At 34.5% G+C, this 72089-nt stretch overlaps 3 protein-coding genes and 1 non-coding gene across 4 annotated transcripts; 3 read left to right on the forward strand and 1 right to left on the reverse strand.

Annotated features, from left to right (window-relative positions):
• The first annotated feature begins 11439 nt into the window (after positions 1-11439).
• Positions 11440-11547, forward strand: LOC117921375. Its single transcript, XR_004652335.1, has one exon. It is a non-coding gene; the product is annotated as a small nucleolar RNA R71 (small nucleolar RNA).
• A 6633-nt stretch (positions 11548-18180) lies between these two features.
• On the forward strand, positions 18181-25934 carry LOC117920613. Its single transcript, XM_034838220.1, has 6 exons — positions 18181-18502; positions 18596-18823; positions 18980-19109; positions 24616-24986; positions 25080-25307; positions 25464-25934. Exons 1-6 carry the CDS (start codon positions 18221-18223, stop codon positions 25602-25604), a joined length of 1380 nt encoding a protein of 459 aa, XP_034694111.1. The 5' UTR covers positions 18181-18220; the 3' UTR covers positions 25605-25934.
• Positions 25935-28976: 3042 nt separating this feature from the next.
• Positions 28977-34709, forward strand: LOC117920372 (TOM1-like protein 6). Its single transcript, XM_034837852.1, is given in 10 exon segments — positions 28977-29441; positions 30033-30111; positions 30327-30425; positions 31495-31608; positions 32119-32282; positions 32454-32535; positions 32619-32704; positions 32904-32987; positions 32989-33183; positions 33583-34709. Coding segments are annotated over 10 exon segments (1866 nt in total). The 5' UTR covers positions 28977-29301; the 3' UTR covers positions 34406-34709.
• Positions 34710-48336: 13627 nt separating this feature from the next.
• LOC117919659 (regulatory-associated protein of TOR 1) lies at positions 48337-66095 on the reverse strand. The gene is made up of 23 exons (XM_034836874.1): positions 65384-66095; positions 63027-63129; positions 61697-61779; positions 61455-61613; positions 61250-61366; positions 60960-61117; positions 58877-59031; positions 58621-58765; positions 58455-58533; positions 58189-58290; positions 57350-57433; positions 57154-57264; positions 56574-56936; positions 55768-55957; positions 54941-55555; positions 54492-54821; positions 54249-54372; positions 51773-51897; positions 51519-51664; positions 51277-51378; positions 49760-49845; positions 49399-49483; positions 48337-49198 (listed from the first exon to the last, which is right to left on the reverse strand). The coding sequence occupies exons 1-23, from the start codon at positions 65672-65674 to the stop codon at positions 48860-48862; spliced, it is 4092 nt and encodes a 1363-aa protein (XP_034692765.1). The 5' UTR covers positions 65675-66095; the 3' UTR covers positions 48337-48859.
• Between the last annotated feature and the right edge of the window lie 5994 nt (positions 66096-72089).

The raw sequence follows: 72089 nt of genomic DNA on the forward strand, positions 1-72089 counted from the left end.
CCCATTGATCTTAGGTAGTTCTGCCCTTTTGCCCTTCTTAAGTTTCTTCCACTTCTTATTGGTTCATTTACTTATAAGGTGAATTGAATGATGTCCTTGTTGCTAAATTCTTGTCTCTTCTTGAACAAGCATACTAGCCAATTCATTTACATTCCACTTGTCTTTAATAGTGTTGTAATAAATTTGAAATGGCCTATACTAAAGAGACAAGGAGTTCAAAATAAATTGAACAAGAAAGGACTCATCCACATTCATCCTAAGAGCCTTCAGTTTAGCAGCTAGATTTGACATCTCAAGGATGTGCTCATGCATCCCATGAGTACCATCAAACTTCATGGTGGCGAGTTCAGCCATTAATGTCCCAGCAAGAGACTTGTCAGCTGAACGAAAACATTCTTCCACAATCTTAAAAAATTCATTAGCAGTGTCACGTTTAGGAAGTGTTGATTTAATGTTGTTCGTTATACTCATTCACATAAATATAATGCTTAATCTGTTCGATCTTTCCCAAGAATGACTTAAATTTTTTTCTTCCGCACTACTTTTCTCAGTAATAGCAAGTGGTTTCTCAGTCCGAAGTGCCAAATCAAGATCCAGTACACCTAGGTGAAACTGGACTTGCTCAGACCAGTCTGAGAAATTTGTTCCATTAAGGATCGGAATAGATGAAGCGTGCGAATGAAGCGAAATAGGAACTGAAGTTACAATTAAATATATGCTCACACATTAATTTTTTGAGTTAAATAATAAATAGTACTACTGTAACACATCTTTGGATGAAAATTATAGCATACAAAATTAAACTTTTGACTATTATGGTGATTCTCTTTCACCTATCAAAAATAATTAATAATGTATCCATAATCCGATAGGTCCGTTACCTTTGGGTATCCGATTCCAACTCTCAATTAAGGGTACACATTAATTATTTTACCTTAGTATATTAATCACAAGAAAAGTGGTGGACATTTGGGCCAAGCCAAAATATTCTCATGATCAAAGATACATATAAATACCTATTCAAAAATTTGCAAAGCCATTTTCTTAATACTTGGGATATGAGTATTAAGATACAAAATAGAACTTAAAACCTATGACTTTATAGTTGGTTCACTTTGGTGATCACCAAACTATTTCATAAAATAGGATTTTGAGTTGAAATAATCACTTCGCAAAACAATTTACTAAAATATAGGCATATAGCATCACACGGAAAAGAAAATGCACGAAAATATGTGATTTGTTCAATAAAAGCCAACGACATTCCTAGAAATTCTCATGGAAATGGTCAAACCATCATAGCATCATATATGAATCACCCAACAAAATAAAATCCCACTCATCTAGGAATTAGTTAGTCACCAAATAATAAGTAATAAATAATGTAAATAAAAAAGAGATTTAATTTATTTTTGTGAAAAAATTTAATAGTCGCAGCATAAAAAAAATGAAATCAAAACTAAATCATATCAAATATAACCAAGCAAATCTAAATGAAATCTTCCCCAAATAATTGATTCTAGCAAATAGATTACAATGGAAAATCATGAAAGTCTTAACAAGTGCTCTGATACCACATGTTAAAGATATTTAAACGTAAACTTAATGCTTTATAAATTCCAAGATCTTGACTATCATGATTTTCACAAACATAAATAACATACCAGAATCCATAGCAATTTCTTCAGTCAATTCTTGATCTGAAAATGTAGAATTCTCCAGGAGATAGGTTTCTCTCTCTTGGCCCTTTTTCTTAAATGAAAAATTACATTCCACATAAAAAATGATGAAAACCGTACAATGCTACTTAAATGGGTAGAAAGATGACATATTTCCTTTTGGTAATTGCCAACGGTTTAGTAACCACCACTTCACTTCCCATCAAAGTAATGAGTACAAAAATAGGAAACTACTTCTCTAATTGTATAACGAATATTTTAGATTTTAGATCAGATAACTCCATTTTAATAAAAGACTAAAGCCATACACGTGGCATGTGGGACATTAGAAAAATGTTTAACATTTTTATGTTAATGCTAAATAAAAAAAAATTATTTATTTTGTAAATCTTATCATATGCAAAAGTAAAAATGTTTTTTTTTAATATTTTTATTATTTATATTATTTTTCTTTTTATTCTAAATTTTTTATGTCAGAATCATAGTATGTGATGATGTTTTTATCTTTTTTCTTAGGGTTTTAACTTGATTGTGATTCTAACTTTTTACTTGGTTAAAATCTTTAACTTTTTATTAACATAAAGTATATTTTTCATTAAAAACATTGTATTTAACATTGTATATTAATTTTCTCTTAATTCATTTTTCTTGTATTTGTTAAAATGCATACATCCTTAAGAAAAATGCAAACATTCTTTACTACGGTCTAATGGAACCCTAGTTGGCCACCAAAAAAATGTACATATTTTTGTAAAAAAATGTATATACCTTTTTTTAAATAAATAAAAAATATATGTATCTTTCTTAAAACTGTATGTCCAAATCAATCACATTTGGGGTGGGCGAAGACCTCAAATCCATTGTCAAGGTTCATCAAATGAATATTTAGGCCCAATTAGGGCCTAATGGAATCTCAGTTTGCTTCTAAAAAACATGTATTTTGGTAAGGATTGTACGTATTTTTTCTTAACGATGTACATGGGGTTCCAAATCGCATTTTGGGGTGGGAGAATGACTCAAATCCATTTCCAAGGTTCCTTAAATGAATATTTAGACCCAAAAAAAAGCCTAATGGGGTCTTGTTGGCTTCCAAAAAAATGCACATATTTTTTAGAATAATGTACATATTTTTTCATAAGGATGGATAATATACATAGGGTTGCAAATCACATTTCAAGGTGGGAAAATACCTTAAATCCATTCCCAAGGCTGTCCGAATAAATATTTAAACCCAAATGAGGCCTAATGGGGTCTCAAATGGCCTCACAAAAAATGTACACATTTTTATAAAGAATGTACGTACTTTTTTAAAGCATGTATGTGGGATTCCAAATAGCATTTCGGGATGGGGAAAGACCTATATATTGCTTTGGGGACCCTCAGAAAATGATTTGAAGTATTCCCCCACACCAAAATGGACTTTGAAACCTCATGATTCGTTCCCAACAGGTGTCTCAGCTGATTCATGTCCAGCTAATGCTCTTGATTGAGAGAGTAATCAACAAAATTTATAACCTATATCACCATGCATTAGGATAGCTTAGCTAATATAGTATAGTGGCTCTAGGATCGTTCACTGGGAAGGGTTTTCAACTCTCAACTGATACCAATTCAAGGTAAATTGGTGCTTTTTCATTTCAAGGTTAGCTTTAAAAGAAAACATAAAGATGTTTGAGTGAAAAGGGTTTGGTCTTAAACTAACCAAAAAGAAAGTAATGGAAATTACTTATGAAGAAAAACATTCCTTGAAGGTTTAGGTTCACAGGGGAGGTTCCTTATGCAAAAACAGAGTTCCGATCATTTGATTCATTTCCTCGTATTAGAGAATTAACATATAGTCAATTCTTTAACCGGTGTTGTACAGATGTAACCTTTAAATGGATTTCAACTCTAATTCCCTCTCACTGATGCAACTTGCAATGGCTCGTGCCTCTCACCTAGCATTTGCCATTCAAGATGATCTTTAACCTTGGACTTCCCTTCTCAATCTCGCAAGAGATAACTAATGGATGTCTCCTTGGAGTCCAAAAGCTTACCAAGTGTTGGCAATTCTAGAAAATCCTACCTCCAAGTCACTTCCCAAAAGCTCGCAAAAGATAAACAAGTGCATCTCCATGGACGGAGATCACTGGTCTTACCAAGTGTTGGCTCAAGTGAATTGAAGGTGTTTTAAGTTAACTAAAAACATAGAAATCATTAAAGGATCACACTTTCTTTTCATTAATGGTTGAAACCACAAAGCTATAAATTCTTACACTTGGAACCTTTCCCAGCTACCTTAACTCCAAGGAACTAAAAGTCTAGCCACTCATTCTCTGAGGAAACTTCCTCAGAGCTTGTTTGGCTAGTAAGAAAACTAACGAGAAAACAATTATATGAAGGAAAAACAGAGCAAGTGCTTTGTACAATATATTTCTTCCTTTTTTCCTGATTACATAATCGATAGATCTAATAATAGATGATCCCCTTTGTAAAGAAAATTACAAACTATATATATGAGGTTATTCACCCTTTTTACTTACTTAAAGACTAAGGAATCCTATGATAGGTGGATTACAAGGAGAGTTTGAGGATTTAGACAACAAATATGTAAAGCAAAATATCCCAAAATATCTCAAAAATATTGGTCGGAAATATCAGGAAGCTTCAGGAGAACACTGCAGTTGTGCATGTCTGACTGGGTAGGTGCTACCAAAGGATCCGGCTAAGTCTGACGAAGAAGTTGAAACGTCCTCCTCTCCCATCCGGCTATAAGATATCCGGATGTAAAATGTCGGCGCTCGGAATTCTTCCTCAGGTGGACTGAGCTATGTTGCGCAAAGGGGATCGTCTGCGTGTGCAAGGTGTAGGGACCCTTCTCCCTGATGACACGGAGTGCGCATGGCTATCCGGATTTCCCAGCAGAAACGCGGCGCAATTCTATCTGGTGCAGCTCCATCCGAACGATAGCATATACTATCCGGATATGTGTGTTCCAGATGGAAAATATTGACTTAAGTGAGCAAACCTTGCTACAACCCACGTTCCGCCACTCTCTAATGGTGTGTCCGGACGCCCTTGTCCGGACATCTTTGCCAAGGATTCCAAAGAATCTCTCCTCAATCTCGGCTTGCTTTGGTGATCAAAAAGCTATCAAAACACCAAAACTTAACACAATTTGATTAGAATTAATTGCAAGGGTCCTTAATATGTTAATTGGGTTAAAAGGTGATAACTACTACTCAAAAGTGTTAAAAAGAGTTAATTACAAGCTATCAAATAGCACTTTTTGAGTAGTAATCACTCCCCCCAACCGACATATTGCTAGTCCCTTAGCAATGAAGGAGAAAAAAATAAAAATAAACAGTACTATATTTTACAACATCATGCTAATAAAAAAAAACAATTTTCAAGTGGCATGATGATCTAGCTCTCACATGGAACATTAAAGAAATAAAACTCAAACTTCAACAAGAGTTATTAAATAACTCGTCTAATCACAATTCTTAAAGAGAAGGCATTATGCAAATTTAAGCTTTAAAAGAATTTCCACTCCCAAATGGTCAAACCTTACTCTTCCACAAAAATCTAAGTGTTATTTATTAGTTTCCGAATATAGTATGTTGACTTAATCTCTCCCCCAGACCTAGTTTTTTTTTTCAAAGCTTAGCAAACTGATCAACCTCCAATAGGCTAAGAACGCACCTCTTTTTTTTTTTTTTTTCATTGTAGGAGTACAAGGCTAAAGGTATTCTTTTCTAAATTGTCCATGTAATGGGGGTCCATTGATGACTCCCAACCAATTAAGGTTTAGGGCATCAAGTTTTAAGGATCTTTCAACCACTAACTCCTCGGATTTTACCCCGGACTTTTGAGAATGAATTTTAATACCCAAGCACCTACAGTATGTTAAACTCCACCTATCCACCCTTGTAACGAGCATTGAGGTCGGTGACTCCCAACCAATGAAGGCTTAGGGCACCAGGTTTTAAAGATTTTCACCATATACCCCTCAAACCTTGCTCGGGTTTCAAGGCAAGCAAACATTTTTTCTTTCTTTCTTTTTTTCTCAAAGGCTCATTGGCCTTTTACAAGGTGTCCCAACACTATTAAATGAGGTCAAATGTACCAAGTCTAAAATTTTCCTAAGTTAAGAGAGAAATAGTTTTTCATCTTATAATCAGAACCTATTGTGCACAGTGTATGAATAGCTTAAAGTGGAAGAACTAAGCTTGAATTCAATAGAAGTTTCAACAATTCATCAACTTTAGTAAGCATAATACAAACTTTAAGTCAAGTAAAAAACAAAAATTCAATTTCTCTCATTTCATTTTGAAAATTTCTCCTTAATAACCATGGAGAGTAGAATAAAAACTTAAAAATTAAGCAAAAAGCAACTAAATTACCAAAATAACTTAGCATTTACAACAAAAACTTCCTTCCTCAACTCTCCCCCTAACCAAGCTGAACATTGTCCTCAATGTGACAAAAGCGATTGAAAAATAGGGAGGAAGTGGTACCTCCTTAGAGACATGGATTGATGCTGTGGAAATAATGGCTCAGCTGCTTCTCCTATAGGAGGCTCCTGATGAGGCATAGGCTGATCAACAAAAGGAGGTGCCAGTGATGGCTCTGATGAGCTGGGCATGGCATGCTCAGGAGCTGATGTAATGCCGAGATGATGTTGAATCTGCTTCAGGATGGCAGTGTGTTGGGCCTGAGTGGCAAGAATCTGCTCCTGCTGAGTTTAATCATTACTATTAACATAATTTAAGACCAAAAGTACAATCAAATAATTTACAAAACTTATAAATTAACATATTTAACAAAATTATGGACTTTGGTGAAACCAAGTCCATCTAACCCTTCTCTAATCAGGATTTTTGTGGCTCAAGGAGGTTGATTTCCTCCTTTTCTGGCTTGAACGATTCAATGAATGGCTTGAGGCGATGACCATTGACTTTGAAGGTGTCTATGCCATTGGAATTTAGTAATTCCACCACTCCATTGAGATGTACTTGATGAATAATGAAAGGACCTATCCACCTTGACTTGAGCTTCCCTGGAAAGATGTGGAGCCTTGAGTCATAGAGTAGGACTCTTTATCCTTTCCGCAATTCTTTGTTGGAGATTAGTTGATCATGCCACTTCTTCATCCTCTGTTTTGCAACTTTGGAATTGATGTAAGCATCATTTCTTAATTCCTCCATCTCATTCAGGTCTAAGCATCTCTTTGCTCCAGCTCTGGTCAAGTCCATGTTCAACCTCTTAATTGTCCACCAAACCTTATATTCAACTTCCACAAGGAGGTGGCATGCTTTGCCATAGATGAGACGATAGGGGGACATGCCAAGAATAGTCTTATAAGTTGTTCTATATGCCCATAATGAATCATGCAACTTAATAGACCAATCTTTTCTGCTTGTAATCACCACTTTCATCAGTATGTTCTTTATTTCCCTGTTTGCTAGCTCCACTTGCCCGGAAGTTTAAGGATGATAAGGTGTAGCTACCTTATGCTTCACTCCATACTTGGCTAATAAGGCTTCAAAAGGTTTGTTGCAAAAATGAGTACCTCCATCACTGATTATGGCCTTGGGCACCCCAAATCTTGAGAAGATGTTCTCCTTAAGAAATTTGAGAGCCACCCTGTGATCATTATGTTTACAGGGGATTGCCTCCACCCATTTGGAAACATAGTCCACCCCCACCAATATATAGGAGTTACCAAAAGACATTGGGAAAGGTCTTATGAAGTCAATACCCCAAACATCAAAAAGATCAACTATAAGGATGGGGTTCATGGGCATTTGGTTTCTTTTTGTAAGCTTCCCGAGTCTTTGGCATCTATCACAACTCCTACACATGATGTGGGAATCTTTGAAAAGCGATGGCCAAGTAAACCCTGATTGCAAAACCTTCATGGTTGTTTTCTAAGAGGCAAAGTGGCCTCCACAGGCATTCTCATGGTAGTGGTTGAGGATCCCTTGTTGCTCTTCTTCAGGGACACACTTCCTTATGATCTGATCTACACAATACTTGAAAAGAAAGGGTTTTTCCCAATAATAAGCATGAATCTTTGCAAAGAAGTGCTTCCTGTCTTGCGCTTTCCACTCACTTGGAACTTCACCAGTAACCAAATAGTTAGCAATATGAGCATACCAAGGAGCTTTCTCTAGCAACATAAGTGATTCCTCAGGAAAGTCATCATTAATAGGTAATACATGGGAATTATGTGCTATAGCCAACCTTGAAAGGTGGTCAGCTACCACGTTCTCCACCCCTTTCTTGTCTCTGATTTGGAGATCAAACTCTTGTAACAAAAGAATCCATCTAATCAACCTTGCTTTTGCATCTTGCTTCGTCAATAAATACTTCAAGGCTGAATGGTCAGTGAAAACAATGATGAAAGACCCTACCAAATAAGCACGAACTTGTCTAAAGCAAACACCACAGCTAACAATTCTTTCTCTGTAGTTGTGTAGTTTCTTTGAGCCTCGTTCAATGTTTTGCTTGCATAGTAGATCACATAGGGCTTCCCATCTTCTCTTTGGCCAAGTACAGCTCCTATAGCAAAGTCACTGGCATCACACATTACTTCAAAGAGTAATTGCCAGTTAGGAGCCCTTACTATTGGAACGGTTTTCAAAAATTGCTTCAGTTGATCAAAACTCCTTTGACATCTCTCATCCCAAACAAACTTAGCATCCTTAGCTAAAAGTTCACAAATAGGCTTTGAAAGCTTAGAGAAGTCTTGTATAAATCTCCTGTAGAACCCTACATGGCCAAGAAACTGCCTTACTCCTTTTACAGTGGTTGGGGATGGCAATTTGGCAATAAGTTCCACCTTTGCTTTATCAACTTCAATGGCTTTCTCGGAAATGATATGACCAAGGACAATTCCTTGATGTACCATAAAATGACATTTCTCTCAGTTGAGCACCAAGTCTTTTTCAATGCATCTTTTAAGAACCGCTTCCAAATTTACTAAGCATTCTTCAAATGTACCTCCATATACGGTGATATTATCCATGAAAACCTCCATAATTCGCTCCACCATATCACTGAAGATACTAAGCATACATCTTTGGAATGTTGCAGGTGCATTGCATAAACCAAACGACATTCTTCTGTAGGCGTATGTTCCAAACGGACATGTGAAAGTTGTCTTCTCCTGATCTTCAACATCAATTTCAATTTGGAAATACCCTGAGTACCCGTCCAAGAAACAATAGAAAGGATGGCCAGAGACTCTCTCCAGCACTTGATCAATAAACGGGAGTGGAAAATGATCTTTCCTTGTCACAGCATTCAATTTCCTGTAGTCAATACACACCCTCCAACCTGAAGTGAGGCGTGTAGCAATTTCTTCGCCTTTTTCATTCTGAACCACAGTAATACCTGATTTCTTTGGTACCACTTGAGTAGGACTCACCCAAGGGCTTTCAGATATGGGATAAATAATACCCGCTTAGAGTAGCTTCAGTACCTCAGTTCGCACCACTTCTTGTAAATGAGGATTCAATCTTCTTTGAGGTTGACGAATTGGTTTAGCTTTTTCCTCCATATATATATGATGTGTACAAACCAAAGGACTGATTCCTTTCAAGTCAGATATTTGTCATCCTATTGCTTTCTTGCACCTCTTAAGAACTTCAAGTAGAGAAATCTCCTGATGACCGGTAAGAGATGAAGATATAACAATAGGACATTGGTTGGTTTCTTCCAAGTACGTGTATTTTAACTCTATGGGTAGAGGTTTCAAATTGAGCTTCGGGAGTTCTTCTGTTACATCATCTTGTCCCTCCTCTTTATTGAATAAAGGTAGGATCTCTTCTTTCCTCCTCCAACCTTGTAGAGTAGCAAGGACATCAGCGGGTTCAGACAACCCTTCTTCAAGATCCTCAAGACTTTCATTCAACTCGTCTTGCATATTCTGATCACAATGCTCCTCCACTAGAGTGTTAATAATGCATACCTCTTCTGGACCTTCTTCTTCTTCCGGAGTAATCAGCTTCTTTGACATATGAAAGATATTAAGCTCAAGTGTCATGTTGCCAAAAGTGAGTTGCATCAGTCCATTCCTACAATTTATGATTGCATTTGAAGTAGCAAGGAATGGCCTTCCAAGGATGATAAGAACAGAATTAGCTTCCTTAACTAAAGGATCGGTATCAAAAACAACAAAATCTACTGGATAGTAGAAATTATCAACTTGAACTAAAACATCCTCAATTATCCCCCTTGGAATTTTCACTGACCTATCAGCTAAAGATAGGGTGATTGATGTTGGCTTTAATTCACCAAGTCTCAATTGCTTATAAACAAAGTATGGCAACAAATTCACACTTGCTCCCAAATCTAATAAAGTTTTTTCCACTACCTTTCCTCCAATCATAATTGAAATGGTAGGACATCCCGGATCTTTGTACTTCAAAGGAGATTTGCATTGTATGATGGCACTTACTTGTTCAGTCAAGAAGGCTTTCTTATTCACATTCAACCCTCTTTTGATAGTACACAGGTCCTTTAGGAACTTTGCATATGATGGAACTTGCTTAATCATGTCCAGCAATGGAATGTTGACCTTCACTTGGCTCAATATTTCAAGGATTTTTTATGCATTTTTATCCCTTTTTTCCCATGCAAAGCTTGAGGAAAAGGTGGAGATGTGCATTTCTTCATCAATTCTTCCTTAATAAGCTCTTTCTCCGGATTTGCATTCACTGTTGAATCACGGTCCTTCTTCTCTTCACTGATATCTTTCTTCTTTCCTTTCATTTCTTCCTTCTTCTTTGTCTCTTCTTCTTCCTTCTCTTCCGCATATGGCTTGGGTGTTGGTGACTCAACCTTTTTACCACTCCTTAGAGTGATCAAGGCTTTAACATCTCTCACCTGTGAAGATTCTCCCTGATGAGTTTCCACTTCATGGATACCCTTGGGGTTTTGGTGAGGTTGAGAAGGAAATCTACCCTTCTCTTGCACTGTGTTCAAATTAGTGAGCCTTGAGATTGAGTATTAGAGATTATCTATCTTCTGAGATAAGTCATTTTGCAGCCCATCAATCCTTTTGTTCAAAGTATTCTCTACACTGTTAATTCTTTGACTGAGCTGAGCATTGATGGATTTCTGTTCTCCAACAAAATCTCCCACAACCTTGCTGAGATTCACTATTGCTTGTTCAAGACTTGAAGCTTGTTGGGATGGTTGAGATGGTTGAGCCAGCTGTTGGTACTGAGGTGTTCTCGGCTTCCATGAAAAATTTGGATGATTCCTCCAACTTGAGTTATAAGTATTGCCATACAAAGCATTGCTATTGGGCTTGAATTGTCCAATGACATTTGCTTGTTCTCCAAACATTTCTCTAGCAACTGGAATTGTAGGGCACTCCTCCACCAAGTGTTCATAAGATTGACAAATAGAACATGGCTTTACTTGCACTGGTGTTTCAGCAACAACTTGCACTTCATTCATCTTTTTCAGTTCTAGCTCGTCCACTCTTCTTGTCATAGCTGCAAATTTTGCTTTCATATCAACATCGTCATTCAAGGTGTACATCCCAGCCTTAGCATGCAGAGCATTTGGTTGAGACTTCATCTTTCCCACTTCTCCTCTATGCAATTCATCCCATCCCCTTGAGACTTCAACTACATAACTCAAGAAATCCATAGCTTCCTCAGGATTCTTACTCATGAAATCCCCTCCACACATTGTTTCGAGGAGTTGCTTCATTGAGGAAAACATCCCATCATAGAAATAACTCACCAACAGCCATGTATCAAAGCCATGGTGAGGACAAGCATTAATGGCTTCCATGTATCTTTCCCAACACTCATAGAATTTCTCATTCTCTTTAGCTGAGAAATTTGAAATTTGCCTTTTTAAGCTATTTGTTCTGTGAGTAGGAAAAAACTTCTTAAGGAATCAGCTTATAAATCAGTCCAAGAACGGATACTCCTTGGCCTTAAAGAATTAAGCCAAATCTTGGCCTTATCCTTTAAAGTAAAAGGAAATAGTTTAAGCCTCATCAGGTCGATGGAAGCTCCTCCCTCTTGGAATGTATTACAAACATCTTCAAATTCCTTAATATAGGCATAAGGATTCTCACTTTCCATTCCATGGAAAGTTGGAAAGTTGGCAGAAGTGGCACAATATGGGGTCTGATCACTAGCTGCTCTGTAAGGGGCACTATACATGACGGTGCACTCATACGAGGTGGATGCATACGGTCCCTCATTGATCTGAATTCATTGGGATTGTCCTGATGATCATGGTGACTATGCTGATCCTCAGGTGTAGTTTCCATGATATTCAAGATTACTTCCAACTCCTTGTTATGAGGTGTTTCAAGTTTAACAAGCCTTCCTCCACAATCTCGTATGCACTTTGGCATTCACAACTAGTATCAACTGTAATAAAGAAAGAAAAACAAAAACAGAGAGAAACAAAAACAAAACAGAAGAAAACAAAACAAAACCACCAAAGAGAGTTCGATTAACTAAATCTAAATTAAAAGCAATGCTAGAATATAAACGAGTAAAAGAAACAACTAAAAGAGTTAGTAAGATGAAGGAAAATTCACCAAACTTGTGATGAAAACCACAAGTACCCTGAAATAATATCACTATGAAGTTAGCACCTTCCCCGACAACGACGCCATTTGATTCGTTCCCAACAGGTGTCTCAGCTGATTCATGTCCAGCTGGTGCTCTTGATTGAGAGAGTAATCAACAAAATTTATAACCTATATCACCATGCATTAGGATAGCTTAGCTAATATAGCATAGTGGCTCTAGGATCGTTCACTGGGAAGGGTTTTCAACTCTCAACTGATACCAATTCAAGGTAAATTGGTGCTTTTTCATTTCAAGGTTAGCTTTAAAAGAAAACATAAAGATGTTTGAGTGAAAAGGGTTTGGTCTTAAACTAACCAAAAAAAAAGTAATGGAAATTACTTATGAAGAAAAACATTCCTTGGAGGTTTAGGTTCACAGGGGAGGTTCCTTATGCAAAAATAAAGCTCCGGTCATTTGGTTCATTTCCTCGTATTAGAGAATTAACATATAGTCAATTCTTTAACCGGTGTTGTACAGATGTAACCTTTAAATGGATTTCAGCTCTAATTCCCTCTCACTGATGCAACTTGCAATGGCTCGTGCCTCTCACCTAGCATTTGCCATTCAAGATGATCTTTAACCTTGGACTTCCCTTCTCAAGCTCGCAAGAGATAACTAATGGATGTCTCCTTGGAGTCCAAAAGCTTACCAAGTGTTGGCAATTCTAGAAAATCCTACCTCCAAGTCACTTCCCAAAAGCTCGCAAGAGATAAACAAGTGCATCTCCATGGACGGAGATCACTGGCCTTACCAAGTGTTGGCTCAAGTGAATTAAAGGTGTTTTAAGTTAACTAAAAACATAGAAATCATTAAAGGATCACACTTTCTTTTCATTAATGGTTGAAACCACAAAGCTATAAATTCTTGCACTTGGAACCTTTCCCGGCTACCTTAAGTCCAAGGAACTAAAAGTCTAGCCACTTATTCTCTGAGGAAACTTCCTCAAAGCTTGTTTGGCTAGTAAGAAAACTAACGAGAAAACAATTATATGAAGGAAAAACAGAGCAAGTGCTCTGTACAATATATTTCTTCCTTTTTTCCTGATTACATAATCGATAGATCTAATAATAGATGATCCCTTTGTAAAGAAAATTACAAACTATATATATGAGGTTATTCACCCTTTTTACTTACTTAAAGACTAAGGAATCCTATGATAGGTGGATTACAAGGAGAGTTTGGGGATTTAGACAACAAATATCTAAAGCAAAATATCCCAAAATATCTCAAAAATATCGATCGAAAATATCAGGAAGCTTTAGGAGAACACTGCAGTTGTGCATGTCTGACTGGGTAGGTGCTACTAGAGGATCCGGCTAAGTTTGACCGGAGAAGTTGAAACGTCCTCCTCTCCCATCCGGCTGTAAGATATCCGGATGTAAAATGTCGACGCTCGGAATTCTTCCTCGGGTGGACTGAGCTATGCTGCGCAAAGGGGATCGTCTGCGTGTGCAAGGTGTAGGGACCTTTCTCCCGGATGACATGGAGCGCGCATGGCTATCCGGATTTCCCAGCGGAAAGGCGGCGCAATTCTATCTGGCGCAGCTCCATCTGGACGATAGCATATACTATCCGGATATGTGTGTTCCAGATGGAAAATATTGACTTAAGCGAGCAAGCCTTGCTACAGCCCACGTTTCGCCGCTCTTTAATGGTGTGTCCAGACGCCCCTGTCCGAACATCTTTGCCAAGGATTCCAAAGAATCTCTCCTCAATCTCGGCTTGCTTTGGTGATCAAAAAGTTATCAAAACACCAAAACTTAACACAATTTGATTAGAATTGATTGCAAGGGTCCTTAATATGTTAATTGGGTTAAAATGTGATAACTACTACTCAAAAGTGTTAAAAAGAGCTAATTACAAGCTATCAAATAGCACTTTTTGAGTAGTAATCACCTCACGTACATCCTTAAAAAAAAACACATTTTTCACAAAAATGCATACATTTTTTCCAAGAGTAATCAAGAATCCTATCACCCTTATTATGACCTATATATTCTTTTGGGGGCCCTCAAGAAGTAATTTAAGGCATTCCCTTACCCCGAAATGGACTTTGGAACTTCAAGACATCCTTAGGAAAAATAAGTACATTCTTTCCATGGGGAACCTAAACCCTAATAACCCTTATTATGACTTATATATTCCTTTGGAGACCCTCAAGAAGTGATTTGAGATGTTACCCTAACACAAAAGGGACTTTGGAACCCTACATGTATCCTTAAGAAAAATAAGTACATTTTCACAAAAATACGTACATTTTCTCTAAGATGAACTAGGACCCCTATCACCCTTATTATGACCTATATATTCCTTTGGGGATTCTCAAGAAGTAATTTGAGGTGTTCTCCCACTCTGAAATGGACTTTGCAACCCCATGAACATTCTTAAAAAAAATAAGTACATCCTTAAGAAAAATAAATACATTCTTAAAAAAAAAAATAAGTACATTCTTTCCAAGGGGAACCCAAACCCTAATCACTTTTATTATGACTTATATATTACTTTGAGGACTCTAGGAAAGTTATTTGAGGTGTTATCCTATTTCAAAATATACTTTGAAATCTCACGTACATCCTTAAAACAAATAAGTACAGTCTTAAAAAAAAATCAATTCTTCACAAAAATATGTACATTTTTTCCAATGGGGACTAGAACATTAATCATGCTTATTGAGACTTATATATTCCGTTGGGGACCCTCAAAAAGTGATTTGAGCCATTCTCCCACTTGTACATATTTAAGGAAAATAAGTACATTTTTCACAAAAATATGTACATTTTTTCCAAATCGAACCGGGAACCCTATTACCCATATTATGAACTATATATTCCTCTAGGGACACTCGGGAGGAACCCTAGTACATTCTTAAGAAAAATAAATACATTATTTTTAAATGGAACCCTAATAACCCCTATTATGACTTATATATTACTTTCAAGACCCTTAGGAAATGATTTGAGGTGTTTTCCTATCCCGGAATGGATTTTGGAATTTCATGTATATTCTTAAAAAAATAATAATAATAATTACATTCTTAAAAAAAAAATACATACATTTTCTCTAAGATGAATCAGGACCTTTGCCACCCTTATTATAACTTATATATTCCTTTCGGGATTCTCAAGAAGTGATTTGAGGTGTTTCCCCACCTCGAAATAGACATTGGAACTCCACATACATTCTTAAGAAAAATAAGTACATTTTTTCCAAGGAGAACCCGAACCCTAATCACATTTATCATGACTTACATATTTCTTTGGGATCTCTAGGGAAATGATTTGTGTCATTCTCCCACTTCAAAATAGACGAACCTCATGTACATTCTTAAGAAAAATAAGTACATTCTTAAGAAAAATAAGGATATTTTTCACAAAAATAAGTACATTTTTTTCATGGAGTATTAAGACCCCAATCACTCTTATTATGACCTATATATTCCTTTGGGGACCCTCGAGAAGTGATTTAATGTGTTTTCCCACCCAAAAAAAGACTTTGGAACCCCATGTACATTTGTTTCGAAGTGGCCTCAAATGAATATTTAGATCATAATAAGAGTGATCAAGACTTTTGTTCCATTTGGAAAAAAAAAAGTACATATTTTTGTAAAGAATGTACGTTTCTTTTTTTTTCTTTTTTTTTAAGAATGCATGCATTTTTCTTAAGGATGTACATAGGGTTCCAAAGTCTATTTCAGGGTGGGGGAACGCCTCAAATCATTTTCCAAGGATCCACAAAGGAATATGTAGGTCATAATAAGGGTGATAGGGGACTCAGTTCCTATTAGAGAAAACTTACATAGTTTTGTAAAAGATATACTTATTTTTCTTTAAAATATAATTATTTTTTAAAATGATATACGTGGGGTTCTAAAGTCCCTTTTGGGGTTGGGGAACACCTCAAACCACTTCGCAAAGGTTCCCAAGGGAATCCAATCATAATAAGGGTTATTGGGGTTCAGGTTTCCCTTGGAAAGAATGTACTTATTTTTCTTAAGAATGTTTTTTTTTTTTTTAAAGATGTACGTGGCATTTGAAAGTCCATTTTGTAGTTGGGGAAGGCCTCTAATCACCTTCCAAGAGTGCCCAAAGGAACATATAAGTCATAATAAGAGTGATTGGGGTCTTGGTTCTTCTTTGAAAAAATGTACGTATTTTTGTGAATAATGTACTTATTTCTTCTTGAGAATGTATGTGAGGTTTCAAAGTTCATTTTGGGGTAGGGTAAAGCCTCAAATCATTTATTGAGGGTCCTTAAAGAAATATATAGGTCAGAATAAGGGTGAATGGGGTCTGGGTTCCCTAAAAATGTATGTTTTTTTTTTTTTTTAAGATGTACGTGGGGTTCCAAATTTAATTGCAAGGTGGGGAAAAGCCTCAAGTCCCCCAAATGACTATTTAGGACATAAAAAGAGTGATTGGGTCATAATTCACCCTAAAAAGAATGAACATATTTTTCTTAAGGATGTATGTGAGGTTCAAATTTTGATTTTGAGGTAGGGTAGGGTTGCAAATTACTCCCCAAGGTTCCCTACATGACTATTTAAGACATAATAAAGGTGATTAAGGTCTAGATACACCATAAAAAAATGTATGTATTTTTTATGAAGAATGTACGTATTTTGATGAATGTATGTATTTTTCTTTAAAATGTACATGAAGTTTGAAATTAGATTTAGTGATGGGATCATCTAAAATTTAATATTCTTTAAATATTATATTTCATGAAGGTGTATGATGAACTTTGTTAATATATTACTTCTAAATTTATATTGAGATAATCAATTATATTAAATAAAAATATATTATGCAATATAAAAAAAATTAATCATATATCGAACATAAAAAATTTAGAAGTTATATTTAACATGTATTTTAATTATTGCTATGAGATTATAACAAATATGCATGAGTTGTAAAATTCAAAAAAATAATAACAAAAAGAAATTTCACAACAAGAAATATAATTTATAGATTATATAAAAAAATGAAATAAAATCAAGTATATATTATTTTTTAATCATAAAAAATAACAAAAGTACTTGTTTTTCAATAAATAAATAAATAACCTTAATTGTTATCTTTTTACTGTATATACTTTTTATTCTTAAAAATTATAAATTGAATACTAAAAAAACTAAAAAAAAAAAATTCAGTTCTTTGTCTATTGTATTTTAGGTTACATTTTATTTGTTCTCAATGATTATTTATTGTATGTTATCATTTTATGTTTAATGTGTTCAATAAAATGATTGAAACCAATAAATATAAAAATATGAAAGATTAAAAAATTGAAATTAAAAAAGTTTTGGAAGGAAAATTATCGTGGTTGGAGGGGAAAAAAAATCATGTTAAATGATAAAGAAGGAAAATTGATATTAAAAGTGAAAATGATTGTTAGGAGTTGTGATTATTTGAAATGTGAAAGTTAGAATTTTTAAAAGCCTGGTATTTTTTAATTGGTGTATGGAGGCATGATTTTTCTTTTCATTTTATAAATTTAAAATGATAAAAAAAAATTAATTTTTTTAAATAATGTAAATATTATATAAGGCATTTTAATTACTCTTGAAGTATTTTATTACACCATATAATTAATTAACCATATAAAAATATGAAAGAGTGATTATTTTGCTATCGTTTTAGCACTTATATTTTCACTTTCTATTTTTCTTATATTAATAAAAAAAAAATATTTAGTAGCTTATTCTACCTTAGTTATAAAAAATTTAAAGGGATAAGGAAATTTTCTGAAATTGTTTCATTTCTTAAAAATAAATAAAATAGGAATCATTTGGTTTTTGGACAGGTCAACCATGGTATCATACGTGTCAGACGGCCAAGAGGGAAGACCCAGATGATCTATTAAAGCAAGTACCCCCTGGCGGCCTTCATGCCCAGCAGACAAGACTCAAGCAATAACCAAACCCCAAATCTCAATCCTTTCACCATGGCCACCGATCCAACCGCCGCAGGTCCCGTGGCAATGCCCGCTACAGCCTACCAGCCGTTACCAAACCCAATCACCGTCGTGGGGCAGCAATTCTGCGCGCAATACCCAGTGGATCTCGTCATCGTCAAGAAGGTGATGACCATATCGGACGGTAACTTCGCCGTCACTGACGTCAACGGCTCTGTCATCTTCAAAGTCAAAGGCACTCTCCTGAGCCTCCGTGACCACCGTGTGTTGCTCGACGCCGCTGGCAAGCCGATCGTCTCTCTCCAAAGCAAGGTCCCATCAATTATTTCTTTGTTTTTCCTTCGTATAGGAACATTTTTTCTGCAAAATACGTGATAGTTTGATGTTAGTTATTGGTTGGTTTAGATGTTGTCGATGCATAGGAGGTGGAAAGTGTTTAGAGGAGAAAGCTCAGACCCCAAAGACCTTCTGTTCAGTACAAAGTTGTCGTCCATCATTCAATTGAAGACAGCGCTGAATGTGTTCTTGGCAGCCAATACAAAAGAAGAGGTTTGTGATTTCAAGCTCAGGGGAAGCTGGTTCGATAGATCCTGCACTGTTTATGCTGGCAATTCTAATACGATCATTGCCAAAGTAAGATCAAAGACCATTTCAAGACAATTATTTTAATCTAACTGAATTTTCCCATCTTGTTTAAAGGATGGTTTGAATTTGAAATTATATCAAAATTCTTCCATTCCTAACAAAACATTTTGATGTTGAATCAATGAGTGGTGAATGTGAATGCAGATGCACAAGAAATACAACGTTCAAAGTGTTGTGCTTGGAAAAGACACTTTTGCTGTGACTGTGTATACCAACGTCGACTATGCCTTCATAGTTGCTCTTATCGTGATTTTGGACGAGATTAACAAAGATTAAGATGATTGAAAGCCCCTTTCTATGTCCACCAAGGGGCTCTGTGCCTTGTCTGTTGGACTACTAGGTTTGGTGTATATGCGCCAAGAAGTCAAAGTAAATAATCCCGGGAACCCTTGGGAGGGCTCTTTATCCTGAAGTTTAATAAATGATATTCTCCATAAACCATCTGTTGGTTGTGCGCAATTGTTTGCTGATGTATTTGGTTTACGTATATATAATTGCTGGAAGAGAAAACATAAAGGGGAATAATTAATTCAAAACTTATTTGATTAATTTTCTCTTAATTAATTTTTCTTGTATTTATTAAAATGCATACATTCTTTATTAGGGTCTAATGGAACATGGTTGCCCACCAAAAAAATGTACATATTTTTGTGAAGAATACATATACCTTTTTTAAAATAAAAATAAAAAATATACGTGTCTTTCTTTAAAATGTATGTAGGGTTCCAAATCATATTTTAGGGTGGGCGAAAACCTTAAATTCATTGTCAAGAGTACCCAAATGAATATTTAGACCCAAATAGGACCTAATGGGATCTCAATTGGCTTCCAAAAAGACATGTATTTTTTGTAAGAAATGTACATATTTTTTTCAAAGATGTACATAGGGTTCCAAATTGTATTTTTGTAAGAAATGTACATATTTTTTTCAAGAATGACTCAAATCCATTTCCAAGGTTCCTTAAATGAATATTTAGACCCAAAAACAAGCATAATAGGGTCTCATTGGCCTCCAAAAAATGTACATATTTTTGTGAAGAATGTACGTATTTTTCATAAGGATGGATAATATATGTAGGGTTACAAATCACATTTCAAGGTGGGAAAACACCTCAAATCCATTCCCAAGGCTCTCCAAATAAACATTTTAACCCAAATGGGCCTAATGGAGTTTCGATTGGCCTCACAAAAAATATACACATTTTTGTAAATAATGTATGTACTTTTCTTAAGCATATACGTAGGATTCCAAATTGCATTTCAAGGTGGGGGAAGACCTATATATTCTTCTAGGGACCCTAAGAAAGTTATTTGAAGCATTCCCCCACACCAAAATGGACTTTGGAACCTTATATACACCCTTAAAAAATAATAATAATAAGTACATTTTTCTCAAAAATACATACATTTTTTTCCAAGAGTAATTGGGAATCCTATCACCCTTATTATGACCTATATATTCATTTGAGGACCCTCGAGAAGTAATTTAAGGCATTCCCTCACCTTGAAATGAACTTTGGAACCTCATGTACATCGTTAAGAAAAAATACATTCTTTAAAAAAATAAATACATCTTTCCAAGGGGAACCGAACCCCAATAACCCTTATTATGACTTATATATTACTTTCAGGACCCACAGGAAATGATTTGAGGCATTTCCCCACCCCGAAATGGATTTTGGAACCCCATGTATATTCTTAAAAAAAATAAGTACATTCTTAAAAAAAAATACATATATTTTCTTTAAGATGAACTGGGACCCTTATCACCCTTATTATAACCTATATATTCCTTTTGGGATTCTCATGAAGTGATTTGAGGTGTTCCCCTACCTCGAAATGGACATTGGAACTCCACATACATTCTTAAGAAAAATAAGTACATCCTTAAGAAAAATAAGTACATTTTTTCCAAGGGGTCGAACCCTAATCACCCTTATGATGACATATATTTCTTTGGGGACTCTTGGAAAGTGATTTGAGTCGTTCTCCCACTTCAAAATGGATTTTGGAACCCCATGTACATCTATAAGAAAAATAAGGATATTCTTCACAAAAATAAGTACATTTTTCTCATAGAGTACTAGGATCCCAGTCACTCTTATTATGACCTATATATTCCTTTGGGAACCCTCGAGAAGCGATTTAATATGTTCCCCCACCTAGAAAAGGACTTTAGAACCCCATGTACATTTGTTCTGAAGTGGCCCCAAATGAATATTTAGATCATAATAAGGATGATCCAAACTCTGATTACATTTGGAAAAAAATGTACGTATTTTTGTGAAGAATGTACGTTTTTTTTTTTTTAAGAATGTATACATTTTTCTTAAGGATATACATGGGATTCCAAAGTCTATTTCAGGGTAAGGGAACACCTCAAATCACTTCTCAAGGATCTGCAAATGAATATGTAGGTCATAACAAGGGTGATAGGGGACTCAACTCCTCTAAGAGAAAAATTACATTACTTTGCAAAGAATATATTTATTTTTCTTTAAAATGTACTTATTATTTTTAAGGATATATGTGGGGTTCCAAAGTCCATTTCAAGGTAAGGGAACGCCTCAAATCACTTCCCAAGGGTCCCCAAATGAATTTATAAGTTATAATAAGGGTTATTAGGGTTCAGGTTTTCCTTGGACAGAATGTATTTATTTTTTTAAAAGATGTAAGTGGGGTTTGAAAGTCCATTTTGTAGTTGAGAAGACCTCTAATTACTTTTCAAGAGTCTCCAAATGAACATATAAGTCATAATAAGAGTGATGGGGTTCCTGGTTCCCTTTGTAAAAAAATGTATATATTTTTGTGAAAAATGTACTTATTTTTCTTAAGGATATATGTGGGATTTCAAAATCCTTTTCAGGATGGGAGAATGCCTCAAATCACTACCGAAGGGTCCCCAAATGAATATGTAGGTCATAATAAGGGTGATTGGGGTCCTAGCTCCCCTTTGAAAAAATGTATGTATTTTATGAAGAATATACTTATTTTTTCTTAAGAATGTTTGTGAGGTTCCAAAGTTCATTTTGGGGTAGGGTAAAGCCTCAAATCACTTATCAAGTGTCCCTAAAGAAATATATTGGTCAGAATAAGGGGTGAATGTGGTTTAGGTTCCCCTTGAAAATAATGTACTTATTTTTCTTAAGGATGTGTGTGAAGTTCGAAAGTTCATTTGGTATTGGGGGAATGCCTCAAACCACTCCCCATGGGTCCTAAAAGAAATATATAGGTCATAATAAGGGTGATTGAGGTCCTAGTTTCCCTCAGAAAAAATGTACATATTTTTATGAAAATTGTACTTATTTTTCTTGAGGATGTACATAGGGTTCCAAAGTCCTTTTCAGGGTGGGAGAATGCCTTAAATCACTTCCCGAGGGTCCTATATAAGTCATAATAAGGGTGATTGGGGTCCTAATTCCCCTTGGAAGAAATGTACATATTTTTGAAAGAATGTACTTATTTTTTTTTAAGAATGTACATGTTTTTCTTTAGAATGTATGCGGGGTTTAAAATTTGATTTCAGAATGAGGAAAGGTTACAAATCACTTCCCAAAGTCCCTCAATTAACTATTTAGGACATAATAAGGGTCATTGGGGTCTCGATTTGCCCTAAAAAGAATGTACACATTTTTCTAAAGAACGTACACATTTTTCTTAAGAATGTACATATATTTCTTAAGAAGGTACATGGGATTCAAATTTGGATTTCAAGGTGGGGAAAGGTCATAAATCACTTCCCAAAGTCCTCAAATTTTTATTTGGGTTATAATAAGGGTGATTGGGGTCCTAGTTTGCCTTAAAAAAATATACATATTTTTCTTAATGTACATTAGGTTTGAAATTTTTATTTCAACGTGCGTCAAGCTTGCAAATAACTGGTTAAGGTATCCCACATGACTATTTGTGATATAACAAGGGTGATTGAGGTCCTGATTCACTATATAAAGAATGTGCATATTTTTCTTAAGAATATACGTATTTTTCTTAAGGATCTATGTGGGGTTCAAAATTCGATTTCAAGGTGGGGTATAGTCGCAAATCACTCCCCAAAGTCTCCTAAATTACTGGGTAGGACATAATAAGGTCGATTGAGGTCTTGATTTGCCTTAAACAATGTACGCATTTTTGTGAAGATTGTACGTACTTTCGTGAATAATGTACATGAGATACCAAATTTGATTTCAGGGTGAAGGAAGGTTGCTAATCACTTCCCGATGCCCCCTAAATGACTATTTAGGATATATATATATATATATATATATATTTCTTTAAAATATATGTATTTTTTTTAAAGATGTATGTGTGGTTCCAAATTTAATTGCAGGGTGGGAAAAGACCTCAAATTGTTTCCAATGTCCCCAAATGACTATTTAGGACATAATAAAAGTGATTGGGTCCTGATTCACCCTAAAAAGAATGAATGTATTTTTCTTAAGGATGTATGTGAGGTTTGAAATTTGATTTTGAGGTAGGATAGAGTCGCAAATTACTCCCCCAAGGTCCCCTAAATGACTATTTATGACATAATAAGGGTTATTAAGGTCTAGATTTGCCATAAAAATGTATGTATTTTTTATGAAGAACATACGTATTTTGATGAAGAATGTATGTATTTTCCTTAAGAATGTATATGAAGTTTGAAATTAGATTTAGTGATAAGATCATCTAAAATTTAATATTCTTTGAATATTTTATTTCATGTAGGCGCATGATGAACTTTATTAATATATTACTTCTAAATTTATATTGAAATCATCAATTATATTAAATAAAAATATATTGTATAATATAAAAATAAAAAATAAAAGTAAAAATCTTTAACCATATATCGAACATAAAAAATTTTAAATTTATATCTAACATGTATTTTAATTATTGCTATGAGATTATGACAAATATCCGTAACTTGTAAAATTAAAAAATAATAATAATAAAAAGAAATTTCACAACAAGAAATATGATTTGTAGATTATATAAAAAATCGAGGAAATTAAAAAAAAATTAATCATAAAAAAATAACAAAAGTACTTGTTTTCTAATAAAAAAAATAATTATTATCTTTTTATTGTAGAGTATTTATATACTCTTTTATTCTTAAAAATTATAAGTTGAATACTAAAAAACCTATAAAAAAAAATTCAATTTTTTGTCTATTGTATTTTAGGTTATGTTTTATTTGTTCTCAATTGAAATTAAAAAAGTTTTAGAAGGAAAATTGTGGTGGTTGGAGAGGAAAAAATATTGTTAAATGATATAAAAAGTGAAAGTGTCGTGGAGGAGTTGTGATTCTTTGATTTTTTTTATTTTTTATTTTAATTAAAAAGATGATACCTTCTTTAATGTTTTGTCACATCAAAAAGGGTAATTGTAGAATTCTTATCATGAATATTATCTAAGTGCATGTTGAAAGAATAATTTTACCTATTGTATATTTGATATAAAATGTGAAAGTTACAACTCTTAAAAGCCTCTCCTTTTCTTTTTTATTGGTGTACGGAAGTATGATTTTTTCTTTTATTTTATAAATTTAAAATAATAATAATAAATTAAGAGTGATTATTTTGCTATCGTTTTAACACTTATATTTGCACTTTCTATTTTTATTATATTAATAAAAAAATATTTAGTGGCTTATTCTATCTTAGTTATAAAAAATTTAAAGGGATAAGGAAATTTTCTGAAATTGTTTCGTTTTTTAGAAATAGATAAATAGGAATCATTTGGTTTTGGACAGCTAACCATGCACACGTGTCAGACGGCCAAGAGGGAATAACCAGATGTTCTACTAAAGCAAGTACCCCTGACCTTCACGCCCAGCAGACAAGACTCGAGCAATAACCAAACCCTAAATCTCAATCCTTTCACCATGGCCACCGATCCAACCGCCGCAGGTCCCGTGACAGTGCCCGCTGCGGCCTACCAGCCGTTACCAAACCCAATCACCGTCGTGGGGCCGCAATTCTGCGCGCAATACCCAGTGGATCTCGTCATCGTCAAGAAGATGATGACCATATCGGACGGTAACTTCGCCATCACTGACGTCAACGGCTCTGTCATCTTCAAAGTCAAAGGCACTCTCCTGAGCCTCCGTGACCACCGTGTGTTGCTCGACGCCGCTGGCAAGCCGATCGTCTCTCTCCAAAGCAAGGTCCCATCAATTATTTCTTTGTTTTTCCTTCGTATAGGAACATTTTTTCTGCAAAATACGTGACGGTTTGATGTTAGTTACTGGTTGATTCAGATGTTGTCGATGCATAGGAGGTGGCAAGTGTTTAGAGGAGAAAGCTCAGACCCCAAAGATCTACTGTTCAGTACAAAGCTGTCGTCCATCATTCAATTGAAGACAGGGCTAGATGTGTTCTTGGCAGCCAATACAAAAGAAGAGATCTGTGATTTCAAGCTGAAGGGAAGCTGGTTCGATAGGTCCTGCACTGTTTATGCTGGCAATTCTAATACGATCATTGCCCAAGTAAGATCAAAGATCATTTCAAGACAATATTATTTTAATCTAACTAATTTTCCCCCCTTTTTTAAAGGATGGTTTGAATTTGAAATCATATCAAAGTTCTTCCATTCCTAACACAACATTTGATGTTGAATCAATGAGTGGTGAATGTGAATGCAGATGCACAAGAAACACAACGTTCAAAGTGTTGTGCTTGGAAAAGACACTTTTGCTGTGACTGTGTATCCCAACGTCGACTATGCCTTCATAGTTGCTCTTATCGTGATTTTGGACGAGATTAACGACGATAAAAAGGATTGAAAGCCCCTTTCTATGCCAAGGGGCTGTGTGTCATTCTAGTCTGTTGGACTACTAGGTTTGGTGTATATGCGCTAAGAAGCCAAAAGTAAATAATCCCAGGATCCTTTGGAGGGCTCTTTATCCTGAAGTTTAATAAATGGTATTCTCCATAAACCATCTGTTGGCTGTGCGCAAGGTTTACGTATATATTATTGCTCGGAGAGAACCATCTTCAAAATTTATTTGATTAATTTGTTTCTGTAATAGAGAATGGTATGCTGACGTGTTGAATTATTGTTTGAATATCCTCCCCGGATATGCTGGGGCATGGATTAGAAGGAGGATTAGCTATGTTTTGGCAGCATTTTATGTAAGACCAGGTCGTCGCACCCACAATAGGGGTGACTCCGTCCCAGTGTTTTTGGACAGGCTTGGAGATAGGTCCATCCAACTTTCACCTATTTTGCATCATAGTGTAAGGACTGGGCCTCGGTTGGTCAGATCCCAGAAGCCCAACCTCAAGTTTTTCTTACTTGATGTTGGCCCAGCACGATGACCGTCATTCTTGACTCTTGCCATCAACATCAAGAAATGAGCACTTTACGAGAGAACCAGAAAAGGATAAAAGGCCCCTTCTTAAAGCTAATTTGCCTTGGCAGCAGATGGAGAATGATGGGTATTTCCACTGAGGGCCTGCCATCAAAGTAGTGGGTGGGGCTGATAGGGATATGCATTATGATTCGTGATACATGTTTATCCCTATTCGGATTCGTTATACCGACATACAATCATATGTTTCTGAACCAAGATCAACTGCCCAAAAGCCACTCCCTCTATACCTGAGTCAAAGGACTCAAGGCAATGGTGAGAAAGAGAAGTGGAAATCACTAGTATGGAGCACTTGGGTGGGGCCTGTTCATGCAATAATTCGTCCTTCGGGATGTAATGCCGCTGCCACTTTTGCTCCTCCAAGCCTGGCCTATGGTACTTGTTATGGATGAGCAATAATATGGATAATACAGATTTTGCGACCATAGGGAATTTTAGAGATCTGTATATATCCTTCAATTTGGTGGTCTTGTGATTTCCCAGTTTTAAGGGTCCCACAAAGCTTGAGAAAAACCCAGCAACTTCTATAGACCTTGTGATTTTATCATGTGTTGGGCTAATAATTATTACTTTAAAAGCTTAAATTTTTAGGGAAGAGATTTAATTCAGTCAGCTAACACCCCTTTCATAGTATGAACCATATTCTTTCGAAAGTTTATTAATTGATCGTCTTTTTTCCATGAGATGAACCAGATTCTTTCAAAAGTTTGATTCTTGTTCCTCTTTGTGAAAGCTCAAAGCGGAAGAAGATGCTCATCTTTTGACGGGTGCACGGCTACTTACCACAATTTTTAATTTGCATGTCTCACAAAAATTGAGGTCAACTAGGCAAAAAATAAAAATAAAAGTTTTTGAGAATGATTTTTAAAATTTATTTTTAAATATTTTGTAGAACAAAAATTAATGAAAATAATTAAAAATAATAAAAAAATATTTTTTAAAAACATCTTATTTTATATTATTAAAAATAACAAAATATAAAATAGTTTTTTATTATCAAACACATTTTCTTGATTTTTTTAATTCTCAAAAACATAAAAGCAAGATATTAGTGTCAAACCCCCGTAACAACCATGAAAATGAGATTCCCCATTTTCAAATCTTATTCTCTTCCAAGTATAGCCCGGGGGGGCGTGGGGGTGGGGGGGTTTGGGGAGGAAAAAAGAGCTCCCTCCACCTTGTATTCTTCAGTGCCCTAGAGCTGTGACTTTGATCCTAGGATTCCCTCACAAAACGGTGTCGCAGACAAAGGCAAAGAAGGTTAAAAACTTTTTAATTGAAAAGACCATGCCCGTGGCCTCTTTTTGTGTGTGGATTATGCTTGAAAAGTGGAAGTTGTCAGAGGCAGGGGGGAGAGTGGATAAAGAGCAAGTAGGAATTGAAAGACAACAGGTGACAGGGTGCCGAAGAAGATTTTATAATTTGGAATTTTTATCAGCGATGATGGCACTGCTCAAGTCAAAAGTATGTATTTCCAACTACTCATTGAGGCCCCATCGCTTCCCATTATTATAGTGTGGAACCAATTTGGAGAAACCACCTTTTCATCCTTCTTTCCAACATATCATTATCATTTCTGGTATTTTATAACAATAGCAAACCTCTGCTTCTGCAGAGTATTGTAATGTTGAGCGTAGTGTCACCCTCACAAGCTTGATTTTTATAGTTTTGCCGGTGGAATTTTAATTCTTTCCCTGCTTTTGTTCTTGGGCTCTCAATGCATATGATTTGGGGTAGTGGCTAGAATTAAATATGGCTCGAATGATGCCATGGGAGCCCTGGTTGTGGGGCATCGTGAGGACTTTTCCATAAATCATGGTTCGAAATGTGGTATCCTGTGTCATTTGGTCAAATTATGTGTTTCAATCATTCAAATTAGGTGCCCTCAAGAGTCCAGGGTCGGCCGTTTTTGAAGCTTTGACTCAAGAAAATGTAAGAAAATTCTTAGAAAGAACTCAGAGAAGATAAGCTCAATCTCCTTTTTTGCATTTAGCTAAAATATTAAACAATTCAATCAATCGGGTTAATCGGACAAAAACTTCCTAACTTTGAAGAATTAAATTTAAGGCACTTGCTAAATAAAAACTATGATGGAAATATATATAATTAGCTTTTTGATTTATCTTTTATGCAAGATTAAGAATCAAACGGGTGAAAGTTTAGGATGGGATTCGTCTAAAACCCCAACCCCACCTGGCACTTATGATCAATGATTGTTACTTAACATAGAATACCCTCATATGCTTGGAAATCATACCTCTATTTCATAATTTTTTTTGGCATCTTCTTCCCTCTAATTAATTCTCTTTTCTTACCATCAAAATTACAGAATAAAATCCTCTTATTTGTTCAAATTTCAAAATTAGGAGCTGTTAGTAATCGTGTAGCATTTGATTTCTACATTGAGTAATAAAGTTATATTTAAATAATTTGGACAGTAATTCAAGGAGAGTATCATTTTCTAGCACCTAGTGAATAAATTGAAATATGAGACGGTCCATGTGATAAAGCTATAACCCTATGGAAAACGGACAAAGGCGCCCGATAAGGACACGTAACATGAAATCTCATCATCCTAAAGCCCGGACCTAAGCCAGAAAATCGTTGTAAAAGTTACTATTAATCAGATAGAAAAAGAAAAAAATTGTCTAAAGATTTACTGGAAAACCAATCCCAATCGCCGCCCTAGATTAAAGCAGCACACTCGCCCATCATAGAGCCCCACTCGGGGAGAGAAACTTTTAGGTAAGGCCGCGTGGCGGTACAGTGGTTGAATGGAAACGAGCGAGTAGGTCCACGAGGACACGAGAGAGAAAGAAAGGGAAAAAGAAAGAAATTTCCGGGAAAAGGAAAGAGACGAGAGGGGATAGATTGAGTGGTGGAACGAAGAATAGAGAGAGTCGCACTTTTCAAGGGTTTCTGAATTTTCGATCCGTCCAAACATTAATGGCGATGTTTCTTCTCAGGAAATAAGTGTTCGGGCTGCGTAGAGAATTTAATTTAATTTTTTTTCTCTGCAGACAAACAAACTTTCTGTTATCTCTGTTCTTGTTTGTTTTTTTTTTCCTTTTAATCTTGTAGTCGCAGAAGGGGAAAGGTAGGGTGAGAGATGTCGTCTCCGTTTTCTTCTTCTTCTTCTTCTTCTTCTTCAGCTACTGTGCGAGTCGAGAAGGCGACCAGCGACCTTCTCATCGGTCCTGATTGGACTGTGAACATCGATATTTGTGATACGATCAATTCTAATCATTGGTACGCTATTTAGTTTTAAGCTTCAATATGTATGAGTTGACTTATTGTTTTTGTGTTTCTTTCTTTCTTTTTTCATTTTAGGGTTTCTGTTTTATCAAAAAGAAGGAGATGTTTGTGTTTGATGATATCTTTATTTTTTTAATCTGAAACGATTACTTGTTGGTTTTTTTTTTGTGATTTACTTATTTATTTTTTAAATTTTTTGTTTTTCGTAATATGTTTGTATGTTTTAATATGAAGCTCTCTGTAGGCTTATGAAGTACGAAAACGTAATTTAGTTTTCCCCTCTGATTGGTAGATGAGATAGTTGGGGAAAGAAATGAGAAAAAATTGAACTCTATGCTTTATGTTGGTTTGGTTTGTGAAAAGTCAAAAGTTTCTGTCGCCAGTGCTAACTAATTGACTCATTTATTAGCTTTAGAAATAAGAAAAAAATGTAAGATTTCATGGGATTTGGAGTTATTGGTGAGCTTTCGTTTTAGTTGTGCCTCCTTTGTTTGAAATTTTTTTAGCAGCATGTTAATTTCTAAAAACTGAAAGTAAAATAAAAACTTTTCCGGTTTGCTAATGAGTTTATGTTGAATCCCTCAGGCAGGCTAAAGAGGTGGTTAAAGCTGTGAAAAGAAGATTGCAGCATAAGAATCCTAAAGTTCAACTACTCGCATTGACGGTACTGTTAATTGGAACATGCTATCTTTCGATTTTGTTCACGCAAGTGAACTTGTGTGCTAGAAACAAATTAGACTGAATGCTTTTGATGTATTCTTACCACAATATCATTGTGCAAGATCATAGTATGTTATTGGTTTAGCTTCACGATTTATGATGCTGCTGTGCTGGGATTTGGCTTTAGATTTAGTTAATTTCATCACATGTACTTTGCAGCTTGTGGAAACCATGGTGAAGAACTGCGGCGATTATGTCCATTTTCAAATTACTGAGAGGGCTATTCTACAGGAAATGATAAAAATTGTGAAGAAAAAGGTAAAAATTCTGCAACAGTTTTTGTAATTACTTCAACATTAGATGTATGATTACTCTGATTCAAACTTTTATAGGTTTTAGTTTCCATTTGAGTCCTTTGTTGCATTCTTTGGTTTCATCCATCATAAAAAGGCACTTGTTCTTGTTTATCATACCACAGATATTGTTGGTGTGATGCTGTAAATTAGCAGTCTAATATCATAAATAAATCAAACTTACTAAAATGTTATATTAAGTATATTTACATCTATTGCAAATGGAATAATTTTTTTGTGCTTGAATTGCCAATGGTTATCTGGCCAAAAGTATCCTGTGACATCCCCTAGGAGTAGTTGAATGTCCAGAGGCATCATGAAGTGAAAAAGGGCAGCAGAGTTATGGAGACTCATTATAGATGATAAAAAAGGATGAAATAAAATTTCCAATTCCTCAAAAGGAAATCATTCGATTGGTTGGCTTTCTGGAATTGATGAGTACTATCTGTTTCCAATAACCTGTGGACTGATATACTTGAAATCATGTTTAAGTAGGGGTGGTCATGTTTGGCCCTCCTCAACTGGTAGCCTGGGAATTATTCATGGAAGGTCAGTATCGCTGCAACTGCCATGAAGGTGGAACCCAGTGGTGGATTTGACGAGACACCACTGAGTGACTTGCTTGGCTTTCCTGTAAATGATGGTTGTATTGGTCGTACCACATTGGAGGTAAAATGGGTCTCAATTGTTCTTTCATGAAAATTCTGAGTTTTCAATGCCATGCATTGGTAATGGCCTGGTCTGTCCTACAGATATGTTTAAGTTATGCCCATTCTCAAATGATAGATTTTATCATTTACCTCTCTAATTCTCTTAAATGTGGATTTCATTTAAGGTTCTCTTACAGTTGAACAATTTTATGATGGAAATCTAATTTGTTTCTTAAATTTTTCTTAATAATTGTCAATTTCTGTTGTTATTTTGTTTTTTTAAAAAAAAAAAAACAAATTATGTGATGTTTCTTTAATTGCTCTTCTAGTTAACAACTTCCATCTCAACTTAAAACACAAACATTTGGTGGATGGATTTTTCAGGCTGATATGCAGGTGAGAGAGAAAATCTTGGCCCTGCTAGACTCTTGGCAAGAAGCATTTGGTGGGCCAGGAGGAAAACATCCTCAATATTATTGGGCATACGAGGAGCTAAGAGTAAGCATACATTCAATAATGTTCCATTCTTTTTACTTTATTATTTCTCTCTCCAGGTTGGAGATAAACAGTTGCTAGTGTGCCTGGGTTTGTTTGGATGGGTTTGACACCTTTTTCTTGTATCAGACTATGACATGATAAGCTAACATGATCCTTAATAAAACTAAAGTATTTTAGGTCATTGCCTGTTTGAAATTTGGCAGTGGGGGGACCATCTACCCTAATAAGCATTTGTTCAACCCACAACCACAAGATCAGTAATCAAATGTGACTATTTTCTCCTTGTCATCATGCCAATTCAAGATGTATCTTTCAGATAATGGGACCATCTTGTTGTGTTAATTGTATTGAACACTGTCACATGTGATGTGCCTTGACATATTTTTCATTCCCCCTTCTATTACTAAGCCTCTATGTTGATATTGAATAGGAAGGTTATCTATATACATTTTTTTTTTATGGACAACAAGGTAATAATTGCTTTATGATCAATGGTTGTATTGATTCCAGCGTGCTGGAGTAGAATTTCCCAAGCGTTCATTAGATGCTGCTCCAATATTTACACCACCTGTTACCCATCCAATTGTAAGACATCCTCAATCAGGATACGGAATGCCGAGCAATTCTACCAGAAGGCTTGATGAAGCAATGGCATCAGAGATGGAAAGTGTCAGGTGGGGGTTTCACTTTGATCTACGATTCATTGGCTGCTCCTCTGTTGTTTGCTTTTGTTTTTTTGCTTCATTCTTTTCCTTGTTTTTTGGGTGGGCAGGGCTTCTGTTCTAATTTTGGTTTTAATATGTGTCTCTCTTTATTGTTTGATATTCTCTCTTCTACCCTTTTAGTTTAGCAAGCATGGATTCCATGCAGGAGGTTATGCAGCTCCTAGCTGATATGCTGCAAGCTGTGGACCCAAGTGATCGTCAGGTATGTGCAGTGCTGTTTAATGTCATTAACAAATTGTAAGTAAATTCTTGCTTAGTTGCCTATTGTTTGTTTAATGCTTGTAGGCTGTAAAAGATGAAGTGATAGTTGATCTTGTTAATCAATGCCGTGCTAACCAAAAAAGGCTGATGCAGATGCTAACTTCAACAGGGTAAGTGCTTTCAGATATCCTTCTCTTCACCACCCATTTGGCAAGGGTTCAGCTATTACACATGTTTTGTTCTTATTACGATTCAGAGCTTAGGGCATTCAAGAAATTGATGTGTCTTTGCACATGTATGCATGTTCGTCTCTTTGAATGGTGCCATGTCATGTTCATTTCTTAGAATGTATTTCTGGTTTTGTGGCAGGGATGAGGAACTTCTTGGTCGAGGTCTTGAATTAAATGATGGCCTCCAAAGTTTGCTTGCAAAGCATGATGCTATCCTTTCTGGTTCCCTTGCCAAATCTGGTAACAAATTTCAGCCCTCAGCAGCCGGATATAGGTTCTTCCAGCCCCAAACCGGCTGAATTAAAAGAGACTCTCCCAAGATCAAATGCTAACCCCTCTACGCCAGTTGCTGCTGTGACAAAGATCCAGGCTGAAGAAGAGGAAGATGAGGAAGATGATTTTGCACAGCTGGCCAGAAGGTAGCTCATGAATAACCAGTAGTTCATCTGATATTCCTCTAGGGATGGTAGAATTACCCTTTTTTGGTTTGTGCATGTCACAAACATTTACAACATGCTGCAGTTCCATCACACAATATGATGATCTGAGATCATGCCAGAAAATTTAGCCCTATCAGTTGATTGTAGGCATATTGTTTCTTCAGCCTTAGATGGTTGGTAGATAATGAGGAGACTGCTGAAGACGTAGGTAGATGATGTGCAATCGTAGATAATAACTACTTTTGGCCTGGTGGATCACTATTGGAGCTATGTTATCAACTCGTTGACATGTTCTTCTGACCTTTTGGTCTAGAATGACAGATTTAATCTGTTACAGTTTGTTTCTTAATCAATGCTCATTTTCTCCTATAAATGCAGGCACTCCAAAACCCGGGCCACACCTTCTCAGAGCACCTCTACTGGAACCAGTGATAGTACCAACATTACAACTTCAATCACACCAGCCAGCTCAACCTCTGATCCCGGCAATGCATTAGCTGTTGTTCCAGTATCTCCTGCACCAGTTAAGACCACAAAAGAGCAAGACATGATTGACCTTCTGAGTCTCACCTTATCAACAATATCAACCTCTCACGAGCCACAAACTCCATCATCTTCTAACCCAAGCTTGCAGCAAGTGCCTGTTTCTACAACAACGCAGGAGTATCCTTATTCTTCTGCGACTTATTCTGGAAATCAAGGACAGGTTCCCTACAGCAATTATGTTGTTCCTTGGGCCCAGCCTCAACAAACACAGTCTCAACCACAGCCTCAGCCACAACCACAACCACAGCCTCGACCTCAATATCCACAGTACTCATATGGCTACCCCCCTCCTCCATGGGCTGCTACCCCTGGTTATTCTAACCAAAATCCTTCATCCTCTGGTTACATGTATTCAACTTTGCAAGTCAACTCAAATACATCTTATATGCCAATGCAAGGGCCTAGACCATTGCAGCAGTATAATTCATTTTCCTCAAAAGGAAACAATGGGCTGGCGATGAATGGAGATGGACGGGTGCCCGGTCCTAGGAATCCTGCCCCTGCATCAGGAAACAAACCTTTTATTCCTTCATACAGATTATTTGAAGATCTTAATGTTCTTGGCAATACAGATGGAAGGCTGAAGATGACGAGTAGTGCGTCTCCAAGCTTGTCGGGAACTTCAAGTCAAGGTATGGTGGGTGGAAGGAAATGAGTTCTTCAAATAATGAATGCTGAGCTTGTGCAAACAGGACTCGATACATGTGAATATGGTGTATATCAGCTTCTTTTATAAACTTGGAATGTATTTAAAGTCCTTTATATTGATACAATCATAGGTTTTTCCATTGTCTATCACCATCATTGTTGCCATCCATATGTGGCTCCTGCCAGTGAATACTTGTTCTTGGAATTTGGCAGCCACGGTTGCCCTTATTCCTAGGCCATGTTGCAGCCTTGTCTTACTCTATTGCCAAAGTTCTTAGATTGCAAATTGGATGAGCTTTATTGTGTGAGCATGCCTCTTGTGTGACCTTTCAAGGAATGACTAGAATTCATGCTTTATTGCGTTGCTTACTAAAATTAAAGAACAAAGTTTTACCTCTAAATTTTTTGCTTATGTGATGTTTAGAAGTCTTTCTAAGCGAGCCTTTTAGGAGCGTCACGATATGCACAAGTGACAAAGCACGCCAAACATAACTTTTTACAGGGTACAAACCCACCTAATTTTGTATTGATTCTCAAGTGACAAAAAAAATAGTCAAATTAAATTGATAGAAGGCATCACAAGCATAAAGTTTAATCCCAAATTCCTTTTTATTGTGCAGCACTTAGAAGCCCTTATAGCTAGCCCTCCACAAGCTGCACTAATAGCAACATAAAAAATCTGGTTTTAAAAATCAAATCGGATCGACTAATCGCAGTTCTGATCTAATCCGATGAATTAGGCCAAAAGGTAGTGGGATCAGAATTGGACTGATTAAACCAACGATCCAACGGGCGAAGTTCAACCAATATTTTTTTTTTTTTTCCAACAACCCCTCCCACATGACAGCCCTAGTTGCTACCTCCCACTGTCATCGGCATCGAGCTGTTGTCGCTGGCCATTGGTCGATCGGATGTTACTCCCTGTCACACCCCAAGACCCACTCCAAGGGCGTGACGGTCATTTCACACTTCAAACCTGAAGGCTTATAGTGTAACATGACCCAAACACTTATCTTGTAATCGGAAGTTACCAATTACCAAGTACCTGTTCAGAGTAGCGGAACAAATCTAAAATCCTCAAAATTCAATTTCAAAACTAAAACATCCACTATCAAAAATCCATTGTCCAAATATTTGCAAACTTAAATAATTCAAGTACTAGAACAAATTTCAAAATCTCCAAAACTCAACTTCAATCTAACATAAAATTTAAAGGATCAATATCCAAATAGCTTCCAAATACCAAAAGATCCAAATGAACATAACTAAAGTTAAACAAAATCCAACATAAAATCCTAAGTCAAATCCTAATGATGACCATTCCTCAGCCTAGTCATCACTCCTCACCCGAACTAAGAGTACCTGAAAAAAAATTTCAACAATTGGGAATGAGCTCACAGCCTAATAAGGAATATTAATGCAATTCATGGATCAAATATTTTCATCTCAAATAGGAGATATCATTTTTTTTTTCTCATCAAATATCAGAGTTTCAAAAATACTAATATATTCAAAATTCAACCAACCATTTTCATATCAAATTCAAACACTTTCACATAAGATTCAATCAAATCCATTCAATTTTCATTACTCTGGTTATCAAATATCAAATGCCTAATTAGGTGGGACTTTTCAAATGGGTGGCTAGCCTCAAATTGTTTCTGGTGGAAGGAACCAAACACTACTAGTACTAGTAACCTCTAACCGAAACCCCTAGAGGCTGAGGTTCAAATCAATTACATTCCCCACCAAGAAATGTAAATGTCAACTATTATATCCCGTTGACAATGGCCAAAAGTCAACTATTATATCCCGTTGACAAGGACCAAACAAACCAGAGTCAAATATTTATTTCATTTATTCAAATTTACAACATATAATATCTCCACCTTTATTTGTCAAAAACATAATATAAAATTCTAACATACTTTTCATGCAGAACGAGTTTGATCCATGCATAAAACGGAATATAACTCAAACGTTGTCAAATACTATATATATATATAAATTGTTTCAAAAAATGAATTTAACAACTGCATTAATTCCCCTTACTTCAAAATATACAAAGACCTTGAAAGAAAAATTACCCTGAAAAGTCTACTCCTCACCTAACACAATAAAAAGACCACTATTACTATTTACCTCAAAATATAAATCTGATAATCCTAAAAATTTCTAAATGTTAAGATTAATATTTCTGATTAACAAAATAATAATTTAATTACTCTATTCCTTATTTAATTAAAATTAATAAATTCTCAATTTGTTCCTAATAACACATTACTAATTTAATTAAATTACAATTTTATTTTATTATAAAATTCTATATAATATATATATATATATATATATATATATATATATATATATATATATTGCTAAATCTCTCATTCTATTTATTACAAAAAAAAAGACCATTATTACTATTATCTTATTTATTAATCTAAAACTAAATATTATTATTATTTTTTTAATTAACCAATTCAAAAGGCACTCATGTCTCGGGTACACCAAACCAAAAAAGCAAGTTTTTTTTTTTTTTCATTGCTATCATCATGATTCATTATATATATATATATATATATATATAAAGGCTTCCTTCCGATACACGCCTTTTTTTTTTTTTAATAAAATTAACCCTAACCTAAAATCGAAACTTTCCAAGGAATTTTTTTTTTCATCTAATAAAATTTAAGATCTCCCAAATTCCAACAATAAAATCAAAATCTTAAATTTTTTATTATTTTGATATTAAAACGAATTAAAAATAAAATAAACTAACCCTAATCTAGATTTGGGTTTTCCAAAAGATATCTAATGTATTTGAAATTAACCAATGAATCTAAAATATTAAACTAGGGATTAGAATCTTACCTATAAAGATCTGTTCTTCAACCCTGAAATCTGACTCCAACCTTACGTTCTCTGAAATTCTGCAAACAGGAACTCTATTCAGAAAAGAACGGAAAGAATAAAATTTCTAATTTATACCTAGGGTATTTATTCATAAAATTACACTTTTACCCCTCTTCCTTTTTATTAAATTAATTAATTAACTAATTTAATTATTATTAGTAATTTCCTAAATTACCCTTAAAAGAAAATGCTTGGGCGTTACATCCTCCCCTCCTTAACAAAAGTTTAGTCCTCTAAACTTGACATACCTGAGTCTTGAAATAATTGAGGATGTTTTTCTCTCATCTCTTCTTCTAACTCCCAAGTAGCTTCACGAACACTATGGTTACTCCATTAAACCTTTACCAATTTGACAACAGCATGACGTAGTACTTTATCCATTACATCTACAATCTGAACGGGCACTTCTTCATATGTCAAGTCCTCAGAAATTTGAATAGGCTCTTACTCCACAACATGAGAGGGATCATAATTATACTTCCTCAAGGTTGAAACATGGAAAACATTATGAATCTTAGATAGACTTGGGGGCAAGGCTACTTTATATGCCAAAGTGCCTACTCTTTCTAATATTTCAAATGGACCCACAAAACGAGGACTAAGTTTTCCTTTTTTTCCAAATCTCATCATAGACTTCATAGGTGAAACTTTCAAGAACACATGATCACCCACCTCAAACTCCAAATCTCGCCTATGATTATCAGCATAACTCTTATGTCTACTTTGAGCTGCTTTTAATCTTTCTTTAATCAAAGCAACTTTTTCAACAGTCAACTGCACAAGTTCAGGCCCCAAAAGTTTCCTTTCTCTAACATCATTCCAATAGATAGGAGATCGACATTTTCTACCATACAATGCCTCAAAAAGTGTCATCCCAATACTAGCTTGAAAACTATTGTTATAGGCAAACTCTACTAAAGGTAAATGATCATCCCAATTACCTTGCAGATCCAAAATACAAGCTCTCAACAAGTCTTCCAAAACCTGAACTACCCTTTCTGATTGGCCATCAGTTTAAGGATGGAAAGCAGTACTAAAACTCAACTTAGTGCCCAAAGCTTTTTGTAGACTATGCCAGAATCTAGAAGTGAAACGAGGATCTCTGTCAGACACTATAGAAACTGGTACTCCATGCATTCTCATAATCTCCTTCACATAAAGAGAAGCTAAACGATCTAAAGAAAAGTTGACTTTCATAGGCAAAAAGTGAGCAGACTTTGCCAACCGATCAACAATCACCCAAATAGCATTATTACCCCCTAAGGTTCTTGGCAATCCTATCACAAAATCCATGGTAATATGCTCCCACTTCCACTCAGGAATAGCAAGTGGTTGCAAAGACCCTACTGGTCGCTGATGCTCAGCCTTCACCTGTTGACACACTAAACACTGAGCCACAAATTGTGCAATATCACGTTTCATACCTGACCACCAATAGTTTTGCCTCAAATCCTTGTACATCTTTGTCCCTCTTGGGTGGATTGCAAACTTGGAACAATGAGCTTCCTCTAAAAGCTCCCTCCTTAAGTCTTCATCATTTGGGACACAAAGTCTAGTCCTAAATCTCAAGATCTCATCATCTGACAAAACAAAATCAGGCTTACTGCCCCTCTTAACTTCCTCCATAACTTGCACTAATTGGGAATCATTCTTTTGTAGGGTCTTAATTCTCCCAACTAAGTCTGGTTGTACTCTGAAATTTGCTACAAGTGCTCCTAAGCCCATAACTCGAAAGTGGACTTGTAAACTCCTCAATTCTTCAAGTAACTGCCTTTGACAGCCTCTAATAGCTGCTAGAGAACCAACTGACTTCCTACTCAAGGCATCAACTACAACATTCGCCTTCCCAAGATGATACTGAATAATACAATCATAGTCCTTAAGTAGTTCTATCCATCTTCTCTGTCTCATGTTCAACTCCTTTTGGGAAAATAGATACTTCAAACTCTTATGATCTGTGAATATCTCACAAGTTTCACCAAAAAGAAAATGTCTCCAAATCTTAAGTGCAAAAACCACAGCAGCTAACTCCAAATCATGAGTAGGGTAGTTCCTTTCATAAGGCTTCAACTGTCTAGAAGCATAAGCTACAACTCTCCCATGCTGCATAAGAACACAACCCAAACCCTGATGAGAGGCATCACTATACACCACAAATCCTCCTGAACCTGAAGGGATAGTCAAAATAGGAGCTGACACTAATCTATTCTTCAACTCTTGAAAGCTACATTCACAATCATCAGACCACTCAAACTTAACTCCCTTCTGTGTCAACTTAGTTAAAGGTAGGGCAATCTTAGAGAACCCTTCTATAAACCGCCTATAATAACCAGCAAGTCCCAAGAAACTTCGAATCTCAGTCACAGTACTAGGTCTTCTCCAATTAGCTACAACATCTACCTTTCCAGGGTCAACTGAGATGCCATCATTGCTTACCACATGCCCAAGGAAAGAAATTCGGTCTAACCAAAACTCACACTTCTTCAGTTTAGCATACAACTGCTTATCTCTGAGGGTCTGTAATACAATACTCAAATGACCCTCATGCTCTTCTCTACTTCTTGAGTATACCAAGATGTCATCTATAAAAACCACCACAAACTGATATAGATAGGGCTTGAATACCCTATTCATTAAGTCCATAAAAGCAGTAGGTGCATTAGTCAAACCAAAATGCATAACCAAAAACTCATAATGCTCGTATCTAATTCGAAAAGCAGTCTTGGGTACATCTTCACTTCTAACCCTTAACTGATGATAACCAGACCGAAAATCAATCCTAGAGAACACACAAGCACCTTGTAGCTGATCAAACAAATCATCAATCTGAGGAAGGGGATACTTGTTCCTCACTGTCACCTTATTCAACTCTCTATAGTCAATGCAAAGTCTCATTGAGTCATCCTTCTTTTTCACAAATAGAACAGGAGCTCCCCAAGGTGAAACACTGGGCCTGATAAAACCCTTGTCTAATAACTTCTGAAGCTGAACTTTCAACTCCTTAAGCTCCACAGGTGCCATCCTGTATGGGGCCTTAGACATAGGACCTGTTCCTGGTACCAGATCAATGGTGAACTCCACCTTTCTCTCTAGTGGCAAGCCAGGAAAATCCTCTAGAAAGACATCAGGATACTCCATTACTATGGGTATGTCTTCCAACTTCAAATCACTTTCATTACTCATCACACTAGCCAAAAATCCTTGGCAACCCTTCTTGAGCAAGCTACTAGCTCGCAAGGCTGAAATCATACACAGTGGTCTGTCCACATGCTTCCCTTCAAAGCTAAACTTAGGCTGACCAGGAATACTAAACGTCACCCTTTTCTCAAAACAGTCAACAGAGGCATGGTAGGAAGCTAACCAATCCATCCCCAAAATCACATCAAAATCCTGAAGGTCAAGGAGTACTAAGTCAACTGGCATTTCCCTATAACCAATCATCAGAATACAATTTCTAAGCATTCTACTGGCCACAACAGAATCTCCCACAGGAGTAGCAACAATCAAATCAAAGTCCATGCTAGCAACAGGCAAACCCAACAAACCAACAAAAGATACTGAAACAAAAGAGTGTGTTGATCCAGGATCAATCAAGACTCTAGCAAATAAGGTGTGGATTCGGAGAGTACCTGTCACCACATCAGAAGTGGCCTGAGCATCTCGATGAGTCATAGCAAACACCCGTCCTTGGGCTTTGGGTTTCCGTTTATCCTCCTTATTTTCCTCTTTAGGCTTCCCAGTGATGAAATTCCTATTCTCTGGACAATCTCTGATCAAATGTCCTTGCTTCCCACAACCAAAGCAAGCTCCAATCTCTCTATAGCATGGCGTACCCCCATGCTTCTTACCACAAGTAGGACAAGCCCCATCTAAATTCTGCGCTGTCTTTCCTTTATTCTGATTTCTTCCTGATGTAGACCTTTGTTGTGCTTGATTACCATGAGCACCATCACTCCTATTTCGCTTCCTTTGTTGTTCCCTATACTGATGAAGCTCCTCATTATCTTTCTCTGCTATAAGGGCTCTATCAACAACCTCTGAATAGACACCAAGCTTCAGAATAGATATTTTGTTCTTCAAATAAGGCTTCAATCCATCCTGAAACTTTAATGCCTTTTCCTCCTCTATAGCAATCAACTGTGGGGAAAAACGTGATAACTCTGTACATTTGGCCTCATACTGAGCCATAGTCATATCCCCCTGTTCCAATCGAATAAACTCTCCCACCTTCTGCCGCCTAACACTGTCAGGGAAATACTTCTTGTAGAAAGCCTCCCTAAATTGTCTCCATGTTATGGGCCCCTAATCCTCCAAAAGTCTCCTAGTCATACGCCACCAATGATTTGCCTCTTTATCCAACATAAAAGTTGCATAAGAGGCTTTTTGCTCCTCAGAACAATCAATGACATCAAAGAATTTCTCTATTTTCATAATCCAAGCCTCTGCCTCTGTTGGATCTGAAGTACCAGAAAAGTAAGGAGGACCCAATTTCTTGAAGTCATCAAAAGAGCTACCCCTAGAAGATGAAGATTGTCCTTGACCATTACTTCTAGTAGCTCTAGCCTGACGCTCAACCAAGCCAGCCAAAGTCCCTAAATATCTATAAAGCCCTTCAGTACTCATAAGGGGCAAAGCCTCAGGTGGAGAAGGTACATCATCATTAGTCTGACTGTTTTGGGAAGATGCAGGTCTCCTCGGTGGCATGGTGTCCTATAAAGCAACAGGTGTAACTAAATTATTCACTAAGAAGTCAAATAAGCAAATTAGAACTGTAAGGAATAAAAGGAATCAGACTAGATGAAGTTGAAACTTAAACTAATGCGTCACTCATCTATTCCCAAAGGTAAACTAAACAAGTTCCCATCAAGATCACAACCTAAAGCTCTGATACCACTCTGTCACGCCCCAAAACCCACTCCAAGGGCGTGACGGTCATTTCACACTTCAAACCCGAAGGCTTACAGTGTAACATGACCCAAACACTTATCTTATAATCGGAAGTTACCAATTACCAAGTACCTGTTCAGAGTAGCGGAACAAATCTAAAATCCTCAAAATTCAATTTCAAAACTAAAACATCCACTATCCAAAATCCATTGTCCAAATATTTGCAAACTTAAATAATTCAAGTACTAGAACAAATTTCAAAATCTCCAAAACTCAACTTCGATCTAACATAAAATTTAAAGGATCAATATCCAAATAGTTTCCAAATACCAAAAGATCCAAATGAACATAACTAAAGTTAAACAAAATCCAACATAAAATCCTAAGTCAAATCCTAATGATGACCATTCCTCAGCCTAGTCATCACTCCTCACCCGAACTAAGAGTACCTGAAAAAAATTTCAACAATTGGGAATGAGCTCACAGCCCAATAAGGAATATTAATGCAGTTCATGGATCAAATATTTTCATTTCAAATAGGAGATATTATTTTTTTTTTTCTCATCAAATATCAGAGTTTCAAAAATACTAATATATTCAAAATTCAACCAACCATTTTCATATCAAATTCAAACACTTTCACATAAGATTCAATCAAATCCATTCAATTTTCATTACTCTGATTATCAAATATCAAATGCCCAATTAGGTGGGACTTTTCAAATGGGTGGCTAGCCTCAAATTGTTCCTGGTGGAAGGAACCAAACACTACTAGTACTAGTAACCTCTAACCGAAACCCCTAGAGGCTAGGGTTCAAATCAATTACATTCCCCACCAAGAAATGTAAATGTCAACTATTATATCCCATTGACAAGGGCCAAAAGTCAACTATTATATCCAGTTGACAAGGGCTAAACAAACCAGAGTCAAATATTTATTTCATTTATTCAAATTTACAACATATAATATCTCCACATTTATTTGTCAAAAACATAATATAAAATTCTAACATACTTTTCATGCAAAACAGGTTTGATCCATGCATAAAACGGAATATAACTCAAACGTTGTCAAATACTATATATATATATATATAAATTGTTTCAAAAAATGAATTTAACAACTGCATTAATTCCCCTTACTTCAAAATATGCAAAGACCTTGAAAGAAAAATAACCCTGAAAAGTCTACTCATCACCTAACACAATAAAAAGACCACTATTACTATTTACCTCAAAATATAAATCTGATAATCCTAAAAATTTCTAAATGTTAAGATTAATATTTCTGATTAACAAAGTAATAATTTAATTACTCTATTCCTTATTTAATTGAAATTAATAAATTCTCAATTTGTTCCTAATAACACATTACTAATTTAATTAAATTACAATTTTATTTTATTATAAAATTCTATAATATATATATATATATATATATATTGCTAAATCTCTCATTCTATTTATTACAAAAAAAAAAAAGACCATTATTACTATTATCTTATTTATTAATCTAAAACTAAATTATTTTTTTTTTAATTAACCAATTCAAAAGCCACTCATGTCTCGGGTACACCAAACCAAAAAAGCAAGTTTTTTTTTTTTCCATTGCTATCATCATAATTCATTATATATATATATATATATATATATATAAAAGGCTTCGTTCCGGCAGACGCCTTTTTTTTTTTTTTTTAATAAAATTAACCCTAACCTAAAATCGAAACTTTCCAAGGAATTTTTTTTTTTTTCATCTAATAAAATTTAAGATCTCCCAAATTCCAACAATAAAATCAAAATCTTAAATTTTTTATTATTTTGATATTAAAACGAATTAAAAATAAAATAAACTAACCCTAATCTAGATTTGGGTTTTCCAAAAGATATCTAATGTATTTGAAATTAACCAATGAATCTAAAATATTAAACTATGGATTAGAATCTTACCTATAGAGATCTGTTCTTCACCCCTGAAATCTGACTCCAACCTTACGTTCTCTGGAATTCTGCGAATAGGAACTCTATTCAGAAAAGAACGGAAAGAATAAAATTTCTAATTTATACCCAGGGTATTTATTCGTAAAATTACACTTTTACCCCTCTTCCTTTTTATTAAATTAATTAATTAACTAATTTAATTATTATTAGTAATTTCCTAAATTACCCTTAAAAGAAAATGCTTGGGCGTTACACTCCCCCACCTGCAGAACCCCCCGCTGGAAAACACCCACCCTCTTCCCCTTCTTTCCCTTTTTGGTCCCCCCTCTCCTCCCTTCCTTTTCCGATTTTTTTTTATTTTTTACCATCATCTCATTATTATTTTTTTTTTTTTTACTTTATGATTTTAATTTAAATTAATGAAAACATTATAATTTTAAATAATTTTTTTATTTTGAAATAAGTTTTTGATTTAAAAATAAATTTTCAATTTTCAATTTTTAAATTAAAATTATGGTTTTAATTTAAATTTTTAATTTGAAACTAATTTTCAAATAAAATTTTAATTTTAAAATAATTTATAAATTATATATTTATGACGTCATCAGTTCAACGGTGATCCATTGTCGGTCCGACCAATAAATCATAAACTAATAACTTTTCCTATTCAATAATTGGTTTAATTTTAAAAATATTACAAAAAAAAATGAACTCCTTATAGGAAAATCCCTGCTTAACTTATATTTGGTCTTTAAAGTAATTACAAGAAAATGGTTAAAGCTTTTTCTTAACAAGATTTTCACTACTTTTCTTAGTCGATAGCATAATCATTCCACTATCATAATCCACATTCTAGGTGGTGCTTCAACCCATGGCTTCGATCATTGTCCCAAGTCCTAGGAGTTGCATTCCTTGCTCCGACTCTTGTCTTCCGTAGCGAATGTTGCATTGTTTACTTCTGCTCATGCTACATGAATAACGCTCGATAGTTTATTCTAAGTCATGCTACTTATCTTAGTTTCACAATTGCACATCATCCGTCCCATTAATGTAGTAAATTGTTTGGCTTTTATTATATGTCTAGTGAGCATATCAATCACCATGTCCTGTGTCGAATTTCTTACCACATCTCATGCCAAGGATGATCACCTTGATGCGCCAACAACCTCTTTCTTAGGCTTCCATGATGCGAGTGTATCACATCCTTTATGCATTAAATAATATTTTGAAAGGCTAAAAGCAAGACTCCCAAATGACATGAGGTGTAAGCCTCAAGATGAAGCAAGGCATAAGTCTAATTTAAACAAAATAATAATAATAATAATAATAATAGTAATAATAAGAAGAAAAAAATTTCAAAAAATAAAAATACTAATAAAAGCATATAAAAAATAAAAAATAAATAAAAAATTATAATAACCAAATTAATTACTTATCATTATGAATAGTTTCTAATTTAGTTTCTTTAATACTAGCATTGCAATCAATAATGGTATCATTCAAGGAATAACAATTATATCCAAATGCTTCATAATCCTTTGTATTAATGTTAGTTTATGCATTTTTTTTAATCTATCCATTGTAGTGGCCTTCCTCTTTATTTATCAATTACTAGTAAGTGCCTACATACAATGCACCTGACCTTAGAAAATATCATTCAAAATGGAATTTTAGTATTTGAATATAAAAATAAAAAAAATAATAATATTTGAATATTAAACAAAATTGACAATATTTTTTATTATATGGTCCATAATTGTTTTTAAAAAGAAAGTTATGTTAAATCTTGTGAAACTTTAAAATTTGATGTTGCCAAATTACATAATTTTTACAAATACCCACTTATAAAACTTTGTACATCTTTGAATTAATCTCTAAATCCCATAAAATCATAACATTTAAAAAAAATGTAATTTTAGCTACATAAATTTTGAATAAACTAATATTAACTGCTAAGAAATAGAAAGTGTCATCTAGCTAGAAAGAGCATTAAAACCAATCCATATGAAATTATAAAAATTTGTAAAAGCTTGAAAACATAAACAAAAATGTTGTTCTCAAAATACAACAAGCTTACTATTTTGTTGAAAGGAAGCTTCAATTAAGAATTGTCTAGAGAGACTATACCTGTTTGTATTTGGGCTGGAAATTGTTGATTTTGTTAAATGTAGTAGTTTGTTATTCTCCTTTTAATCACTGTGTTGTTATTCTTCTACAAGGAATAAAATAAAGTCAAGACAGAGGGGAGATTAAATACAAAACACAATAGAAATAAAACTCACTAACTCATGCTTCAAATCCATACAAGAGTCTAGACGCAATTTAGATAATCTTTTGCCTAATTTATAGGATTCAAGTTATTGAGAGAGTAACATAAGTTCTAAATATGAACCAATATGAATATATGATTAAAACAAGTTGCTAGAGTTTCCTAGAAGTAGCCTCCTCAAAATACAAGTTGTTTTGAAAACTTATCTCATCATCCCACACAATATATATATATATATATATATATATATATATATATATATATATATATATATAGAGAGAGAGAGAGAGAGAGAGAGAGAGAGAGAGATTCAACATAATTGAAGACATTTAGACATGGATTGTTAATGGTGGATTATAAAGATAATTGAAATGAATAAATTATAATTGTCTTGAAATGAAAGAAAGAGTTCATGTTTTAAATGAAAACACAAAATTTGGCATTTATATGGAATATAAAGAAGTTATCAATTTCTAATCCCAAAATTCCTTTTAGCATGAAATTTGTCATCATTGTTCGTCTAATGGTGTTTATGTGTTTTTCAAGGTAAACTTCATCTGCAATGAATCTCATCAACATCCAAGCTATGTCATTGTTTTTATGAGGAATATATATGACTTCTCATAATAGTGAATTAATTAAATTATAATTGTCTTGAAAAAAAAAAAAAAAGTTCACATTTTAAATGAAAATCCAAATCTTAGCATTTATATGGAATATAAAGAAGTTATCAATTTCTAATCTCGTATTTCTTTTTAGCACGAAATTTGTCATCATTGCTCGTCTTATGGTGTTTATGCGTTCTTCAAGATAGACTTCATCTACAATAAATCTCATCAACATCCAAGTTACGTCATTGTTTTTATAAGGAATATATATAGCTTCTCGTAATAGTGGATCAATCCTTTATATAATATGGTATTTATGCCTTCTTGAAACACTAAATTGACCAAATTAGATAGCAAATTTATTTTTCCTTCGTACTTTGTTAGAAGTAAAAAGCATTGTACCTTTTTTGTTTTAGATTTGACAGAGTTAGTTACAAGACACCCAATGAGTTTTACTTTACTACTTTGTTCTTACTCGACTGTGGATGCTCAAGTTGCCTAATTGATTTTGTATTCTTTATTTATCATAACTCTTTTTGTGTATACACCATGTACACATGATTCCTGAATACTGAAAATACATACTTCTCATTTTCTTCCTCCGATCTTTAGCACCAGTAGCCTTACTTAATCACACAAGTACCCTCGTTTTTCATCTTGTCTTCAGCATGGCATGTTGCCCGCCTGTCATATGCACTACTACAAAGGCCTGTGGCATATATCAATGTAATCAAGTTGCTGACAACAGGCTTAAATTTGTCTGTACTTGATCATAATTATTGCTGCATCTAAAGCGTGCAGGGAAAACTAAAGTGAATCATAAAAAAGACTTTAAAAAAAACAACATTAATGAATTTACTCCTAAGTTATGGAAGGAAAAACTCATAATGGATATAAAATTTGTAGTTTGATGTTCAAGAGGCAAGCCGCCCTAATAGAATAAATTAGGTAAAAGAAAATTGAATTTGGTGGCATTAGTTGGACATTTTACATTTGAAGTATAGCATTAACATGTTACACCTGTTATTAGATATTTACAGCTGAAGGTATACCATTAACGGGCATGTTACATCCGTTATCAATTCCAAGTCAGAAGAATGCATAAAAGGAATGATTCCTTTCTTTTTATCTCGAGATTCATAAAGATGCCATGAATGGAATGCTCAAAATTCTATCTATGCAGCTTAAAAAGCGAGAAAAAGAAAGTAGGCGGTAATCCAAGTAATTAGCTAATTCTTCTTTCTTGCTTTTACTTTTTATCATTAGGATAGATGGTCTGAGATGATTCATGGATGCAATACAAAATGCTAGACATGGATAGGTTTGAACGCACTTCATTTCACAGACTAAAAACCCATTTCACTTGCCTGCAACACTTAAAATTATAATAATGATAAATTCGCTGCTTTTACAAATTGAACCAAGAGATGGAGAAGAAAAAACACACCCCAAAAGAGGAAAAAGGAAAAGAAACAGAAAAAGAAAAAATAAAGGAAAAAAAAAAAAGAAGAAAATATTTACACGCCTTAACCTATTATGTATAGATATATGAGAGATTATTTGCCAAAGCCTCCAATGAACTTCCCAGCATTCCTTCCCAACATGTGTGATCCTCTCCACTGGAGGCTAATGAATATATATAGCATACAATTTCAACACAGCATGCCCAGACAGCATTTCCAGAAACATTTGAGTGCGAAGAGGTATTGGGGCAGCAGAATGTGACACACCTGAAGACCCAAGTGCACTGATTTTGGTGATATCTTGATGTAAGTTGATGTGCACTTTGCAGCCTCCGAATTGAAGCCTGTTATCAAGCATATAATCATGAAAGAATATGCATTCATCGTGCTTGAGAGTTGTCATCAGCATAGATAGAGACAAGAGCATCTGCGGCACCAGCAGCAAGTAGCACCTGATATGGATGAAATGTGAGGCAATTCACAGATCCAATCTTCTGGGCCATGAAGGTTGGGTAGAATCGGATGGTGCCTAATTGTGAACCCTCCAGGCTAAAGACTTTGATGATCTGTTTTGCTGAACCACTGGCAATAAGCGGGGCATGTCGATGAATAGCCAAAGCAGTAAGAGAGCCCCTGTGAGCATCAATTGTGAGGTAGGCACAATTGCCATTTCTCATATCAAGGAACTGAATGTCACCAGCCTGAGATGCACTCACAATCTGGAGGAAGACAGTCAAACAGCCAAGCAAGACAAGGTAAGACTATACATATATCACACCTAGATGTTTGCTATAATAATGATTTTTCAAGAGAAATGAGGACTATCAAATAACCGCATTTGATAGGCTGCAGAAAATCATAAACCCAAATTTTCACCAAAAAAAAGAAGGGCACGTAACCATCATGCTGCTCCATTTACCTTCGCAGGATCCAGCCCGGGCTGAAAGCCAATTCCCACTACTCTTTCTACCCTCTGAGTGTGTGGCCGTGCTGCACAAACAAGCCTAAAAATCACAAGGGTCATTATTAGAATAGGGATGAAAAACATGAATGTATACAAACATTGACAGAGAAATAGATAAAAAAAAATGATATTACAAAAGACTGATTTCAAAATTTAAGATAGTTTTATCCTGAAAAGCTAGGAGATTGTACCATGTTTCTCATATATTTGAAATCCAAGAACGAGACAGAATGAATCATCTAAGACTAGCAATGATGATTTCACTGATGCACAAAACATTTGCATGCCAAAAGAAAATTATGTGGAAAGCACTTACATTTCAGGGGTTCGGACATCAAATAGCTTGACAGAACCATCCACAAAACCAGCTGCAAGTTGACCCCCATGAACTTGAGATGCAGACTACAAAGAGCAAGCATCAAAATACTCGTTTAAAAAGGTACCAAGAGAAAATACAGGACAAGCAACAAGCAGCACATCCAACAGGAAGGCACAATAAATAAAGTGCAACTGGCAACAAGAGACCAAAAATATAAAAATACACAAGGGCAAAGGAAGATGCTGATATTGTGATAACAAATCTTTGAATGACAGAATAGAGAATCTCAAACAGGGGCCATTCAAGATATTTAGCTACGGATCATTTTTGGCATGGAAATCCAAAATGTTTCCCAATGGATGGATGTCATGACCATTGTCTGCCTAAAAAGAAGGCAAGAGAAAATGGAACAGCATGACACACAGCCTATTGATTACTCGTATTGATATGGAAGAGAAGAAAGATTCCCAGCAACATTCAATATTTACTGAATTTTCTGAGTCAGTGAACAGGAATTGTTAATCAGTAATAATGCCAATTACATTTTGAAAGGAATGTCCAAAAGATCTATCTGTAAGGCACATAACAAACTACCTACGATAAAAAAAAGAATTACAAATCAACTTCATTATAAATCCTGCCACACATCATTATACATCAATATAAAAATGCAAAAACAATTCAAGGTCCAATAACATTAAGATGGATAGATTCCTTAAAGCAGTCAGCATTTTCTATTAATACTTTTCAGATATGCCTGAATTATCAACTTTTTCATGCCTCTAGTATTACAGATTACATCAGCAAATGAAAAATTATTCTAGAGCAATACAAAGTGAGATCTCATGAGATCATCGTCACCATAGTCCATCACTTATGTAAGTACCCATCCTTAAGTACTAGAGAAAAAGAATATGTTGTAAAAGAGCATTCCATCGCATTCTTCCTCAAAGCCCAGCCACCCCCACCACCAACCACCACCAAAAGAGGATGCAATGCTGTCAAATGTTGGACTTTAAACCGGAAAAAGATTATATTTGGGCTAATACATTGTAAAATATATTTTTTTAAACATTAATTCAATGTTCCAACTCAGAAATAAAAATAGCTTTACAGAGAGTATGGAAAGCAGGATGCCGTTGAAGGGTTTGGGATGATTTATGAGAGGTTTCATTTTCAAGTCCAATGGGAACAAAAATTTACCAATAAAAAAGGTTGAAAAATAAATAAATAAACTCAAACAATTTTCCAAGAGAAATGAAGTCAATACATTTTGATAGATTAGTACTACAAATAATGCATTAACCATTACACAACACTGCCAAATTGGTGTTTCTACATTCATTTTCTAATGCAATCTGCTTTTCAAATTTTGTAACTTAAAAAATAATTCTAGATTTCATCAGAGGTCCTATTGCCAACGTCTAAAAAGGAAAATTTGAGGCAACTAGACTTGAAAATTTGTTGTGAGTAAAAAAGGTGCAGAGCCAGTTCAAGGAAGAAGAAAAACCCACCAGTGCTGAGATGCTGGAATCCGATAATGAAGGAATTGAATAAACAAGCTGCTCCTTATCCAGATCCCAAGCCATGATGGATGATATCTCGCCAGCAGCATACTAGTTGTAGTAGCAAAAATACAAAGTTGAAGAGCATTCAGAGGAGAAACCAGAAATCTTTCAACCCTCACACCTAATAATATGAAAACAACCCAAAACCAGACACCATACACCCACACATACTATAAGCGAGCACTTACCAGATATCCTGATTGCTGTTGCCAGTCCACAACAGCATTCACACTTCTTACACCAGGTCTATGACCTTGGATTGAAGAGAATGCAGTTACAAGTTTCTGTTGACCCCTAAGTGTGTAATCTTTCCAAATCCGAACATTTCCATCACCTACATAATGTAGGGAAAGTAAAACTTAGATTCATAAAAAATCTAGCATTCTAACAAGTAAAAACATCTCCATCCAATCATTATCCAAACAATCAACACAAAAATTACATGAGGCAACAAGCAGCAAGCTGTCATCAAGCTCGTTCACAAGGCAGAGTTTAGAAATTCCTTTATCAGGAAAATTATGATTGTCAAAGCTGTTGAGAAGGGTAGCTTCATCATAATTCCAAATCCTGAAAAACAAAAATGAAGAATTAATGCATAAGCAAACAGAAAAGATAAATGAAATGATGATAAGTGAGCCATTCAAACACCTAATTTAGGCTTGTATAATTTCCAAATGTATCTATCAAACAATGAAATAATAATAAACTGTTTACAAGTAGGGGCATGAAAAATGGCCTGACCTATAGCCAAAGGCCAGGACACAACCCCCCCAACGATACACACACATAGAGCATCAAACATCAAAAGCGTCAGAAGTTGAGTTTCCAAAGTGCAATATGTGCTGCTTCAGGAAGACCCTATTTGAACCCTAGTTGATATGGAGAATGTAACCTTGTTTGAAACACTTTCAAGATAAGCAATTGGTGGAGTAAATCATTTATATTATCAAGGATATATACTAAAAAACTGAAGAATATTTAATTATTTACAAGTAGAGGTGTAAAAAATGGCCTGCCCTGGCCAAATTCCATGAAACAGAGCATAAAGCATCAACAGCTATGGAAGTACAATGTTGATTCTTCAGAAGCATGCTACAACATAAGCAAGCTTTCCCTTCCAATGGATACTTTCATGACAATCATGGGATCTAAAAGAATTGTACTTCATGAAAAGCTTCAGAAGTATACCCTGTGTTGCTTTAGAAGCACAAGAGAGAGAGACAGAGATAGCATGAAGTACAATGTTGCTGCTTCAGAAGTACACTACAATAGAAGCAAACTTTCCCTCCTATAGAGGCTTCTGGGAAAACTTCAGAAGTACAATTTTGCTGTTTCAGAATCCCACTACAACAGAAGCAAACTTCCCCTTCCCAGGGATACTGCCAGGAACAACGATTAGATATAAAAGAATGGCACGTTAAACTTAGATATTAAAAATCCACTATAATCCTCAATTGATCTAAAATAATCCATGATCTTATTTGAAACTAAAAATCCCCTTCTCGGCTACCATCAATAAACTAAGAATCAAAAGATCATTCATGATCCAATTTTGAACTATAGGATCTCATACATACAAACTTAAATCTGCCCATTAGCACTTCGATTTTCATAAGCAAAGGGTTATCCAACAAGCCTTTTAGGTATCCAATCTTTATACCTTCAAAAAGATTAAAATATTTTAGATCCCTAGGTATCTCTATGGTAACAGTGGTTCCAACAGGTAGCTTCAAAAAAAACTTACAACCTTATATATGGGATGTAATACCAAAATAAATCAGTTCATCCTCAAGGTCCTTAAATCCTTTCAATATTTTTACAATTTTGTGCAACACAATCTAGCCACAAAACCATTAAAGAGATCAAGCAACCAGTCACAGGTTTGGCAGTTTATCATCATAGATGGAAAGTAGGAAAATTATTTATCTGGGAAAATCAGAATTAGAATTATTTTTTGGTCCTAATCTCCTGTAGCCCAAAAACAATGTTTAAGTAACACAACCTAATTGGTTCCAGAAGGATTCTACAAGCATTCATAGGCATGTGATATAAAAAAGTACCATCATGGAACCTGTCCAGCAGAGTTAGTTATCTGCATATGGTACATCACTGGTTAACATGGGACAAAAAGGAGACAACATCTATAACAACAGTATTAAAAAGAAAATGAAATCTGATCAAATTAACACAAGTTCAAAGCATATCAACATTCAATATCCAGAACTATGTGACCCAGTAAGCTGCACCCCTGTCACCACCACTCATATCATACAAGTTTTTGCATCAATGTATATTTTATACCACATTGGCGGTTTTCCATTCAAAATTTCTGAATGTTTCTCTTTTTACTGAATCCACAGTTTGCTGAATTGTTAAATTTTACGGCTGCATTTCCAAACCAAATTTGTCAGACCTTTAAAAACATTCATCCAAAATTTCCCATATTCCTTTTTAGAATTCACACCAAAACAATTAAAAGAGAACTGAACCAATCTCTTACTTCTCCTTGAATTTCAAGCAGTGATCCGATTACTTTCAATTAACCTCAATAAATCAGCTCCCAACCCAACATCAATTTGGATCAACTTGTTGCATGAAGCCACAGAAACCATGACTATTTTGCAAATTTAACATCACTTAAGCTTTCCATCCCAAAACCATGACTATATTACAAATCCAACTTCAATTTAGCTCAATTCAGTTCAGCCCCACATCCAAAAATTTTGACCATTTACAAATTCAAATCAGAGGTCAATGACCCCCTAAGATATTTGAAGTCTTGGAATTACTTAATGGTCAAAGCAAGCTTTTCACCATTCTGAAATCATGCTATTATCTATGCTGTAGACCTCAGGATGTGATCAGCACATTCAATATGAAATCTACTTAAATATTAGTAAACAGAAAAAGAAGCATACCTGATCCGTTCATTCTCGTCTGCAGCAACTACAATAGGAGAAAAAGGTTGCAGCAAAGCTGTTTTTGCCCCTGCCTCAAATCTTGTATCCCAGCTAGCAATTTGATTATTCAGCTTGCTTACAGCTGAAAAGAAAACAATTCATAATCAGAATAGTTCCCAAAAAAAAAAAAAAGAAAGAAGCAAAAACTGTAGCAAAAATCTTTTGAAAAGAATAAAGCACAAATCAATGAAAAGGACACACATGAGTGCTGGCATTTTGAGATGTGATCCAATGCAAATTTTTCCCTTTCTTCTCTTCTAGCTAATATTTCTTCATTATCATCTGCTGCAGAGAGAAGTGGTTTTGAGAAGTGGCCACAACTCCAATTATAGATAATTGATTGTGGAAGAAAACTGCGCTCAGAAACCCCAGAAGATCCAGCTGAACCCAAAAGTGGATCAGCTAATCCTGTGTCTGGAGAATTCAGCTGGTGTGGCCTGAACTCTAAAGAATAAACCCTCCGCATTCCTGTTAAGTAACTTGGCCGAGGAGGACTAACAGGAGGAGTTCTAAAGGTCATAGGCAAATTACCTGTCAATAACAGCTTGGAATGAAAAATTTTTAACTAGACACATATAAAGTAATGACACACAACAGCTCATGAACAGACCAAGATAGAAAATAAGTGCTACCAAGCAAGAGTGAGTTACCTCCATTCATGTCAAACCATGAAGTTGAACGAGCTAGTCCAATAAGACTAGGAGTTGGGGATAATAGTGTGGGTTCAGCAGGTCGAACACTAGTACCAGCAGACTTCACAGGTTTATTCACCACTTGTTCTATCCCAATAATAGAAAGAACTCGCCGACCAAGGCTGGCAATACGTGGTGAAGGATCTTTAGCTAAAGCACGCATAGCCAATACACATTGTGAATACATAGCATTGTCTAGTGGTTTAGGCCTTGAATGGTTAACAATCCCATTGCTAACACCATCATTTAATATCCCAGAATCAGAAAGTTGAGATGAATCATCAGACAATGGAGATCCATGCATTATTCCTGTATTAGCAAGAGGGCTGCTGCTAGTGGAGACCCTTCCATCTCGAGTTACCGAGTTGTCATTGCCAACCCTCAACAGAGGACCAACTGGAGGAACAATACTTCCATATGGCATGTATTGGTTTGGATTAGTATATACATTAGTAGTACCTTTGGCATGAGCCAACGATGGTAAAGAATTCAGCAGGTTTGACTGAGGTTTCCAATATGCAGCAGCAATCGACTTCAGGTGCTTGTTGTGGCCAAAGGCAAAGCGTCCTAGAGCTGTTAAAAGATAAAAATAAAACAAAACTCAAGCACAATTTGCAGTAAATGTCCACTGAGGTTATCAATTACAGCACCCAAACAACAACTTATCCTTAACCACTCCTCAACTGACCACACAAAAGGAAAAAGAAAAAGAAAAAATGTACAAAATATAACATTTGAATGCACACAATTAACAGGAAAATGTAGCATGTTGACTTATCACATACCTACAGCAACCTCTGCCCTGACCAGTGGGGATCCATCTGAAACAACATTTAAAAGGCTTTTAATAACACTAATTTCAGCCTTAATCTTTTCATCATCATCATCACAGTCTTCATCTCCAGTACCCTCTCGGGTTGAGTCAAATCCAACATCAAGCAAAGTACCTAATGCAAATACAGCTGATGCCCTAACCTGAAACAAAATGGCATTGTTACTAATAAAGAAGTAAAAGACATGTGGAGAACCCAATTGATTATTCATCTGGTAAATACACACACACATGTACACGTGAACTTACAATCACATCCTTCTTCATTAGTCGAAGGCAAGTTTGTTATGGCAATTGGTCTTCTCCTTGTTTGGAGTGGTGGTTCAGGTGTTGCATTCCCTAGTCTAAGCAGTGCCCCTAAGTTGGCACAGTCACTGCATTGGAAAGAAGATAAAGAAGGCATGGAATGTTGCTCCTTTCTGTTTGTTTTGGGCTATTTGGAAAGAAAGAAATAGAAGGGCTTTTGAAAATGTTGGGCTTTCAAATCAAGAGCTGAAGTTCTATTTTCTGCGTAACTTTTTAGAATGGACCAAAGGGGGTCTAGGGTTTGAGTCCTCTTCTATGATTGATTTTATCAATTGGTTAGATTGCCAATAAGGGGAGCGCTTTCTTGTTTTTCCTTTGAAGCACACATGTAAACTTCCTGTGTACTTTGTGTATTCTCTTTTTGGCTCTTTAATCTATATTGCTCTTTTGTCTATCAAAAAAATAAAAAAGAAAAGATAAAAATACAGAGACTTACAAAGAAAGAAGGTATACCTCAGGTTGGGGCTCAGATAATAGTGATAATAGAGGTGCGTATATAGCTGGGGCACCTGCCTGCAAACCTATGATTTGTGTGTCTGTGAAGTCCTCCCACAGCTTTCCAAGACAGAGACAAAGCCACTGAAGAAATAGAGGTTCAGTTTGCCCATCATTTGGAATTGAACCCTGAAGGTGCTTTAAGCACACATCTATCAAACCAGCTCGAATACAGGCTTCCTGACCCCGCTTATGCCCATCCACAATGACAGCCAAAACAAATGCAGCCATTGCACGCTGTTCAGGATATGCTTCCACACTGTCAAGAAACCTGATGAAATATATGTGGCCACCATCCTTTACCAGATCAACCTGACATGACTATTATCACACAAGATAGGATTCTTAATAATGACGGTTGTAGGAAATTTAGCAAATAGAGGGTAATTGAAGAGTTATAGAAGCATAATTGCAACAAAACCAAATCGGTGAGAACTATCAAGAACATATGGAGCATGTCTTCTAATAGTAGCAACTTTGTCATCCTCAAATACTCAAATATATTGTGAAAAAAATAATGGAGGACTTCTAAGTATACCTTATCAAGTGCAAGGATCTTTGTCCATATAAATACAAGAATTTGTCTTAATTCTGGAGTTGTTGTTTGCAACAGCTTCAGAACATATGGAAATATTCCAACGGACAGGGCCTGCAAGGAACAATACCCCATAATCAAATAAATCACATATTGTGAACAGAAAAAGAAATGAAATGGAAATGATGCCAATAACTACCAGATCTACAGCCCATGGTCCCATATCAAGGAATCTTCCAAGAAGCACCAGCGCTCGAAATCGATGGCATTGACTCAGTAAAACCTAAGACAGACAGTTGGATTATCCATTATTCTATGTAAAGAAAAGCGGAAAAAATAAAAGATTTTCTTTTTCTTTTTTCAAGGGGAGGAAGAGGTACACAGATCACGATAGCATGAGAATACAATGTAGATATAGAATTTACAAATAGCAAAAGTTATCTGGTTACTACCTAAGTTTACAAAAAAAGTCCAAAAACTCAATTAATGTAGCATCATACACTGAATATTGGTACCAAATCAAACCTTGAACTGACTTCCATGCCAGCAACTGGCACTTCCAACAATGCCATACAAGGCAATTGTCACCAGACATGACTTAATGGCTACGCCAGAAGGCGCTACTCCCATACCATCAGCATTCAAGGCAAATGTCCTCACACTCTGTTCAAGCCTATTATATTCTCCATTTGTTCAAAATAAACAGTAATACTACAAATAAGCAAAGCTTGATACACCCAGACTATCAGGTACACCTCTCCGGCTAACAAATATCATGAACAAGTCAAATTCCCATCAATAGTGAGTCATTGACTGAATGAGTACCAACTTAGCCAATGAACAGCAACAAAGAGGGAATATCTTCATCCCACCTTACCCATCAAAAAATAAAGAAAAGGAACTTTGATGGGAGATGCAGGAATCATGCAACCTACATCCCAGAAAAATATACTTAAAAACCACCATAATATAAGGGGGAAAAAAACAAAGACCAAACTACAGTCCTGGAATTTATAGGAATCAAGGAAAATATCCTACCTGAAGAACAATTGGCAACTGCTCTGGTGGTTTCTTGTGTTCTGATCCATGATCTAGCCATACCTCAAAAGCAGTCAGCTGCTCAGTGAAGAAAGGACTTGGCTGAAAAAAACATTGTATAGATATCAATGTCGTAACTGGGCATATGAGATGATAAAACCAGCACAACATTCTTCTAGGTACTCTAAATGCTCGTTTCAAGTACCCAAGCAAACCCAAAATAAGAGATTCATAATTGTATAACACAAACTTAAGGAAATGTGCACCTGAAACTCTGCATTGGGATCATCAACCAATGACTTAAGCTGAGAAAGGCAGATTTCAGCAGCCATGTCCCATGCATCCCTATAGCACACACGCATGGCACATTATGAGACAAATGGATTATTGAACACTTAACAAAATTACTTAACTAGTATTTCCAGTAGGTACCACATATGATGCTGATGAGTTGGGGGCAACATGGGCTGTGAAATAGGGGAACAGTTTGCAGATCGCATAATTCTCTCAGCAAGTAAGAAATTTCGAAACAGACTGGCAACTAACAGGTCTTGCCTGAACAATCTCTGAAAAAGATCTGCAGCACAAAATAAATATGCATATACCACCGTAAGGAGAATAAAAACAAATTAAAAATTTAACAGCTGATTGCTCATGCTGCATAAAATCAGTAAGCCAATTAAATTACCATGGGGAAGAACATTCCAAGCAATGGTGTCAGTCACTGCTGTAAAGATCCAGTTCAGTTCTCCCAAAAGTGTTTTGCGGTCATTTTGGCGGCCAGGAATTTTATCTATCAGTGAATAATCAAGGGATTCACGAAGTAACGAACGTGTACAGAACCTAGGAAACATCACCATAATAATACGATGATTATGATACTCAATACATCAATTAACAAAAAACATCATAAACAAAAATAACAATAAGGAAAGTCATCAATTATTTCAACCATTTAACATATCACACACACATATTTCCAATAATTCTAAGAACAGTTCCGAAGAATACAGGGAAAAATATTAAAGAAATTTAAAACTTAAAATTAGGACAGAAAACCTGTGCTCACCCCATTGACAAAACCCAGCAAAAAGCAAAATTATTTGCAAAGTAATAATAAATTTCTTACATGTATGTATTCTTTCCTGTTACATTGAATGTAACTACAGCTAACTTGTGAAGATTCAACCTAAGAAAAACAAAGTGTAGACTTTTAATGCAGATAACTCTTACAGTACAAAAGTTCAGGCTAAGATTTTATCCAAGTGACAGGGGGATGAATTATATCAACACTTACGCATTCCTATGTTAGAAGAGGAAGTACACATTTACCAAACAGGAGGCCATAGAATATTAAAATAACAAGGAAAGCAGTTAGATAGCTGGTGGTGAACCAAAAAGACCATGAAAGGCCCAACCAATAAGTTAAAAAGTTGAAAAACAAAAGCCAGATCAATTGAAAATAGTCTTGATTTTAGTTTCTGGGTTGTTTTAAAACTTTTCACAACATTTCCATGATTTTCATGTACCTTGACACAGAGTTAACGAAAAAGGGCATCACATGAATGTTATTTACCTTCAGTAAAACAGACTGCAACCTGTAATTGCATGCACAATTGTTGCATGCTCACTCAAGCACTAGGCAGTGGGACCAGAAAATTCACTAAAATCTTAAGAACATGGCTATTTGTTTGTGAATTTTACAGTGTATGCATATCTGTCTCTTATGCAAATGTGAGTGTGTCCATGTATAAATAAAGATGAATAATTATATACACACACCACAAATATGCATTTGTTCCAGAGTCTGTATAGATGAAAGAACTTCAGGATATTCTTAAGCAATACTTAGTCATGTGACAAATAATGCATAATTAATTTGTTTAGAACTTATTTGAAGCAAATAAAAGAGACCATATACAGTATAAGTCTCCAAAAAAGGTGCTGCACGTGGATTGATAGTGGGCACAGAAGCTAGGCTAGTGTTTGACAAAAAATACTGCAATGAAGAAATGTTCTCCATATAATAAAATCACATAGACTACATCACATACTAGTCAAAAAGATTACAAAGTATTGACTATCATATTCTTACAAAATAAGTTAATATTTAAATTTTTAGGTGTTTTGCTTTGACTGATAAAATAATACACTAATAGAACTTCATAATAAGAAAACAACTTCTTAAAAAAATCTCCTACGAACAATAAGTAACAAACAAAGCATATAGTGAATAGAAGCATGACATCTAAAATCAAGTATGAAATGAAGAAAATCCTACAAGAATATCTATTATGAGTTAGTGACTAATATAACAATCTAGCCCTAAAAGGAATGCTTTTAAGGATTATTTTAACCAGCCCAAAAAGACAGAACAATTCCATATTCAATCCAAAGAATGAGAAAACTGTCACTCCTATATTGTGCTTGGCACACAAGAAAATTGCTACTTGATTTAGTCACAAGTTTTATCATTCCCCAAAGTGAGAGAATGTGCCTTTACTCATCCAAGATACCACTTTCTTAGAAATAGGTTGGCAACAGTTATACATTCCTGTTAATAAACAGGAGACAAACAATTTCTTATATTTCAAGTGGGGGGAAAAGTCAAAAAATAAAATAAAAACTAATAAAAAACATAACTTTAAAATGCTAGACCCAAAGGAAGCATCATAATAAAGAATGTAATAGTCAGATACAGTAAATTTCTCTTTACAAACATAGCTTAAACTAATAATTAAAATGAAACCAAACAAGAAGACATGTGTCACCATCTCAATGCCATCTTGATAGGTGTAGTGAGACAAGATGTGAACACATCAGCAGGAAATTCAGCACTCTGAGGAAGAGTTTCATGTGCTTCACAGGCTGCAAGCAGAATGCAATCCCTTGCAGATCCAGAGGAAACAGAAGCATTCCAATCGTGGTGCTGCCAGAAGATCAACCAATCTTATTAAAATCCAGAGAATCAGAGAATAATGATATCAATTCTAGCATCATTACAACCAAAATCACCATATTAAAAAATTAAGCATTTAACAGAAAAGGCACTGTTGAATACCTCTATGAAGGCATTGACAATCGTCCCAGCAGCAGAGCAATCAAAAACATATATTGACGGTGTCTTCAACCAGGAATCCAGGTCGCTGATTGGCAAGGGGATATACTGAGTATAGCTCTTCACCAATACACCAGTCAGAATAGGAGAAAAATCTAAAGGCGATATCAATAAAATAGCACGGCAGAACTTCAAAGTAATAAAATACCTTATTGAAAAGCCAAATTTCACCATTACTAGTCGGCTTTGGTACACCATGTCCATTATAGTGAAACAGAACTCTCTCAGACTTGGCATATTTACGACACGTATTACAAAGTTTCTTCACTTCCTCCACAGTAGGATCTAGTTGAAACTTACAGCGGGCCTGCTTGCATCTCAACAACTTGGATTAAAAATTAAATTGATACAGCAATGCAAAACACAAATTCGAAGCAAGAATGGCCTCACCTTGGGTTGCCACCTTTCATACTGAGCACTCAAGTTTTTTCCAATCATCTCCAGTGCTCTTTGAGGAGCCATAGAAAATGGATCTGCAAAGTATGAGAAATATTAGCAAAATGACAAAAGTGACTAATCCAGTTTCTCAAAAAATACAATCTATTTTTACTCTACTCTCTGGTTGTCAAAGAATAGAAATAGAACTCAGTTCAGTAGGAATTGTAGCATAAAGATTCCCAAATTTCCAGCATTTTCTTCCCCTTTTTAAGCAGCCAACTAGAAACTAAAAGGTGACATATGCCAAAACATAAGACCTCCACACACACCCACCCACCCACAGTAGACAAATAGTAAAATTACTAATATGGAGATAATGCACCCATAAGCAGATTAATATATGAAGTCCATCGGTCATAAAAAATACTAAAGCAGCAACAAGGCATAAATTTAAACACTCCTCTTTTCACACAACGGTCTTTTTTAGAAAATAAGTAGATATCTTCATAAGTGGTTTGGCAATGAGATTTGTACTGACAAGGACATTGAAATCGGTACCTTGCATTGCTAATTAATTCCTATTTATTACAAAAATAATATGGGATAATGAATTTAAAAATGAAAAAAAAAAAGGATCCTTTTTTACGGGATGCTAGACCATCTTTTCTATGAATAAAGCCAAACTAGTCTCTGCTCATATGTATAATTTACCCTAACCCAAGCTCAAGAGACTTCACTCCATTATATCACTTCAATCAATACCAAGAACACACTCTTGTTTAAAAATACAAAATAAAAATAATTTAAAACAAATTAGTAAACTTATTGAAGAATAGGAAATAATAGATGTGGAAGAAAGAAGCTTTTCTTGCATTTCAATCTAGAATGAATTATTGAGAACTCAAATGGATATGAAGCATAAGGTTTTCCTAAGTAAATAACGTTCAATATGAAGGGGACTGGCATAGAATAAAAGGCCCATAGTATTCCTAGTTTCAAAAGCTAAAGCTGAACAAGAAAAGTCATAGACCAAGCAAATTGGTTCAACAAGCATGTTGATTGGTTCAACACCAGGTATACACATGTGTATATGTGCTGTGTGTATTAAGATGAACACAAAACAGTGTTCATGGTTTATGACTCCTATCACTCACTCATAGACTCCATGTACATGTCTCTGTGTGTGTGTGACAAAGAGAAAGAACTTCACATCAGACCAAGGAAAACTATGTGCAAACTTCCGTTAGCATTTAGCAGCAGAAAAACTAATAGAAAAAGTTTATGATCAATCTACAGAACAAATAAAGACGATAGGAAAGAGTTAGCAGTGTGATCAATGTACCTATCCAGCACTCCATTCTGGCACAAGGAGATATCTTAATTACATCAGGTGGATCAACACTAATGTTTAAACATAAAACAAGAGCTACACATCCTGTCTTCATCTGCATTAAAACTCGGGAGTTAAACCAAAGCAGACCTAAATACGTACAATAATGAATTTGTAAGCATCAAGCACAATGATTGACCAGATCGGACTACAGGTACACAACATCAATCATAAAAAAGAAAAAAGAAAAAGAAAGAAAAGAAAAATTACATGCCTAAGAATAAAATCATATGATACTACAGGCATTTCCATGCAAGCAAGTGGTAGACCATAAAAATGAGGAAATTTTGTCACATATAAAGCATATCCACACATCAGGATATATATTCCCTACTACCTTACCAATATATTTTCTATTTTACAGCACCTACCTCAATTGCAGAGAAATAAGAAAGATTATCGAGTCTTTTTAGTGGATAGTAAGGGGAGGGATTAAAATGGCATTTCAAGAAGTGCTACACAGCCTACTGCATTAAGAAAATTGAGGGGCTCCAAATATTGATTCATATTAGTCACAAGAAATCACTTTGGCAAAATAGACATGGAGGTTCAAGGTGGAAGTTGGTCAAATATGGAGAAAGATGTATGTTACTTGCAAAACAAAGCCTACACCACAAAAAGAGGAATCTCAGAAAGTTGCCACCCATTATGGAAGTTGATTACAAAAGCCATTTGCATATCACAAGAGCCTTCATAAAATGAATTAATATAAGGTTCTAAATAGAATCTGGACAAGATTTTGGGATGGTGCTGCAAGTTCCATAGGATTCTTTGAATCTTATTTCCTAATCCTTATGGCAAAGCAGTGAAAAACAAAGGTATGGATGAGGGTCTACTTCCCTCACTGACAGGGTTAGAGCAGTCTCCAAGTTCTGCTGAAATCCCCAGCATAGGAGTGAATTCTTTGAACCCAGTGAAAGAATGATGAATTGAGCCCTTTCAAATGGGTGTCAACACAGGGACTCAGAATATATCAGGTACTTTCTCTGTCAAATCATTTTATACATCCATGGAAGATAATGGAGATGAACTCTTCTAGCAAAGCGGATTCACAAATCTTCAAGTCCGGCGAAGTCAGATATTGTGTGGATCATGACATTGTGTAAAATTTTGTAATCAAACTGCTTAATTTCAAAAATTTGGAGAAATGTCAACCATTAATTTATTCACTGTGCCTATTCTCCTCTATCACAATGAAACTTTAACAAATGGACTTGGATTTTCTTGTGCAATGCCCATTTCTTTCTGAGAACTAGTGGATGGTCTGGAATGCAGGGAGGATGCACGTATTAAGAATTACAACTCATCTTGCAGTCTTGTGGTCTTTTTAGAATTTGGATGGGAAAAATGACCACTTTTTTTGTAGAAGTAACTGTTAACTTATGGTAAACACGCCCTTGAGGCCTGACTCAAGTGGCAAGGGATTGGGGTGGGGACAGGGAGGTTCTTGGTTGACTCCAAACAACACCAAAAAGATAGGAAAAAATTACCCACTAAAGCAAACAGACAACATGGAGAATTTTTTATGCTCTTATTGGATGGGAAATCCATACCCACGATTTTCACAAGAGTTGAAACTACCTGTTGACTGCAAGCACTACTTCTCTCACATTCTACATCCCCCCCCCCCCCCCCCCCCTCCCCCTTCCCTCTTCCCTCGGGGCTTATATTTGATTTTTGGTGCAGCCTGTACTCATCCATAAAAAATTAAATGCAATGGAGATTTTACTTACCCAATTAATGACTCTTGTAGGAAAAAAAAATTGCAATTTGTGCTATGCCTCAAATGCCGGATATGATGTGTACACAGGAAAACTACCAAGGTGCCTAGGATGGTCAAAGGCCATTGAATAATGTCACAATTGCAATGATCAAACTACATAGTTTAACACTATATGGATAACTCAAATATGTTGAAGCCTTTCTCAAAAGAAGGTTATGCTTGCTGGCCATGAATGTTATTTAACCTAAATTCCCCACACAACCAAACCTGATTTATAAAACTGTGAAGTAGTGACATACTTGCCTTCAGCCGAGGAGTCATAGACACCCATCGCCCAGAAGTTAACAACTGATAAAACTAAAACTCCTAGCAACTGATAAATCTAAACCTCCAAACAAACTTCTGTATACCTACATTCTCCTGTGAAAGGTATACCTTCCACCAGAGGGATGATTGTAGTAAACAAGAGAACCCCGTGATCAAGCAAATAAAACCCAGAAAGAAATTATCATCTAATTAATGATAAAAGGAAAAACGATAGGAAGGACATCCAACAGAGAGGGCACGCAAATAAACCATTACTCACTCGGTCTTTAGGCCGCCATTTCGAGACCAATCCGCTATCGGACGGACCGGATGGCGCACAAGCCTCGAACGCCTCGTGCCGGAGCTCGCAAAGCACAATATTCTGAGGAAAATAGGCCATACTAGTGGTCGCAGTGGCATTAGTATAACTACTACTAGCAGCATCAGAATCCCTATCCCTCCTATTTGAACTCAAATCCCCATCTTCGTGGCTGGAACACTCGTCCAAGTGGTTCGAAACGGCCACCGAAGATTGCGAAAATCGGGAGGCCATCAAATCTCCCAATGCCATTCAAATCGAGAACCAACGCAAAGCGATACAACCGAAACAACCTTGCCCTAATCGACAACGGCCCAGCGCATCACCAAAGCAAAAACAAGAAAAAATCATAACGAAAACCAAAGAAGGAGAAGAAGCACGAAAGGCCTCGCTTTGTCCGCAATCACGCGATCGAGAGGAGGCCTTTGTAACCTAATCAACGAAGCCGCTAAACCAGCGGCGCATGGAGATTCGCCTGAGAAAGGAGAGCGAATCCAGCTCGGAAAACCCTAGAAATGCCGAAGAGGAGAGATCAGTGGGCCTCCGAAAACTCTAGAAACCCTAGGCGGCGGTGGTGTTGGTGGTGATGATGATGAGAAGGGAGGCGCATATAGAAGTGGCGGCAGAGCAAAAAGGAGGTCCGAGAAAAAGGATTTTGTGAGAATAGAGGACTGTGGCTGTGGGTGTGGGTTTATGTCCATTGTGTGTTGCTGTCTTTCCTCCGTTATTATTATTATTATTTTTTCCTTTTCTTGGATGCCTATTTTCCCTTTTTTTCCCTTATTAACCATTTTTATTTTATTTTATTGATTTATTTTCTCATTATTAAAATAATCGCATTAATCCCAAATAAACGCGGATATCTTAAATTAAATTAAAAATAAAAAAAAAATCGTGGATTCTGTTTAAAAAATATCCATGCCTTTATTAGCTATTGACATTTTTAAAAATATAACACATCATTTCCTAAAAAATTAACTATCAAAATTTGACAAATTTTATATTTTGTTACTTTCTCTTAACTGTCTGTCTATAATTTTCGACTTGCATCTCACTCTTCACTCAAATTCAAACTCCCAAGTCATTGAATATAATATTTTAATTACAATTTCAAATCCCAATTAATTGAGCATAACCCATAAATTTCATAAATAAAAAGTGCATGAATGATTTTTTTTGTTTGTTTTTTGGGGCGGGGGAATAGGGCAAAAAGTGCATGAATGATTTGGGAGGGAAGGTAGAAGTTTCTTGATTGATAAAGTGGCAGTTGCTAGCCTATGGTATCCAATGAGCTTGAGGAACCCATTTCATCATATTGTGTGCTTAGCCAGCCACCTTTTGATTTTGATGGTAAAGTGAACCGAAGCCACCGACTAAACGACGTCGGCTTAGTTTCCCATTGAAGATGCTTGCATCTGAAGTATGAATGATGTAGGAGACGCAGGCCTCCAGTATCAGTATGTCCAATGTCTACACTGCAATGATACATGATGCTTTCCATGGTCTAAATTTAGATCTAAAAGTTTGCATTTGATTGTTATTCTTTATCACTATTTTTGAAATCCAAAACTAATGTACTATTGTCATAGCAAAGTAGCAAAGTTGAAGATTTTTTTCCATTTTAAAAGTTTGTGGTTTGATTTCTAATCATTTGGTAGATTCTATAATATCAAGTAAGACCAATTAAATGAAAAGGAAACCCTAACCTTAAAAAGTATTTAAGAAAAGGATAATTGTTTTGCCAAAAAATATTAGTTTTAATAACAATAATTGCCTTAATTTAAATGGAAACAAAGAGATTAGAGATAAATGATAAAATTAGAGCATTGATAATGGATTGTCAACTCGATTTTTGTTGGATCCTAATTAGGGTGCAAAAATTATTAGAGTCTTTTTTTTGGCTTAGGCTCTTAATCGGAAGAGCTTAGCCATGGTATAAATGAAATTAGATCACGGATAGTGAGGTCAAGAGATTAGAGAAAATATTGGTCAATTTAATGAGAGACTTTAACATAAAAGTCATTTTTATAATATATAGTACAATCGAATGTTAAATTTAAAAATGTTTTAAAGAGAAAAAAATATTTTTTATGTGGGTTTTTAACATATGATTGTTTTAACTTAAATGAAGACAAAAGGTGCTTAAAAAAAGGGTTGGAGATGAACCTTTTATAACTGGTCTTAAAAGGACAAGAGAATATAGCATATCTTAATCACAAATTTAAGACCAATAGCCAACATCATAATGTCTAAGGTTCAACTTAATGCACAATTAAATATAAAACAGTTTTACAATGAAAAGGTGAACTCAAAAAGTGTTTAAAAAATATAATTTTTTTCTCTTGCGTTATTACCTAGAGAATGAGTTATAGTAAGGATGATTGTTTTACATTAAATAAATGGGGATCCGATAGGAAGATAAGAGTGTTAGTGTTAAATTAGTAGTTAAGTGAATATTAGTTAGTTCAATGATGAATTTAAGACTGTATGAAAAATCATAGTAAATGTATAACAAAACATTGAACTTAAAATTGTTTTAAAAAACGATAAGTTCTTAACTAGAACAGGTATTGAGTCATAATTATGATTATTGTTTTAGCTTAAAGGAAAAATACAAGGATCTTAGAGAGAAGACAAAATTCAAGTGGTAATAGTGGACATCGAGAGTTATGAGAATATCAACCAACTTAATTGCTAATATAAGATCAACAAAAAGCTTTATAGTGTGTAGGACTCTAATTATCGACCAATGAAACATTAAACTCAAGATTATTAAGAAAAACATCTAATAGGTTCTTAACTAAAAAATGGTTAATCACAACTTAAAGAAAGAAAGAGGGATTTGAAAGGAAGGATGAAAATGAGTGTTGATAGTTGGTTTTTTGGGTCATTAGTCAACAAAACTACAACTTTAAGCCATATGCAAGCTTCATGTTGATTAATATTCGATAAAACATTAAATTCGAAAGTGTTTAATGAAATGGTAGGTTCTTAGTAAGAAGAGGCTAGTAACTATTATGATATTGTTTTAACTAAAAAAAGGAGGATAGATGGAATTGAGATAAAAGATGTAATAGAGTATTGATGGTGGATGTTGAGGGGCCAAGGGAATATTAATTAGTATGCATATAAATTTAAAATGAATAGCCAACTTGATAGGGTGTGTATGATTCTATTTATTGCACAATGAAATATTGAACTAATAAATGTTTAGAAAAGTATTGTCATATAATGGTTATTTTCACTTAAAGGAAGAAAAAGAGATTTGGAACCATGAAATATTGATGTAGAAATTAAAAGGATTAAAAGAATATAAGTAAAACTTAGTTACAAATTGAAGACTAATAGCTATTGGAATGTGTAAGCTTTGTGATTAAAGAGTTCAATATTATAAGCATGATCAACAAAAATATTGACAAGTTGACTTGGGTCATGTGCTAGGTTTAGAAAAAAATTATCTAAATATTTAAAATAACTCATTTATTCTTCACGATCTAATAAAAATAATAGACATTGAAAAATAGATCATAGAACCAAGAGCACTATCAAACCTTGCATTGTATAGACTTTTTGAGTAAAAGAACTCAAAACTATTAGTGTGGCTAACAACATTAGCAATGAGTTAAGGTCTCTTTGATAACCGTTTTCGAGAACAATTTTTTGTTTTCTAAAACAAAAAAAGAAAAAAAAAAACAAGAAAGCATGTTTGATAATAAAAAAATTATTTTCTATTTTTTATTCTTAAGAACATAAAGTATTATGTTTTTAGAGAATATCTTCTAGTTGTTTTATGTTGTTTTAACTTGCTTTTCTAAGGGTTGTTTTAAAATATGATTATACAAACATGTAAAATGATTAAAAATAAAAGATTATATATAAATTATTTTTAAAATATATTTAAAAGTATTAAAACATGTTAAAAACATTTTAGGTTTTCAAATAGATTTTTATTTTATAAAATATTAGAGAATAGTTTCTAAAAACTATTTGAAAAAACTATTTTTGAAAACAGTTATCAAATAAGTTCTTAGTCTCTAAACAATGTTCCTACCAAACATGACATTATTCAAATAACAAATATAAGTCACATTTACTTTAAATATGTTAAGGGTTGGTTTTGTAGGTGTTAGACATGTTTACTAATGTCCATAACGGTTACCATTTTGAGATCATCGTGAGAAGTGTTATTCACTAAGAGTAGGTTATTGGGTTTGTTCTCTCCACCAATTCCCATTTTTTCTTTGAAACAACTAGAGTTAGGCTTAGTAAATTTAGATGTATGTTTTCATTTATGTTCACTTTGATGGAAATCATGGAATTAAGGCAATGCTAAAAATTATTAAACCTTGGGTTTTAAAAATATACTCTCTAGCTAGATGGCAAAATCAAGACCGATATCAAACCTTATTTTAGTTGACTTAATCTATAAGAATGAGGAATGAAAATAAATATTTTGTTTGTATTGTTATTTTTCTTTGAATATGAATGAAAATAGTGATTTTAATTCTTATGTTTGGATGCACTAGGAATGAAAAGTTGGAATGATATCTTTTTTTTCATTTCAATGTTAATAACAATGGAAAAGAAGAAGAAGAAGAAAACAATAGTATGGTTTAAAATAATTATTTAGTTTCATTTTAAAAAAACTCTCAAATTATGTTTAATTAAAATTTTTTTTTTCATTTAAAATTCTTCTAAGAGTGGTTTTTTTTTTTTTTTTTTTTGTTGCTGAATGATAAAATCTTGTGTTGAAAATGTGATTTGAAAAAAAAAAAAAAATTTTAAAATTGCTTTTAAAAATTTACAACACTATTTGCTTGTATTTAGCAATAATTTTTAAAAAACAAGTAAAAGTTATTTTCACTTAGCTTTTAAAAAAAGAAAAAGAAAATATGAAGAAATTTAACATAAATAAATAAATAAAGTAGAACACGATATATTACTTCTTTCATTCTCTCTTCAACATCCAATGTCCATACAACAAAAAATCTTAAAATATAATATTCCTTTGAATTATATATATTTTAATATTTTTTTAATTTCTCTATTTTTTTTTAAATAAATGAATTCCAAATAAAGCAACTATATATATATATATATATATATTAATTTTTATAAATAATTTGAAACTCAAAAACCAATTCAATTAATATTAGAAAGTCATGAAACTCAACATCTATCAAATTAACTTTAGAAAGTAACAAAGCTAAATTCATTTTAAATGATCAGTAATTTTTTCTTTATATCTAATCATAACTTTGTGAATTTTGTCACTAGATAAATTTTCAAATTAAGCAAAACTTAATATGTTGAATTTACTAATGAGTTTAATGATTTTGAAAAACAATTTAAAATTCAAATAGTGATCAAATAAATATTAAAAATTTATGATAAAAATTGGTTTAAAATAATTCTATTGTTTTTATTTTATTTTTCATAAAACTATATATTTTTTTTCATTAAAGGAATGAATTTCAAATCAAATGAGACTTTATATTGAATTTACTAGTGAGTTAAGTAATTTTTCAAAAATAATTTGAAACTTAAAAATTATATATAATCACTATAAAAAATAATAAACCAAAATTAATACATATAAGTCATGACTTTACTATTTTTTCTATACACATAATTATATTTTCTAAAATTTTTTACTAGCTATATTTTAAATCAAGTGAGACATAATTAATGCTTTGAATAATTTAAAATTTAAAACATTAATTAATTAATTAACTAAATAAAAAGTTTCAAAATACTCTACCCAAAAATTGTTTACTAAATGTATACGGATGACAAACTTGGCTTATTTATACCTTCAAAATTTAAACTTTAATTGTTTTTAAATTCATTTAAAATGAAGCAATTATTATTTAATTTTTTTAAAAATAAACCAGTTATGATTTTATGAGGATGATGCTAATATCTATAATTTTTATAATATTTATAGAAAAATATAATTTATGATTTTATTGCAATATTATTCATATTTTTTATTTATTAAAAACTATTTATTTATAATTAAAAAGTATTTTTAATAATATTTGAATTAAATTTAGTTTATATTACATAAATTAAATTTATAAATTCTTTATAAAATAAAAAAAATTAAAAATAATTTATCCAAACAAGTTTTTTTTTATAAATAACTTGCATAAAATAAATCAATATACATTGAAATCCCACTTATAAGACATTTCTACTTTTCATTTCTATGTACCAAACATGATTTTAATATAATGGATAATATTAAGAGTCTGTTTGATAGTATTTTTAAAAAACTATATGATGCATGATAAAATTTTAAAAATCATTTATAATGTTGAAAAATTATTTATTTTTTGTTTTTGAAAAAAATACTTGATAGAAAATATTCCTAAAAATATTTTCAAAAAAAAAATATTTTTATTAAAAATATTTTCAAAAAAAAAATATTTTTATTAAAAATATTTTCAAAAAAAAATATTTTTATCAAAAATATTTTAAATAAAAACACTAAGTCAATATTCAAATAATTTAGAGTGCGTTTAACAGTAATTATAAAAAATGTTTAACATTTTTAATACTTGAAAGATGAAAATTTTCAAGTGTTACAGATGTTAGAAACACTTTTTAAAATGACTATCAAATACACATTGAGGTTAGAAACACTTTCTAAAATGACTATCGA

The sequence above is a fragment of the Vitis riparia genome, chromosome 8, assembly GCF_004353265.1.
Source record: "Vitis riparia cultivar Riparia Gloire de Montpellier isolate 1030 chromosome 8, EGFV_Vit.rip_1.0, whole genome shotgun sequence".
In the NCBI taxonomy this organism is placed as follows: domain Eukaryota; kingdom Viridiplantae; phylum Streptophyta; class Magnoliopsida; order Vitales; family Vitaceae; genus Vitis; species Vitis riparia.

Excerpts from the sequence above, each read along its gene's own strand:
- LOC117920613 (XM_034838220.1), top strand. The coding sequence starts at position 18,221 with ATGGCCACCGATCCAACCGCCGCAGGTCCCGTGGCAATGCCCGCTACA. Across the intron at positions 18,503-18,595 it reads TCGTCTCTCTCCAAAGCAAG|ATGTTGTCGATGCATAGGAG; the intron begins GTCCCATCAATT and ends TGGTTGGTTTAG. Across the intron at positions 25,308-25,463 it reads CTAATACGATCATTGCCCAA|ATGCACAAGAAACACAACGT; the intron begins GTAAGATCAAAG and ends ATGTGAATGCAG.
- LOC117919659 (XM_034836874.1), bottom strand. The coding sequence starts at position 65,674 with ATGGCATTGGGAGATTTGATGGCCTCCCGATTTTCGCAATCTTCGGTG. Across the intron at positions 57,265-57,349 it reads GACCATGGGCTGTAGATCTG|GCCCTGTCCGTTGGAATATT; the intron begins GTAGTTATTGGC and ends TGTTCCTTGCAG. Across the intron at positions 54,373-54,491 it reads CTCAAAATGCCAGCACTCAT|CTGTAAGCAAGCTGAATAAT; the intron begins GTGTGTCCTTTT and ends TTTTCTTTTCAG.